The following is a 60,948-nucleotide window of genomic DNA, read 5'->3' as shown; positions in this document are numbered from 1 at the left end:
TGTAATTAAAAAAAAAAACTCAAAGTTGGTGAGTCCTTCACATTTTTGAACGAGATTAGTAAGATTGATGGATTATTTTGTTTCAATTAAGAAGTAATGAATGATTGGACATGCGAGGAGTGCAAGCTTCTTCTCTAGTCAGATTGCTAACTGGCAGCGTAAAGTAGCTTTTGTGATTATTGCAGTGGTTTGATAAATACGCATAACATACTCGATTAATTTCGAAATTTCCCATGATCATTTGCCTTGTTTTTCCCTAACTTTCCAATTATATACGCATTTCTCATAACATATTTGCTTTCCTTTCACAATTGACGCCCACTTTTTTTGTCTTTACCAAAAATTATGTAAATACCAAAATTTTCAATGTGTTGTGTATAATAAAGTATTTTGGGAGATTAAATTTTGTTTATATGAATAATCAATTATTTTGTAAAATAAGAGGATTTAGATCATGAAATATATACATAATTTCTAGCATATAAAGCGACATTAATATTCGCGCAGAAATGTTGTCCATTCTGTTATATTGGCGAATATATATCAACAACAGACAATAAAAATAAATGTCATTATTTGTTTCTAATCATCAAAAAACAGCCCTTCTCTGTGTGTGAATATGAATATGTATATCACACATTTTATGAACGGACAATGTAAGAACATATAATCCATGAACAATACTTCACAGCAATGACGATTCTGATCAACCATCATCGATAATAACCTAAAACCCAGCTTTCGGATTCTCCGAACCTGCTCCTACAATGCCACCCATGCCACTATCAATTTCCACTCTTTCATCTCTCGACTGCTCCACAAGTTCATCAATCTTTCGAAACTGATACGGCCATCTTGAATTGTACAGGAATTGGCGCAGATCAAATCTATTATCCTCAGGTGAATAACTCTGATGATAGCTCGAAATTATTATTAATTAAACAAGACAATTTAAGCATAAGGAGTACGGAATAAAAAACTTTAAACATTTGCTTCCGTATAATGAAGTACCTCAGCGTGATAGGAAGGCGTTAGTACAGTCATCTTATGCCTGTTGATGGAATAATACTTGAAGAAGTGCTTCACTTTGTCACCAATCTCTGCTGGAGTTAATTTTGGTCCCCATTTATAACAGAGATTCTGCCAAAATAAGGAAAAAAAACAAGATTTATAAATCATAAATAATAGGAAATTATCTTGAAACTGCCATTAAAATGAACCGCTATATTTTGTCAGCCATTAGATTAGGAATGGACCTGCGACCTGGTATATCGAAAAGATGTAAAATTTAAATTTAGAAAACTTACAAAAACTTTAATAATATTCATTCTTAGGGCAATAGCTTCTGTTTGTCCTGGCAAAGGCCACAACTATACTACAACAATATTCTGTTAAACTCTTAGCTGGGCCACAAAATAGCCATTATGAACCATCAGGCACAACCGAACAATGCATGATAAGATAAGCCAAAAGTTCACCATCAAAATATTACATTTAGTGTAATAGAATTTCAAACAAATTGAGGGCGCAAGTAATTACTTAATTCAAGCTTTCTTGAATGACCACCGTTTTGTTATCTAATCCCACCCCTCAACAGATGACCATGTCAAGGGATATGCAGCAGATTGGTATTACAAATGGTTATAACCTCGATCACTTTGTGGTCTATGATCCAACATACTTTTACTCAGCTGTAAATAACTGAACTTGGTCAAATTGGCATGTAAGTTTTTTGCATGCAAACCTTAAACATGGATACAGGCCCACAGCGGAAAATTTTTCGCAATCTGCCATATACAGAGAGCTCTTCGTATGTCATTCCCATGTCCACTTCATCCAGCTGTTCCCAAATTAAACATACTGTCACACTCAACATGCAAAGGTTACATAACTAAATGCTTGATGACAACATGGTAAGAAGAATATCAAAGAACAAATTTCAATGGTAAGGAGACCAAGAACAACGACCAGATGAGCCAGAAACAAATTTGCAAAGTGGGAAGGCGCTCAGAACCAGAATGTCAACCATAAGCATGATCAGGAGGAGAAGACAAGAAATAAAGAGAGGAACATAAAAATAAACTTCTTTCAAATGGAATCTTTTGTGAGCACATATAGATAGGAGCATACTAAATTAAAGATCAAGGCTTAAATCATGGTATCAGATGCATTTTCAAAGCATAATGTGGGGATGGTTGGTTTCGACATTCAACCCCTTGGTCGGGTGCAGTTTGAGAAAATACCTGGCTGTAATCGGATCGTATAGGCTCCAACTCAGCAGTTGGCGGAGCAGCCTCAATTTCTGCCAAAGAAGAGTAACCAAGATGGACAGCAGCCCATTTCAGAAATGTTCGGAGATCCTGCTTGCTAATACTTCCAATAGGGTTAATATCAGCGGAACTGCAATCGTACTGCACAGGACAGGTTCATCAATTTTAGGAGGAAAATAACCCTAGGAAAGTCAATAAAAAATATGAGATTGCAGTTCTTGTACTTTTAAACTAATGATGAATAACATGAATGCAAAACAAATGACCATGTCAATATACGTTCACATTTGTAATACTGAAGCACCTTTGTAAGGTAACCACGCAATCCTTCATCCACATTGGAGCTACCTAAGACTAGATAAAAGCCTGGTTTGTTCTGAACCCATGGCAATAGTGACGCTAACATGAAAGCCAGGACCATTCTAATTCGAGCTTGAATATTTTGAAGGCCCAAGTTTTCAGCATCTGATCCCCCATCCACCTAGAGAAAAATTATAAACAAAGAAAACTTCGTCATGGGAGGATTTCAAAACATCAACTGACTTCCTCTGAAATAGAATTTAAATAGACACAATTGCTTGTAACGACCTCACTCACAAAGTAATATAATTTAAATATCGATATTTATAATAAGTGGGATAAAGTTATATTTTGTCATAATAAATAAAATCCACCAACTCTAAATAAGTTGCACACTTTTTATGGAGTTAGACCAAACCTCGATAAAAAAATTATAATACTGGACTAATATGTCAATAGTACATTAATTCGAAAATGGAACCAGAAGGTGCAATTAAACAAGAAGAGATGCTTTCTCTCTACAGCTCAGAGGAAGAAAATAAGCATGCATGACTCATTTAAGCCCTCTCCTTCAGGAGAGAGAAGCTTATTCTGAAAGAGTTGATGCAAAATCAATGGATGAATTTGAAAGGATAAAAGTTTTCTAGGTTAAAATGAAAAATTCTCTCGATACCCTTTCTCCAATGAATTAATCGCAGATAGATTTTATGATTCAACATAAAATATTCGCAATTGCGTAAATTAAGAAAGTTTCTTGGCAATCTTGAAAATTAGCTTTCTGAGATTCATTTGATGAATTTCTGACAATGCACAAAAAAACCAGTGGCGAATTATTAACCGAACTTTAAACCGTCGGCTTTAAAGGAATAATTAATACAGAATCAGAAAGCCAAGGAATGCTACTTTCGTCCACACATTTGATGCTTGGGAATTCGATGAATCCTTCAAGTCAAATGATGGAGGCCATTCAATTGGCACAAACTTAATTTTAAAATCTTCATCCTCATACCTTGTACCTTGGCCTCTTTCCAGTAAGAGTTTGGAACAAAGAAAGCAAGGAAGAAACCACTCCATCAATTGAAACATCAAGATGCCACGACCCAATTTCTTCAGCAAGCACCTTTGCCCGAGTCCTTGTAGCATCAGAACTAAAAAGAGAAAAGGCTATCAATGGCCAATTGCACATGAGAGGTATTCAAAGTCATTAACATGTTTATTTCTTTTTTGTCAGAAGCTCCAAATAAGTAAAGTCGAACATTAAGGAATTCACAATAGAGCTTCCCAGGCTTGCACTGTGAGAAAAAGAAGAGAGAACAGCTGGCTCTTTCATTCATTTATACATACCAAGATTTCTTATTCCAAGCAATAGAGCATTTTGAGATTTCATCATGTAATGCCACGCATATATGCACGAGAAATATTTTTTACAAAACATAAAACAGTGAATGAAATATTCCAAGAGAAATAAGCAGTCAAAGTGCATCTGTGATCAGGGACTTGGATAAAATATTTTACATTTCCCTGAATCATATTTTCTGTGTGTACCTGTGTTACGTGAATTATCATTTTAACATCTGCCTGACTTAACTTCCATTGACGTGTTTTGCATAGTTTATAGACTCAAAAGTTCAAAAATTGTAGTGTCCAATTAGCACAGCCAAAGCACAAAAAATCCCAAGCAGGGGTAATAGTTTGTTGCTCAAAAAACTATAGGAAATTCACGTACAAAATATTGACAATTCTCATTGATTCCAAAATTTTAGTATGGGAGGCAGTTTATATAAATAGACGCAGGACTCCAATATGACTCAAACAATAACCACCACCAAAAGATTTTTATATTCTTCATCCTCATGACTAAATGTTTATTTCCCCGACAACCCTTCAAGTCTTTCTGTACTTTTACATTAAATTAACCAAGCAAGATTAATCGACTGTTACACTGTTAAGTCACAAACGAATTACAGGAAATTCACTCAAAATATGAACTATTTCTCACCAATTCCAAAACCGTTAGTGGAGGAGGCCAATGATGTAAATAGAGAAATAACTCTTATATCGCCCAATAACATTAACAGCCACCAACATATTTTAAAATTATCGTCCCTACCAAATCAAGTAACTACTTATTTAATGAATCCCTCGGGACCCACAAAGTCCGGTATTCTTACATTATATTAAACATGTAAGGTGCACAGAACCTCAAATTTGGTTGTCTGTTTATTAATTCTCACCTATTTTCAGATCCCATGAAAACTGTGTAGAATAGGCGTTTAGCAAATTCCTTGCTGTCAGTTGGAAACTGTCCACCGGTGTAATGACCGATTCGGATAGCATCAGCTTTGACTTGTTCATCCCCCTTTGAAATTTCTGAAGAAATCTTTGCACCATCAAGCAATTAACTATATGAAACATGAAGCAGGATAATATGAAAGCTATATGCCCGCCCCAACACAAATAGAAAGATTCATTTAACCAATGTAATTATGGTGATGCTCGTCAAACCATCAGCTAACTAATCTTTAGAAACAAGTCAAACTTTACGAAGGATAAGCCTCCAAAACATTTCAAAACAAGAGGATCAACCAAGAAAAATCCGTCCTCGATTTATCGAATATAACTAAAACAATGGACGAAATATGAACCCATAAACGCACCTAAAACAATATTCAGCTCCTTTATGCATGTTCGAAAAGGAAATAAGCACGGTAGTAAAATAATTAAAAAAAAAACCTTTAATAACCAGCTGGCACATGCAACCAACTATCGCAGCAACAGACGAGCTGTCAGCCCCACCTGAAAGTGGAAGCAAAAAACCAGATGCACCGCTTCTTCTCAAATAATCCCACAGCCAGCAACTTGGTCCAAAAGCTATTTCCTCTTCAGGAGAATGATATTGTATCTGAAGACAAGAACAATTAATTCTCCAAAAATGTGAAGCGGAAACAACAGATCTGCATAAAAGGAACCACTTGGATGATTCTGAGCAAGGGTTGTTTAGTAAACTTATTTCAAATCAGCGCTCATTCATGTTCATTGATATCCCTTAACCAATAGTCAATACTAATGAAACACAGTGCACCCAAATTGTAGTACGCACGGTGAACACCATTGTCCAGTGAGCATAAATTGATATTAATATTGATGGTTCATTAGCCAGACACAATTATAGAGACCATAGTCATTCATAATGTTCTTTAAGGTTATCCTTGTATGCACATCCACATTTTATGAGTTGCAGGGATCTCATGGACTCCTTCAATGCAAGCATGCATGGGTACACACATAAAGGTAAATTTGTATTTTAGGGTTAACTGGAATTAATCCCCTGAAACTACATAGGGTGCCCATTTGATCTTCCTAATTCTTATAATTACATTGTTTTGTCACTCTAACCATATCCAGTGTACACTTAATTCCCTTAAGGTTGCGTTTGGTTGGTTGGATAGGATTGTCAATCAAATGTTTAGTTGTATATTATTCAACATATTAAAATATTTTAATAATCATAATATTTATCATCTATACAACTCATGTTATTAATTTTATCTATTTTTCTTCTAAAAAACCAAGAAAAATAATAGTTGATCAAAATTTTTAAATATAATAAAATAATCAAGTTTTTAAGTCATACGATTAAAACATATAATTATACAACTAAACATAATGACACTATTAAAATTACGAGTAAAATATATAACTATACAACTAAACATAACGACACTATTATAATTACAAGTATGTAGATGATAAAAAATAATAATATTGAATTATTACGGGCAAATAGTGAAATTAATTATAAAAGGGGCTTAATTGTAGGCAAGATATAGTTGGAGGTACAAAAAAATTCAATTAAGAGTGATGATGGGATTAAATGTGAGCAAGGTGTAGTTGAGGAGGCCTATACTTTAGTTCTAACAAATGAAGTTCGTACGGGTATACAAAAACAGCAAACATTTATCATTGACGACGCCTATATTAACCATTAAAATCAACAATTCATGTGCCCTAAACCTAACTTCTCAAGATGTCAGCAGTGAAAAAGGCTTTGTTAATATTCAACTTTTTGGGTAACTCAAAAAAGGTCCCAAGGTTGCTATGGGACGATAAACTAAACTATGATCCTACAGTTCCATTACTTAAACGCGAGGAAAGTGGCAATATAATTTTAGTTCAAATGTGCAAGGTGACAAATCTTTTGTTGCACTACACAGCAACTCAACATCAAAACATTTTAGGTTCTCAACCTTGGAAGCTAAAGTATGCAAGTATGATAGCAGGCAGATATAATCTTTCTGAGAGAGAAGTGAAGGCCACAAGTCACTTATGGAAATCCATTATAGACCTAAGATATTTAACAAACTCATTTGAGACAGAGTCTTACAAAGAATATTTTGAATGCATTGCAACAAAGATTAAATAAATAAAAAGAGACGAGTGTTTGGATAGATGTTAATGAAATACTTTGATATCAATCATTCTAGAAAGTGCTAACCTTAAGTGGACTGGAAAGTGACATTTGAAGCTTGAAAGACTGGCAAAGCTTGAAAGGCACTGCTACTGAGGAAACTTTTGGTTTACAGCTTGCTTGTTCTTGAAAGCTACTTATAGATCCTCTAAGACTAGCAACCTGCAATTTAGAACATGATTGACAAATCAAAGTTATTCTGTGGTTTAAAAAAGAGAGACAGCAATAACAAGTACTCAGTTTCACGCAAAACCTTAAGCACAGGAAGGTGAATCTTGTCACGAATATTATCATGTGGAAAAGATTTTTTATATTTGGAAAAGCACAACCAGAAACGACTATATATCTCAAATAAATGGCTTTGTCAGCGTACCTGATTTATATCATAATAGCATAATCAGGAAGTTACACAGCATATTCATCTTGCACCAGTGTAAAGGGGTTATAATTTTGGTTGCATCATACAAACAATGAATGATTTATAGCACACAAGATTAGCAACATACACACTTAACTGGAAAACCGAAAACACTAAAAATGAGTAAGTAAATCTAATCATTTTTTAATCCCTTTACCAAAAAAGAAACACAAGCACTATTCTTTTTGTACCGCTTGATGAAATAATTAAGCAAAATTCGACAGATACCGCATCTAGATCGATTTGAGCAACCACCAACTCTACATCCTTCAAAGAGAATTGTGAACCTTGGGCAACCACATCTCCATTCACAACAACACAAGAACATCCATCTGCATACATAAATAGATAACAAATATGTCTTTGAAATTCAATTCATTTACACAGCAGAATAACTAATCAAGTAAATAATAAATTATTTCTATCATTTATAATAATTCATTTTTTAACACAATTCACAAACTGAGGCTGCAGGAATTAGAAGTGCAAGGCACACTGATGTAAAACGCTTTATTGAGGTGAAGCGCCCCCAAGACATGATATGATAGAATCTAATAATTTGAAGAGATTTTCATAACACATAATCCAATATGTACTTTACAGTCTATTAATATGGTAAGAAAACAAATAGCCACCGGTAGTATATAACTGAAGACTACTAACCATCGTCTCGCAGTTTATTATCTATTTGTTATCCCTGATTTAAAATGTGCCTACATGCTTCTTTCAGCCTTAAAAGCACAGCGCATCAAGCATGGGGTTTAACTGTTAAGACGCACTTTATTGAAGGATTGCGCCTCAGCTTGAGCCGAGGCTCAACAATTGAGACTTGCCAAGCTTTGAGCCTAAGTGGTGACCCTTGTTGTCTTTTAATAACTATGACTGTCTAGTACATTAGTAAAATGGTGGAGCAGTTGGTTTATTAGGATTTAGCTCTTGAGCACATGGGCACGCACATGAAGTTAAAGGCAGTTCCTAAGATTCTGATATAGCATAACACCAATCAATTTTTAAGTGCCTGCTCATTTCAAGCAGAATGCCCTGAAAATAATCAATCAGGCTCCATTTGGGATATAAGGCTTTCGAAACACTTCAACAGAACAAGCCATTCCAAATTTGTTCCTTCGTTGTTAAAAGGTAAACTGCTGGACATGCTGTATAACAACGAAAAAGATCCAGCACATACAGTATGATCTCATAGCATGTTACCCACCAAAATATAGTCGACCACCATCACATCCTTGGTGATTGCTGTACAGGTAAACTCCTCCACGAGTATGTGTTGCACCTATAAAAGCACGAAGGCGTATGTCAAGCTTTCGTAGTTGATGATGACTTCCACTAGCATTCATGAAAACTTCAACACCATTAAGCACAAGCTCCGCATGAGGGGGCATAGGACTAAAAAGTTCCTCACAAACTTCAGCTGCAACAGCGCTGAGGTGAAAATAAACTCCAAAGTATTAGATATCTGTAAAAAAATTTAATTAGAGTTAAGTATTCAGCTGCATAATTCCTTTCAAGGCATGTATTTAAAACTTATCACGGACTCATGTGCGAGCTTTGTCCCATAGGGGTCATGTATTAAGATCATGAATCTGAAGAATGATTTTCACTACATGACATGAAAGAACCAACTCTGTATGCTGACCAGATGACCCAATTCAACAAAAGTACCTTGTAATAGAACCAGGATACTTCCTTAAAAAACGAACTAGGATATCTGCCGCATGTATATGAATGCTCACAACTGATAGCATAAAAAAATCGAACTACCAAGATCAAACATCGTTCTAATTCAACATGAGATGTCATTGAAAAGGTGCATCAATGAAATCTCTTCAAGCCAGTGACCCATCGTAAATTAGCCACATATTAAATTTTTTTAAAATCGAAATTAAGATCTTCAATCTATGGCAAAAGGAAGCACGGCATTGTATGGCATGAAAGTACGAGGACCAATTTTAAAAATAATGCGACATAGTAACATACGTGTCTAGAAACTGAATATAGCCATAGCCAAAAGGTACCACAGTCTGCGAGAGAGCCTCAGATATGTCGTTTGGAAGTAAAAAATCCTCAAGTTGCTCTTTTTGCTTCCATGCTGTAAACCATCTCAGTTCTCTATAGTTCCCATCATTTGCAAGCCACATCTTTGGGCGTATCATCACTATTTTTCTATTAAGGCACAGTACTTGGCAATTGTACCTTTCGGAACCTTTGATAACTGGCATACCAAAACTACAAAATATGCCATCTGTCCAATCACCAAGCAGTAGTTCCTTCAAGCACTCCCACCTGCCAATCGATATTTCAAAATCTTGAAATATCCAAGCTGTAGCGATAATACATGTACTGTTTTGCCGACGAAAACTCAACAGGAAAAACAACTAAATCAAATGAATTCGTCGTTGCTTCTTTCAGCGATTTGGAAACATGCACCAACATTCATTCAAATTTACATGCATACATGTGGAGTTGGATACATACCCGTGGGTGACGGTATCGAGTTCCAAGAAATGGTCCTCGCAGCCATAACCAGTAATTTCAAGCTCGGGACCGAGCCGAATCACTGCTCCAGCTCGTTTAGCCCTAGAAATGGATTCCTTGATGTTTTTCATGTTGCAATCGAAATCCATTGCCCATTGATTCAAGTTACAGGTCGCCACTTTCAGAAGCCTCATCGTCAAATTAAGGAATTCCGACTCAATTTTCCTCTATCGCTCGCATAAAGGACTAAGAATTCATGTTCTAAATATGCCCATTTTATTCCAAAAATGTCATTCGCCCTATCCGAAAACTAAAAACAAGGTGGAATGAGATTATTCATTGTAATTTCGTAGGATATTCAAAGGATATAATTTAGGAATTATTACACAAATCATATCGAAATGATATTTTATCAATTTTTCATCACTAATTTAATAATAATCCAATAAGCTCGTCACTAGAACGAAGTGTTTCCTAAATTTGAAAGTTAAAATACCGAAGTATAGGATAGGTCTTTGTGAGACTAATTTGAGAAATCTTTATCTGTGAGACGGATCAAACCTATAGATATTCAAAATAAAAAGTAATATTCTTAACATAAAAATAATAGTTTTTCATGAATGACCCAAATAAGAGACTCTTCTAATAAAATATGACTCATAAGATACAAGTTTTTACCCAAGTTATTGATGTTATATCTCAAATAAAAATATACATTGTCATACAATACATTATATAAAATTATAATAGTAATTTATATAAGATTTTTTAAAATTTTATTAAATGTTTAATTTAATAATAATTTACAGAAATTAGTGAAGATTTATAGTGTAATTTGAATGGATAATATTAAAAATAATTTGCAATTGCAATAAAAGAGAATTTTGGAATAAAAGAGTGTTTCTAGGGGCCAATTTACTAGATTGGGCTGTCGAACTTATTAAATTGGGCTGTCAATTTCAGTTTAGGTAGTTTTTACATTGTTATTTTTTTGTCAAGCTCGTTACTCGTAAGAGCCCAGTGGGCCTATAGGCCCAAATATTTGTTGATTCATTATTTATGTTAAAAGGAATAAGTCAAATCCATCCAAGAATCGAAGTTGCAATATAGTTTGTTTATGATCGATATTTTTTATTTAATTCTCGATAATTTATTTTTGTTTGGTCGAGATTTATTTTATGCTTCGGTCATTTTAATTAAATTGAGAGTGCAATCTGATTTTTTTTAGCGGAGTATAATAAAATTAATAAATTATTTTGATTAATAATGAGTTAATTATATAAATTTAATTTATTATAGCTTAATTTAATTGGGTCTGATCAGGTCCTTTTGGTGACTTGAATTATATCAGTTGTATTTTGTTGAATATGTGGGAATAAAATAGTTAGATTATATTATCATTTTATGTAGAAAGTTCAAGATAAGATTTCTCTGATATGAGTTGATTCGTGAGACCGTTTCACATATAAAGATTCGTGAGACCGTTTAAAGCATGCTTCAAGGATATTTCATATTCTTTTGTGTGTTGTAATTAATTAGTTCGTGTTAAATACGTAAACGATAATGATCATGTTTTTTGAGATTATTAAAATCACGTAGAACTAATTTTTGTGTTTCGATTTTCTTGATCTTGGCTAACAATTTTTTCTCTCGACCCGAAACTTATTTGCGTTATTAACCCATTAATAATTCCTATCGCAACTCTCATAATACGTGCTATAAATTTCATTCACTCGACCAAAAATTTTGACGTATTCGATAATTTTTCAACAATATATTCGATCCGAAAGAATAAAAAAATTACATGTTAGATCTACACATGTTCCATCAACTTAACATAAAAAATTATAAGATGTATAATATATTTCATTCTACGCATATGTGTATTACTTTATATTATCACACACTCTTTCAAAATCAAACACGTTTCCCTATGCTACAGTTTAAAAATACACAAAAACTCCAGAAAAACGATTTTACGAATCTTTTTTGATACAGATATTCTATTTGTATTGCCAATAAAAAATTATTACATTTTTATATCAAAAAGTTTTATTTTTTATTATAAATATGAATATAATTAATATGTCTCATGAATAATCATCTAATATTTTTAAATAAACAGAAAGACCGATAAAGTGGTAGTGTGTATTTATGACTTTAAAAATAGAAAACTAAAAATAATAAAAACCACGTGGAATCCCACGAGAGTGGGCTGTTGGACTGAATAGTGGGGAAGGAATTCACGTGGCTTACCCTTTATCGAACAGTTCCAAGATTTTAATTAATGCTGATTAGGGCAGCGTAGCACGTCGAGGAATGGACGGTCCTAAGATTTTCAAATTGAATAAATTCAGTAAAATATTATTGGTACATACATATACGTATAGTTTATTTATGTATATATCTGTACATTCATAAATAAAATTTATTTTTAAAAAAAAAAATTATTGGTCTTTTGTAATAAAAAGAACATCGATTTTGAATTCTAATTTGGTCCCTTGCCAAAAGGTCTTGAAAAGTAGAAAGAAATGCTCCTTTTGAACTAAAAAATAAGTTCCTGGTATCTCTATAGCAAAAGACTAAAGAAAACATATAATTGAAGAAAAATAGAAAAAAAAATAAAGTTGTCACGAAAGAAAAGTCAACTTTCATATAAATAAATAAATATTAGATTCAGCGGCAACGATGCGTTCCCAACAAAATTTATAAATTATTTGTAAATGATGAATGCCATCACAGCCCTCGCTTTTTCTTATTTTATTTTAATTTATTAATTTGCATTGATTTCCATAATCGGCTTTAATTGCGTCCTAATCCACGTATTTAAACTATATTTACGTGTCCACGTTAGTCATTTCATTTCATTTAATTTCAGTTTATGACTTTGAGTTATGCTGTTATTTTTATATATATAGTTCTCATTGTTTTATCATATTAAATAAAATATAATTATTTATATAATATTATGTTTTTTTTTCAATTTTTCAAAAGAGTGCGTCGTGAATTTTTTTATATTGATTATCTGTATATTGTTATTGTTGTTGTTGTTGTTTGTATCTTAATTATAATATGAATATTTTTTGAAATGTTTTTAAAAATTATTAAAAAAATCAAATAGATTTTTTTATCTAATAAATGACAAAAAATTAAAATTTTTGAAAAATATTTATTCATTGTGCCTTCACGGAGTCGTAGACCTAACAGTCCGACTTAATAGCAGTCCAAGTAGGTGCAATCTGCACCTACTTGGATGCAATCTGCAATCTGCACTGCCATAAATATAAAGACATAAAGTTTCATTTTGGCTAACAGCTATAATTTTTGGTCTAGTGGTAAGTGTTTGATCCTAACAAATGGAGAGAATCCGTCAATATTTTATTGATCGAGTCTATATTATATTTCTATGTAATTTCACGTATTTTTATTTTGAATTCAAATATTTTATATTATTTCATATTAAAACATAAGTAGAATTTTACTTTTATAACCTTATTTTTTTGTTACTTGTACAGTGAGCTTTTTTTTAGTAGGTCAAATTCTCATGATTTATAATTAAATATATTATATTAAAACATAATAAAAGTTTTACTTTAGGTTAGCAACTTAGTATAGACAGACCTTATTTTACGTTACTTATACAATAACCTTGTGTTTTTAGTGACCTGAACGCCAAAATTTGCTATATCATTCGTAATTTTATTTTTATTTTTAAAAAATAAATTCCATACAATATAGAAATTATAGGATCTTCTAATTTCATTAGATTAAGTTTCATAATAATTTTTATTAAATGACATAAGGGATATTTTTATCAGATTTAATTAACAAGATTATTAAGAGAAGGCAAAAACTTGTGTGAGAAGATCTCACGGGTCGTATTTTGTGATACGGATATCTTATTTGGGTCATCCATAAAAATATAGTACTTTTTATGCTAAGAGTATTAGTTTTTATTGTAAATATCGATAGGGTTGACCCGTCTCACAGATAAATAATGCTTAATATATATAGTATAGAAATTGAGGAATAATAGAATTTCATTTCTACGTAAGATATATCATATACGTTTTAAAATTTATATATCTCGTTCGAATCTAATGTTATATGTTATATATCTCGTTCGAATCTAATGTTATATGTTAAGTTCAGTTAATGTAATAAACACTTTAGACCTAAAAAAATGTCTTATAATGTACAACTATTCAAATTAAACATACATTTATTATCATTATGTGTGAATTATCAAGATTTAATATAAATAAATATTATAAATTATGAATATAACAATTGATGCATTAGTAGTGTAACTAATCTTATATTAATGATGATGATGATGATAATTATTATCATTATATATAAAACAATTATTTTATTGTACGTGCATTAATTATGCTTGTGCTTTGTTGGCTGATAATAAATAATATATATAATATAACAAATTAGCTCAAGCTATAAATTTAAAGATCCAGTAAATCTTACTGATGTCTTCATTCAAGAGAAACGATCCTCAAATCTTTATCATTGAGAAACTAATTATTGCCACCAGCCTCCTGGCTCCTGCCATCCTCTCTTCAATGAAAGTGGTCTCCAACTTAATTGATTATTATTATTATTATATGCTAGTTCCTTGACACCACTCTTCAACGAAAGTGGTCTCCAATTTAATTGAAAATTATTATTATTATTGATATTCGTGGGAAATTTAGAGTCTGATTCCAGCAAGTGTCACTAGTCCAGACGCATGTTTCAAAATTGTCTGAACCTGAAATCATGAATAAGACCGTTAGAAGGGGGTCAGGAGAATCTCTTGGCGTAGCCCTTCCGACACTCAAGTCAGAGACTGAAGATATAAATGTAGAGCAGTTAAGAGTGCTATTGAAAAACAATATAGTGAATTAATCAACTAAACACTCAAACCTGATATTTATAGGAGAATACATGAGCCTTTGATGGTCCTGTCTTCCATTTGGGTTAGAGATGGACGAAAGACAGTGAACTCGTATCAATTATTATTATTATTGTTATAAACTAGTTCATTGACACCTCTCTTCAACGAAAGTGGTCTCCAATTTCATTAAGAATTATTATTATTATTATTCCTTGACAATTTGGATGTTACCCTCTTTCGCATGGCTCAAAACCTTTCTTGAGTTTTTTGAAACAAAAACTTTCTTAAGTTAGTTGCTTAAAACCTGAATTGCCTTTACCAATTTGTTAATGAGATTACCCTTATCTTTCCAATTATATAAGATCGACGAAAGGTTTGAAGCATCGATTTCGTATCATATATATAATTATTCATAAAAAATCATGTGAAAGGACTCACGGATTAATTTTATGAGACATATTTTATTTGAGTTATCAATAAAAAAATATTTTTTCTATACCAAAAGTAGTACTATGTATTATAAATATATTATGAGAATGATTAACCAATCTCAGTAATAAAGATCTGTAAGATCGTCTCATAAGATACATACTCTTAATTATTAGTGTGAGAACATGAGTCGGTATTAGGTGGATTCAGAATTTTTTTAGCTAGAATCTTACAAGGTAGCTAAATTAAATTTGAAAGGAATATAATTAATATTTTAATTATATTTTCTTTTTATATTTTTGCATATTAGATTATAGATTTTTGTCTTTTTAGACTATTGTTATCTTTGAAAAATACTAGGTATATTATATATATTTAAAAGAATTTAATACTTAATGAAGCTCTTGTATCTATAAATTTTATTCTGAAGCCGCTCTTCTGTGGTCCCTTTACATCAATATAGGATTGATTGATGAAAAATGTTGACGCTGATGCCTACAAAAGGTAAAATTTGGTTAGAGTTTTTCAAAACTCGGAGATTTCTGTCAATTGTGAGCGATGTGGCTCCTTGCTCACGAAGATCAATCATAGAATTCTACTCAAATCTCTCATCCAATGTGGGTGATGAGAGATCAACAAAGTACATACATGTGGTTGTCCGTGATCGGGTCTACAACTTCAATGATTCTATTATCAATACATTTTACAATACTCATATCGGTGATGAAGAGGCAATGTCTCCTTACATTAATGAATTTATGATGTTTTCACTAGAGGTTTGATTACAAAATTTTCGGACCATCCAAAGATACTATCTGATGCAAATCTGACTTCATTCTACTTCAGTCTATATAAAACTGCGATCCGAAACTAGATTACCTCCACAAATACTACGGTGGTTATCAGACAACGGGCCGTCGTACTTTTATCAATTGGAACTTGGAGTACCACATTTAATTTTGGTATATTAATGTTTAAGATTGTGTTTCAATTTGCTGACAGATGATTGAAATCAACAAAGTTGTCATTTCAATCTTAATCTATCGTATTCTGGAATCTCAAGGTTTTATAAGAGATATTGATGATGATCTCTCTGATGTTGGTGAAACGCTAAAGATTGTCTTAGTTTACTTCAAGGGGGATAGGAAGTTGGACTTTCCCTAGTCCGCCACTTGTGTTGCTCCCGATGTTGACAACACAGCCTCTTCATCTACCGTGAACCTTGCTAGTTTTATTATGATGTCTCCCTCTATTCTATTGGCTCAAATTGAGTTTGACTTGAAGCAAATATAAAATGCAAAGAGCTCGTAGCTCATTATGAAGCTCAAGTAGTCGAGTACCGCTTACTTTTAGAAATGGCGGTGCATTCTGGAAAAAAAAAAAGAGTAGGAAAAGCTGCTGCAGCAAGTGCAAGTTAAACAGGAACTCACCGATGGAGTTGGAGATGAAACTAGTTTTTAGTAATGATGTTTAGCTATTGTTAGTATTTTGATCTTATTGAATAAACTGCTAGGTGTTCTGGTTTCTCGTGTTAAAATACCTCTAACATGTGTATTTTGCTCCCTCACTTTGTTAATGGAGTTAGCTTTTGTTTATTTATTTGCATTGGTTTTGTAAACTGACAAATTTTTCTGGTGAATTTTTTGCCACGAGGCAACACACATTTAATTGTTTACACTTTTGCATGTTTAATTGTGTCTTATTTTATTTATCAAAATTTAATTGTGTGATAAATTATATTATTATGCTACATGTTGTGTTAAGGTGTTACTACACAACACGTACATCTAAATTACGCAATCTCTATTTATTTAATATTTTTATGTCAAACAACTCTTTCAAATTTGAACTTTATGATTTCAAACAATTACCCTTTCTAAATCTTTGTTTTCAATCAAAAATTGAAGGGAGCTTTCATAAAATAAATCTACTTTATTTTCTACTCACAACTTTTTTTTTTTTTGCGAATTTTATACCAAAATATAACATTATTAGAGTCGAACACAACTCATCTCTAATCCAATTACTTGGAACTTCAATCCAGAAAAAATATTTTCGCCACTGATTTGTTTGCAACAATTATTTCGTTCCATCAAATATCTCTATATAAATTCTATTGATATATTTAGATATTAAATTTATGTTTATTTAAAATAATCGATTCACCATGTGAGAGGCTCTAATAATAGACCACATCGAGTTGGGCCCATGTTAATAAAAGCAGGCTATCGCGAAGGCTTTCCATGAGCTGGTGTTCATCAGTTCCATTGTACATTAAGACGAAACAACATATACGAGGGGTAAAGATTACTACGTGGACGAGAGTGAAGGAGAACGGGTTTTTGTGAGATGATCTTTCAAATTTTTGTCTGTGAAACGAGTCGATATGTATTTATTTATAATAAAAATGATACTTTGGTATAAAAAACTAGATGTTTATATGGGTGATCCAAATAAAATATTTGTCTCACAAAATTGATCGGTAAGACAGTCTCAGAATAATTTTTGTATACGATGGATAGTCTTTTAAATTATTTAAATAATTGATTATTTATAATTTTTTAATTTCTTTATAATATATGTACTCTTGTAATAATAACTCGTCTCTATTTATTTTAGACTGCGAAAAAATAAAAAATATGAAATTAAAGAATGTGATTTATATTTTATCCATTATTTATCGTAAAAACATCGATTTCATTTGTTTCCTTCGGAAAGAGTCCCTTTATTTCCGTCTGATATGGTATATGGAATTGAAGAAAAAAGGTATTTGTTTGTTGCAATTTGGGTTAGTCTATGGTAAATCGCAAGTATTTCTCTCTCTATTCCATTAATATTAGATTATATGAGTCCCTCAATTTTTATAAAAAATTATTATATGTTGATGATCCAAAAACTAATATTTTACCATGTACTAGGAAGAGAAACGCTTCAAATATATCATATAATAATCCTTCAAGTTTCTTGGCATTTGATTGAAGGACGCAAATACTATCAAATTCGAATCACTTAGAAACCATTTGAAGCCACTATGATAAATAAATAAATAATAAAAAAAAGTTATTGGGAAAGTTTTTATAATACCTTTGAAATCTTGCGTCTTTAACTTATTTATTAAAAATAATGTTTTTTTATGATATGAGAACTCGTAACTGTTATCTTTTCGATGCACTGAGTGCATTGTGTAAGTTCTTGGACTAACACAATAGCATGTAAACCACATGAACCATGTAAACACATTGGATAAGATTTATGTGACAAATTAATCGAAAAAGATATTATTTTGAGAATTGAACTTTTGATAATTGACCGACTCATATACTCGACCAGTTCTAGAAGGCTTATTGTACAATGTAGTGATAGAGACGTATATAGAAGGGGTTGTTGGATTGGACGACAGAAATCGCTCCTTATTTCTAAATATTTTTATATTACACATATATTTAGTCAATTTTGGAAGTTTTTCTAAAAGTAGCGAATAATTCTCCTGTAAAAATATAAATGAAATTTATTATGACGACAGCATTGAAAAATACAAAATGGCCGCGTTAATTTTTGGATATCTAATCAGGAATATGACATCATCGTATTTACACGTGTTTTAAATTTTAAAATATTTATTTCAATATGATCAGAAAATAATCCCGACGTATTTCATTTTACATACGTAAAAAAATCTCACATCACCCCTTAAATTTATTACTAATTAAATTTTTAATAACTTGCATTAAAATTTGGTAGAAATTTTTAAATATAGACCAATATTTAAATATATCAGTAGGTCTTTTGTGAGACGGTCTCACAGATCTTTATTTATGAGACGGGTCGATACTCCACCCTACCAATATTCACAATAAAAATTAATACTCTTAGCATAAAAATTAATAATTTGTCATGGATGACCCAAATAAGAGATTCGTCTCACAAAATAGGACCCATAAGACCGTCTCACATAAGTTTTTGTCTATATTGAAAAAATTGTTTCTTACCAATATTGAATGTTCACATAACGTCACAGTTACACACGCCATATATAATTTTGACCTTCGTGTGAGAACACCAAGTATGGAAAAAAGGTCGCCTTCCTTAAACTATCAGTTATAATTTAATTATATGCTCGTGAATTACTTTTATATTTGTTACACAAATCGAACATATAGGAAATTATATGAGATATATATGTATAGCTAACTTTTAATCGAATTCTTCAATTTTAGTTATTTTCATCGGAGTGTTGATGTAACACTAGAATACGATAATATGTCACAAAAAATTGTTGACATGTTATTGGATATTGTTAACGTGTCTGATGCTAAATTCATATTATGCTGAAAAACAGATTAAAAATATAAAATAATACAAATTTGTGGAATAAAATAGTAAATTTACTAATAACATAACCAACAATGAAAAACCTACTAATTACATGACAAAGTAATGAAATTTCCCCTGGAAATTGCTAGACTTTAGACAATTTCCTAATTCCTACCGACGTAATAAAATAAAGCTAGATTTTCCATGGACTTAGACATATTCATTTGAATTTTCTTCAAATTTATTGTCGAAGAATCCATGCTTGTTCGCAAAACCAGCCAGGATACATAACTAAAAGTTCGACTATACACACATATATTTTATTTTAAATTTCTTATTTAAACCAGTAACATATCTATTGTGAGACGATATTATGAATTTATATATCTGATATGGGTCGACCTAGCCTATATCTACATTGAAAAATAATATTTTTAACGTAAAAAATAATATTTTTTCATGAGTTGGATCGAATTAGAGATTCATCACACAAAATTGAATAATGAAACGGTCTTATAGAATTTTTTGTGTTAAACTAGTCTTGATCAAAGTAAAATGATATAATAATTTGTTGCACCTTTAAAGCTTTTGACTAAATATGAACTGGATTAATTTTATTCTTCTCTCCACTGTTAGATATGTGAACGAGAGGCGGATGACAATGTAAAAGTTCATTTAAAAAAAATAAACAATATAATATAATATTGTGACGGGGGTTTTCTAACTTTACGTCCTTAGTAACTTTCAAAGCTAACATTAATATAGATATGTCAAAAATTATGGTTTGAATCAAGTTTTCATAACTTGTGATTAAAATAGTCTATTTTAAAATAATAGTTTAATTGGTCGGATTTGTTTAACTGAACGGTCAGATCAGAACAATACTATTATATCATATAATATAATAAACAATATATTTTAAATTCTAAATATCATAAATTTATATTAAATAAAGCGAAATATTTTTCATTATATAAAAAATCAGTTAACATCTAATACTGGTAAAATAATATTTTTAACAAAATTCAAAATCTATATAATCATATATATATATATATATTAAATTCAATTTTTTTAAAAAAAAAAATTGTTAACCGGTTCAACCAATTTTGGACCGGTCCAAAATAGTTTGGTCGATTTTGGCTGATTTGATCAGTAAAATAGTTTTTGAGCGATGTCCGGACCTGATCTGTGACGGGTTTTCGATCGAACCGATAGGTTCTTAAAACATTGTTTTGAAGTGAATTTTTTTTGTAATATTAGATAAATAAGAAAAATCATTTTAACTGTTGTATAAGTTTTTTTTGAATATTATTTGTATGTGTACCGGCACACGCGACTTTCTTGCATGTAGTAATTGCATCTTTTCTTTTCTTTGAAAATACCAAATTAGTAATTAAATGTTTTCCTATTTTATATACATGATCATCTTATTATATTATAAAGATTGATAAAAATGTTCTTTATTGATTATTTAAGTTACCAAAACAATCTCGCCGAAAAACTTATTCGTTCAAAATAAATTATTTTATACAATAAAATCTCTCAATATCCAATAAACTTATTTAAAAAAAAACCCCACAAAATGAAGAATTTTGCTCCTAAATAAATTAATATTTCACTAAACAGCGAGAATGTGTACATTCCAACGGTTCTTTCTAGTTTCTGAAAGATATTTTATTTTAAAACCCTAAGCACTATTTAAATATACACGATATATTTACATCAAATTACATCGCTCAACATTTTTCATTTCTTTCCCTAATATATTAGTATATTTGTGATTTTAATCTCTTACGTCATCGAATTGCAATCTTACTTCTACGGCTTTCGATTTTTGACGATTTTACTCATTAGAACGACCGATATGACACTACACACGTTGACGTTAAATCAGCTGTCATGTTGTTGTCACATGAACGTAATGTTAAAAAAATAACTAAAGTTCCAAAAAAAAAATAAAATAGATATCAAACTAAGACTGAAATTTGACAAAATATATAAATGACTAAAAGTACAAAAAAGATAAATATACATACATGATTAAAATCGCGAAAAAAATCGAAATCTCAATTTTTAAACTCTGATTTTATTGTCACGACCAACGATCTCATCCTGACTGACTGTCCAATAAAATTAATAAATCAATCAATCAATCGGCGAATTTATTAAAATAAAATATGAAGAGCACTCCTTAACTACATTCAGAGAAAACCGAAGGGTATGATATATAAAATTAATTCAGGCATGACAATGCCAACCCTACAAATCCCGTAATTTAATACCCTGCAGAATCACGAGACTATCAATTTCTTGAAAAAACAATTACTCGAAACCTTCCTTATAAACAATCACTGTTTGATTCGGACCTCAAGATTGCATATCCTATTTCATAATTACTTCTTGCATTTTATTTTATGGTTGGTGAAATTTATGCAATACTTGTCCGAAAATTTATTAAGTCGAGGGATTAATTATTAGTTTCAAAATTAAAAATGAGATTTGGAACTTACTGACACTTGACTTGACAATAAATAAGGACAGCTGGCACCATACCAACTTCAAAGCCAGCGTTATATGTATATATATAGATTTAGCCAGAACCACAATTAGTGGTGGAATTATTATTATTATTATTATTATATTATTATTATTATTATTATTATCACTGAAAATTTAAGGTTCAGTTTCAGCCGTTGATAGCAGTGTGAATGTAGACATCGAATTTACTCTAGGCCTGAAATCACGAAGGGGGCCGGAATGGTGTCTCGACGTATCCCCTCCGACGCTCAAGTCAGAGACTGAGAATATAATACAAGAGCAGCTAATGGTGTTGTTAAAAGTCAATATATTGAATGAATGAATTAGACACTCGAACATGACATTTATAATAGAATACATGGGTCTGTCATGAGCCAACTACTTTGGACATGAATGGGTTGGAGACCCAAAGTCCGGTTTGGACCTGATGTTGATGGGCCTATTCATAGAGTATCATCAGCATTGAAGAGGTCGACTGCACCCTCAAAACCCACATCCAAATAATGAAAAACTTTCGGACCACGAATCTCATTGAACTCTTCGGACTTGAGGAATTCTTCCTTGAATGAGGAGGCTTCTTTCACATGTTGGGCCTTGGCGTCTTTAAGGTTCCTGCGGACTTGTGCTGCTTCAGCTCGAGATGTCTTTCACTTTTCCTTCAACTTTTGGATCTCTTTTGTCTGGTCTTCTATCAGTCGCTGAAGCTCCTTCCCTTTCTCCTTCAGAAGCTCATCATATCGAGCTTGGGACTCCGAAACCTGCTTAGCATGTGTCGTTTTCGCCTCGTCAATACCCTCACGTAAATCGTAGCAGGCGCTAGACCTGATAACGTCGACGCGCTCAACCAACTCCCCTAGATACATGATGCTCTGAATAAAGAAGACGGAAATGAGAAGACGAGAAGAAAATCAATCGTATATTAAATATCAAGTTAAGTTTTAAAGGGAGAAATATACATCAGTGAAACTGTTGCATGTCATGCGGGAAAGATCATACTATCCCAGTGAACTCAAGAAAGCAGCATATGCGTGGGAATGAAGCTGATATAATAGCTTCTAAGCTATGTGAGTGGGACCTCGTCCAACAATAACCAATTTCGAGGTATACAAAGGACGTATCCCCGGCCTAGAAATGTGTTCATCATCTAATCCAGACACCTTTTGAGAAGAAGCCGATATGATGGAGATCTCAGAAATTTTTCGCTTACCCTTCTGTGGGGCTGATGGGCCGGGAGCAGTGGAAGTCTTCTTTTTGCCAGCCTGATGAGGAAACTCGGCCTGAGGAGTTGGGGAGGAAGCTCGCTTCTGGGTGGAGGAGGATGAGCCAGCCTTCTTTTTCGCATGTGGTGGGTGAGCCAGCAGGCTTCTTCGCAGCAGTAGAGCAATTTCCCTTCTTTCATGTCATGACTGTTGGGATAAATGGCTTCTTGGGTGCTGATGACGAACCCCCCCAGATTGCCGGAACCAAACTCTAAATTTTAAATGAGTATCAATATATATATTTGTTCATTCATATTTTGTCGGTCAGATAACAAGAAATAGATTCGATTTAATTTTTTGATTTTGTAATTTTCGTGTTTTTTAATTTGTTATAATGTTTACGTAATGATATTTAACTGCGATATTAAAAATAATTTAGGTAAAAAATACTGTTTATGAAATAAAATTAATTTTTATAATGTTTAAGGGATTAATATTTAGTTAAGTCACGGCACGAAGAAGTCAATGTAACTTTCTTCAGAAACTTCAAAGAAAGTTTAGACAGCAAGAGGATCAGAGAATAAGATAGAGTATGTATTTTGTGAGATGGTCTTGATAATTTTTATTTGTAAGACATGTCAATCTTACCGATATTCACAATAAAAAGTAATATTATTAGCAAAAAAATAATATTTTTTCACTAGATGACCCAAATAAAAGATATGTTTAGCAAATACGATATGTGAGACTGTCTCATACAAGTTTTTGCCAATAAACTAAGGGATCACTTGTATAATTATTGTATTTGAATGAATGAAACTTGTTTTGGAAAATCATTATTGTTTTCTCTTCTACAACTGTTCACATATTTACACATCACACGCATATTCCTCCAACTTTATTACATCATTCCCTTGACCATTTCCGTGGCAACACTCAACACTAATTATTGAATTTTCGACCATCAACTCAGTCACACAAAATTAAATTAGTTTAAATGTCAATAATATTTTTATCCGAGAGACAAGTTGACATTATCCATGATTATCATGAAAAATAAAATTTTTAACATAAAAATTATATTTTTTTAAACTCATCTTATAAATTTGATCATATTTGTTTTTTTAATGATTAATTAGAGCTCTTAAACGAGCATGGATTGAATCTTCCCGTTGACTTTAATTATGTACTTGACGACAAATGGTGTTGTAAACGTATTATTTAAATTACTACACGAATCATATTTGAATCCCCCACTTTTGGTTAATTGTTTCAATAATTCGATGTGGTTAACATTTAACATGTCAATACTATCAGTGTTCTAAAAAAACCCGCTTAAATTCCGTTTAAACACGTTTAAGCTTGAAGCTCGATAAAAACGCCCGACTTCGGAGAAAAACGAAAAAAAACAGTTAAATTTAGTTTGATCGAATTAAATATAATTAAAACGTTTAATTAAATATGCTTAAGCGAAGACATTCCTGCTTCGGGACCCTTCACAGCTTTTAGAACCTTGCATACTAGTCCTACTTATAAACTAATTATGTATTAAATTCAAGAACAATTCAATTATACTAATACACACTCTTAATTAATACATAACAAGATTATCAAATACACATGAAGCCACACGTTTAATTATTATTATTATATTATATATATAATAATATAATTATAATTATAATTATAATTATAATTGTAATTATTTATTTATTTTACAAACTAAAGAAGCTGCAAATAGTCCTCGTAGACTTGGTCCAACATGAACAGATCACTGGAACCATCCGATTGAGGTAGTGGAAGAACACAATAGCCACCCAGGAAGTCGTCGTCGCCGTCGCCGTCGCCGCCGCAAACTTCATAATCACCAACCTCTGGCCAAGCCATCGGCACGAAAGACGCCTCCGCCTTCCCGCCACCGCCCCCTGCTTCCGGATCGGCGCCATCGCTACTCGAAAACCCACTCAACATGCTGTCGAGGCTGTCGGTCCTCGAGAAAGCCGGAGAAATCCTAATGGGTTTCGGCAAGTATACTTTGATCTTCTGAATTTTATCAGTATCATCAACTTTGTTGTCAGCTTCGGCTTTCTCAACCCTCTTCAGCTTCTTCGATTTCTTAGCGACCGCGGCGGCGGCGGCGGCTTTCTTGACTTTGGGTGGTTTGGGTAGCTCCTTGTGAGGTTTAGGGTGGATGCCGGCATTGTTGAGTTTCTTGAGAAGATACGTATTCCAGTAGTTCTTGATCTCATTGTCCGTTCGACCTGGCAATCTGCCGGCGATTAGGGACCATCGGTTGCCCAAAAGTCCGTGCAGCCTCACGATCAAATCTTCCTCATCCTGGCTGATGTTGCCTCTCTTAATTCCTGGCCGCAGATAGTTCATCCACCTCAATCTGCAGCTCTTACCACATCTCAGCAACCCTACATAAGCCCAAGTACCTCGTGATCAATCAATATTTCCAAGTATATTATTATGCACACAACGTAAACTTCTTCTTGAAAAAAAAAACATACCAGCTTTCTTAGGAAGAGATCTCCATTGGCCTTCTCCATTTTCTTGAATGAAATTAGTGAGCAGAGTATCTTCCTTGGTAGACCAGGGTCCTCTCCTCAACCCCACTTTGGAACAACAAGGAGATCTTCCCATTTCGCCTGCGTTCAACTTCCCTGCTCGCAAATGTGTGTGTGTGTATATATATTAATTTCGCCAAAAGGAACACAAATAAGGCAGACCAACGAATGGCCTTCTCTCTCACACAGTAGCAGCCACAGAGAGAGATTAGGCAGAGGTCACAAAAAATTATGGTGGCTTTGTGATTCCTTTATAGGCCACCAATAATTGAATAAATAGAATGATGGTTAGTAGTAACAAAAATGTATTTCTTTATAATATTTTATCTGTATTATATTTATATTCACAATCTTATTTATCATTTACATATGATACGAATTTCAATTTAATTCGAATGATATAATTTTTTATATCAAAAATATTATTTTTTATTATGGATACAGAGTCTTCTTACATATTTTATTCATGTATATCAGCCAATAAAGCACGATGGGATCCATTGGTTTATTATTATTATTATTATTATTATAAATAAATACATATATTCACTTGCTCCAACAAACTTCCGAATACACGGCCGGCGGCTATCGTACCAACGCAGACAGGGATTAAATCGAATTAATTCAAGTAAAAAATAATGAAATAAAAACTTGTTACCATATTGATAATTATTTTTATTTGGGTTGTTTTTTGAATACCAAATTAGCCGAATTCCCTACGAAAATTTTAACTTTTGGTTTTTTTTTTAACAAAAACAATAGTCGATTAGAATTTAGTTTATTTTTGTTTAGGTAGACTACTATTCAATCTTTGACTAGGGGTGGGAAGAAATACCGAAATACCGAAAACCGTACCGAAAAAATACCGAACTTACCGAAAAAATCGGTATACCGAAAATTTCGGTATCGGTATCGGTAAAGAATATTTTTTTTTCGGTATTTCGATATATACCGAAATACCGAAAATAGTTTTTTATTATTATTTTTTTTAAAATTTAATTTCGATATACCGACAAAATTTTCGGTATCGGTATGGTACCGGTATGAACTTTTTTCATACCGAAAATTCGGTATACCGAATGTGCGGTATACCGAATTTCCGGTATCGGTATCGGTATGGAAAAATTCCACACCGATATTTTCGATACGGTACCGTAGTTCGGTACGATATACCGTACCGTACCCACCTCTAAACTAGATCTCTTGTGAGACGGTCTCACGAATTTTTAACTGTGAGACAGATCAACCATACCGATATTCACAATAAAAAATAATACTCTTAGCATAACCATTAGTATTTTTTCATGGATGATCCAAATAAGAGATCGTTTCACAAAATACGATCCGTGAGACCGTCTCACACAAGTTTTTGACTCAATCTATCATGTACTCGACGTTTTTTTTATCAAATGCAAAAATTATAACATGTCAATATTGGTAAGTTATATCAATTAATTCGTAATTCGATCTTGGGAATTTTATTTCAGTACTATTCAAAAAACTAAAAACGAACTTTCTCCCCTATTTTTGAATGATAAAATAGAAATTATATTCCTCAAAAAATATAAGTTACATTTTAAAAAATTATTTTAATCTATCTTTAATATACTCAACCACTTTGGTTGCATTTACTTGAAATGGGTAGAAAGAAATGACTCACGGGCAAACTCATCGTTTGATACAATAGCATTTTCTTTTTTTGAATTGCTGTACAATAAATATGTCATGCGTAGTTATTTACAAGAATTATATTTAGAGATTTTGCTATTATATTCTTACATTTTATATTGAATGTATCATGAGATTTTTGTAACTATAATTTTTACGTTGAATTTTTTGTGTGGTAAGAATTATTGTACAAATCTGACTGTACGTATAACATGACCGGTCTACAATACATAGAATGGGAAAGTATTTATTACAATGTTGGGTGTAAGAACACAACAAAGCCACATGTTAGTTTCCCAGATTGTTCAGGACCTTTAATTTTCCTATGATTTTATTTTATCGAATTGCAAAGTAATTTACAAAGCGGTTTCCCCTATCTGTAGTAACAATTTGAAATACAGAGCAAACAAGAATCAAAGTACAATCAGCACCTTTTGGGAAAAAAAGTTGCTCTGAAATAAACAACCGAGGATTTAAACTTTGTGTCCTTTTGTGGGGATAGATATGCCTCCTTTTTTCAGGATAAAAAACCCAATTTTTACGCTGTTGCACCGAAATATCCTTTGGGCCTTTTCAGTTCAAGTGAAATATTCGTATATTCGACCAGTCCACTATGTCCCTTCAATTATTGATTTATTTCTCCCACTCACTTAATCCCTTTTTTCATTATTGATATTGTTTGAATCACAATTCTCTTTGCCAATAATTACTCACTATAAACATTGCATGTGTATTAACTGCACAACTTCACTCTAGTGTATATTTTTAAATCAACTATTTCCAGTAACTAACTCATAGTACAGAATAAATATTTTTTTAATTGAGGGAGTATATTATTAAGATTTGAGTCTCAAAACCTTTACATTCTCTCGTGCTTGAGACATACATTGACGCCAGATGAATTATAAGTTAATGTTACATTATAGATTTTGGTTCAGTGGTAACAACTTAAAAGGTCAATGGTTTTATCTTTGATCATATATGGTATATGTATGAATAATGGTATGACGTCCGAGGCCGAAGAAGGCCGGTTGATCGCGGGTGTCAAGAGGTTGCACGGACAATGAGCAGTTTTGGAAGACTTATAGGTGAAAGGGAATATAAATGAACTGAGGAGAAATTCCAAAACTATCCATGTACGAGATTGTTTGGTTGAGGAGAGCTTAAAAGATTTGATAGTCGATACTCATATCAACAAAAAAAACATTTACATTTCGGAGCACATAATTTAAAACTCCAAAATTAAGTGTGTTTGACTTGAGCCAATTCTGGTATAGATACATGATAAGTTTCTCATAAGACAGTCCACGAATTGAAGCATTTGTAAGTTTGTAACGGAGTTATTGATTTTTGACAAAAACTTATGTGAAACGGTCTCACAGGTCGTATTTTGTGAGACGAATCTCTTATTTGGGTCATCCATGAAAAAATATTACTTTTTATGCTAAGAGTATTACTTTTTATTGTGAATATCGGTAGGGTTGACCCGTCTGATAAAGATTCGTGAAACCGTCTCACAAGAGACCTACTCTTGATTCTTTGAACAATAGACAAATAAATTTTAAACTTTTGAATAATGAGATATGAAAATAAAATTACCGTGATACTCTCTCATCTTCCGACAAAACTAATGATCCACAATCTCTTCTTCCTTTTTCAGCATTTGTGGAAAATAAAGAACAAGAATAATTTTTGTTACAAGGTCAAAATCAGTGCCCCTCCATGCCAAAGCTCTAAATTAATCTCATCTGCAATTATCAGAAAACAACATTGGACCCAAAACTTGGAGATTCGATTTCAAGAAGGCCCACTCAGATTATGATCAAGATTCAGTTGAAACCAATTATGAGAATATTCTAGCATTTATTGATCCAGGGAGATGTATCGTCGGCAAGTAAGAGACTCCATGTCTCGGTTTATAGTTTGACCGTGCGCAAGAACAGAAGCCGACGCCGGGAAGCTCGATTCGGGATTTGTTCAAGTTCTCCGCAAAAAATTATAGATCGTCCATCGTCTCAAGTATTTTTTTTTATTGCGTGGACAAATAAAATCATTACAACACAAAAGGAAAGAAATTGTTTTTTTCTCTGCGACCAATAATGCGATGTGGCATATGCAACGGTTGATATGGTAGTTTACGGTGAGAGACATAAATGTTAAAGATTGGAATTTGGACCTCACTCAATCCTAAAAGCTAGCTCGGAGGATTGTCAAAGAGAGAGCACGTTTAGCAGACCCCTCGTGTACCTGCCCGACTTCAAGGAACACTAATATTTCACATCATTTGGTGTTACATTACACATTCACACCACCATCCATCAAGATGCTTGATGTGATCTGAGTGAAATGTAACATTAACTTTCGAAATAAACAGAATTTTAACCCAACAAGAATGATCTGCCCGATAATTTATACATTTGACTTGGGTCATCAAAAGCCAGAAAATAATAGAAAGTAAAAACCAAGCCACTTAGTCGACTTGATACAAACTCAATTTCCATCGCCTCTCGGCGTCATCTAAATAAAGTTACTATACTTTTTACCTATAAAGAATATACTTTTTACATAAACACCGATTCCTCGATTCTCAATCTACACTGTGTCGCAAATTTCATGGTCTTTGAGCTTTTATCACCGTGTATAACAATGAATCAAAATCGAATAGGTAACCCATAGTTGAGAAATGTTCGAATGCATCCGTCCCAGCCAGCAGTTACTATCACATTACCCCACAAGTGAGGAGTGTTCAATGCGCTGAGCCAAGCGTTTTTTAGAAACTTGAATTCTGATTTACGTAAAAATGGTTTGTCAGTCTCAGGTCTTGATTCGGGCAGCCTCTCCTCTGGCCATGTGGCAGATCCTCTGTATATAGAGTCTAAGAAAAACCCGAGGCTCATGGTAAGACAATCAGGGAAATATGCGGGTAACTTTTGGAGAAATTTCTCATCACAAGGTCCGTTTCTCAAGATACTTTCTGGTAGTGATCCCAACTTATTCTTTAATCCACACCAAGGGACGGCAATGGAAGAATTGCGTGAGAAGAAACTCTCGAGCGATCCTAAGTTCTTTGGCCTAGATGATTTCTGGTCCTGTGCATTATAACTCCAGACATGGACATTTGAGTCCTCTGTGGCCGAAACAAAGTGCTCTCCATCTGAAGTGAATGCGGCAGAAACTCGACTTCCTGAACTATTATTGCCTGAAGGAGTCCAAAAAGAAGTTGAGAAAAAAGGTCATTTTGGTGACTCAAAATAATATCATTGAACCATTTGATTTAACAATCTATGAGAATGGTTTTTCCTATTCTACAGCTGTAAATCAATTATTAGTGAATAGTTTGCATTTGCGGGAAATCACTATAGTGTTGCATAGAAATGGCTGAAAGAAGTTTACAGAAAAGTTAAACAAGGAAAGAAGGAACTCGTCACCTTTAAACTTGCCCACAATATTGGCCCCACAAAGAATTCGAACTTGTGAATCAGCAGAAGTAACCATTACTTTGCTCGCATCACTTGGGCAAAACTGAAAATTAACAATCAGATACAAGATTAAAAAAATACTTCAATGCAACAAATTGTCATAGGAAATAGAAAACAACAATTAAATATGATAATAGTTTCTCATATGACAACCTGAAATCCAGTTATCCTCTTCCCAGATTGCTTTTTCTTCCCTTTCGTGCATATTTGGTCACCCAATTCCATACGATTATCTACACAAAAAAAGGACAAGACAGGTAAACTTTAATTCTTCCGCACATAAGAGTCAACAGAATGGAAACACATAAAAAATGAAATCGTACAGCATTCTGCTCTATATCATTCTGAATGTGACAGCATGCACGACTCGTACAACATAGTTACGTAATTAGAATGTTTCACACATTAGACCATAATATAACATCACATTTTTCAAGTTAATATTGTCGTCTAGTTTCATTGCCAGCAATTCTTTTTCTCCCGAGTACATCTTGTTTTAGCATTACATATTTATTTAGGTTTGTTGTCCAGTTGTAGTCAGGTAGTTGTAGTCAGGTATTGCCATTCTGTTCCTTCACTAATATCATTTTAGAATTTAAAATGAATAAATAAAATGACACTCGGTAGGAAATCGAAGTGTTTAAGGTCAAAGGCCATATGCCAATGGAAATGAAAATTGGGTGTGGATATTCAGTAGCAAACCAACTATCACATAAAGCAAACATATACAAATGAGTGATTTTGTTGTGCTCTAATACAAAAGTTGGCCAACATACAATTGTCAAATATTCGTTTAGAAGATACCATATTTAAAAGAAATACAAAGTACAGGTATCAAGACTTTGAGAACATAAATGAATGGATAATGAAATAATACATTAACCATTATGGACAAAGTAACAAGTATTGCATTGAGAAATATGTCTATTTAAGCTATTGTCTTAGTACTTCTAGGCGTACTCACAAAAATCTGCATGCACTTTGCAACCAAAGGTAAAATCTTGACAAATTATTGCCACGTACTGCAGAAAGACCAGTGCAAACGCGACCGCACAATGAGTCCCTTATAACAACTAATTCATATTTGTCCTCGTTTTATGAAAATGATTAACTCAAATTTATAAGAGTTCATTGTGATCAATTATAAACCATTTCAAACATTTTTTAACCCATGTGGGACGAGAGATACTACACAATTATTGTTTTTAAATAGTTGAAAATTTGCTTGACCGTTTAAATTTAAGCTCACTTCATTGATGTAAATAAAGTTATCATCATAAATAGAAACAAATAAACACAGTCTCGGACTGTCAGTATTGTTCAAGTTCTCAATTATTCTTTAATTGTTTTAGTTAAACTGGTCAAATGAATGTGGACGAATGACAGTTATTAGAGTGTAAAAAACAAATAAATTAATCTAACTTGAAAGTTTTTTGATGCATTTTCTTTTATGTTTGCATCTGTACCCAAATTTCAAACATTCATTGGATACATATCTTCAAACATCAAGAATCTCATCAAATACAATAAAAAAATCGTTTCTCTAGAAATACTGAAAATTAATTAAGACACGTACGATGAAGAAGCAGCCAAATATTTATTTTTAAAAATAAAAAATAGGAAAACGAATTTAGGCTTTTGTCCTATGATTACATAGACCCAAATAAGGATAAAATGACAAGATTTGTCTAGAAGTGAGCATGTTATACATGCAGAATCAGATTAATTGTCTGTAGGATAAAGGAGCATTCATGTAACGTGCAGCTCCTTAAAAAGCAATGGAATTCCATCAACGCTAACCGATGATATTTCACATTATCAAGTGTATAAAAAAAGGATGACACTGCATTCAAGATCTATGACCACATAAACTTCAAAATAATACCACATAAACTTCAAAATAACAAGGACCGATCAAAATCACTAGTTATTCAACAGCTTCTGATTATCAGAAGACTCTTTGTTTAGCCAGTGGCTTGGTTCTAAAAACATAAAAAGCAGTTTGGTAATATCTTAAGTAGAAGGGCATACCTATGACATCATAAAAACGGCAATTGCCATCTATAGAGCCAACGACTCCTCTCTGAACCAAGTATAAACAATGATTTTAAGTTTCAACAGAGATTCCAAAAAAATTTAACAGTGAAATAGCTCGCAGATATGTTCATCAACCTTGCCATCAGGACTATAACACACCGCAGTAATGATTTCTCGAATATCAGTCCAATCAACAACTCGACGGCCTTGAACCTCCCAAATGCGCATTTTTCCATCTATTGAGCCACTAACAAAATAATTATCATCCACAGGATTGAAGTCAATGCAAGTCACTGCATCACAGATAAATTATAATTAAATACCTGTAAAATGTTACATTAAGTAGTGTATTTGCTATGGTGGTGTGAAATATTCCTATTTCCAGATCCTTACCATAGTTATTATGAGAGAAAACTCCTAGACAATGATCATAATCCAACCTCCACAAGCGAGCAGTTTTATCAACTGAAGATGACAGTAAATGCTGCAGTCCAAATAGAAGCATTATTAAATTTGAAGAACATCACTTCTTTTGTGAAAAAACAAGAACTCAAAAGTAATTGTAAAAAGTTTAGCAAAAACACAACCACGAACCCCATTCTTAGACCATGAGAGAGCCAAAATCTCCCCTTTATGTCCATGAAACTCGTGAAGAGGCTTCTCCAACAACTGAAAGACCTTTTGAGGAAGAATGACACAAGCTGAATCAGTTGATTTCCTCGATCTTTTTGTCTGAGTAGCATACTTTTTCGTGCCATCCAGAGGAGCTAACTTAGAAAAATTATTCAGTGAAAAGTACAAATGGGAAGGGTCAGCATCTTGAAAATCAATTCGTTTTACAATGTCATCTTCAAGGACTTTCCAAACACGGATAATGCCATCTTCCCCAGCACTAGCCAAAAACTGACCATCCGGGCTGAACTTCATTGTCGATATTGAGCCATTGTGGGCAAGAAATTCTTGCCCAGCATAAAGACAAGATAACTCTTTCAAGTGCTTTCGACATACATTTACATCAACTCTTCGAGAAGCAGACTCTGTCTCAGAATGACTTTCAATACTTTTACCAATGAACCGCCTTGCCTTATCGGTAATATGAGTCAAAGCATTGAATTTCTTGAGCCAACTGCTTTTAACTTTCTTCTCTGCGTCAACCATGTTACACCCTTTTGAGTCTTTTCTAAACCATCGCAACATCGGAGATCCAATTGTTTTCAGATATTCATCAATCGATAATGTTCTATCTGAACTCGTTCTACAAAATGTAGAACTCGTACCAGTGTCAACAAGTTCATCGACAACAAATTCAGCTTCATTGCACAAATTCTCGATTTTCCAAGCAAAATTCTCCTCTATTGTACCGTCTTCTAATAAATCTATGTTGTTATATGACCGAAAGGAATGCAATGAATGGCTTGAGAAAAACTGTGGGTCCGAATCCAAATCTGCCAGCACGGTCTCACCGGTATCCCCCAATCTGTCAACATCTCTTTTCATTTCTCCCTGCCACAGATCTCCCACTTCATCTCCAAAAGTTCTGTGCCAATTTGGACTAAAACCCATCAGTTTCAAAAACTTACCACGCCTCTCTTCAATACTATCAGGTTTCTTGCTCCAAAACTCATACCCTAGAGCACAATCTCCAAATCCAGAACTCAAGATCTCTTCTGAGCAATCAGAAACCAAATCTGATACAGAAGAGACTTCATCACGGCTGTCAAAGAACCTATTCTCTTCCGTATCACTGTAACTACCCATGATATTTGAAAGTCTTTGAGTCAAACCTACATCTCAAAATAAAACTGGAATAAAAAACAGCGCATCATAATCAAATTGCATTTACTTATCCAGAATCACTTCTACCCGGACAAATTATTGTGAACCTCAACCAATATTACAGTCTCAAATAACAAGAATAAAAGTCTTAATTATTATTTATCAGCACATAAACCCCTCGTAAATTAATCTAACAAAAACGCCAAGTCCATAAAAAATGGGGAAAAAACTGATAACAGATCGATCAAAGCGCGTATTCATTCCCCGACCCACCGAAATAATCTTGCAAATCAACATGTAAAGTACGCCAACGACTATAGCTGATCAAGGATTGATACCACATAAACAAAACCAAATCTAGGAAATCAAAATAACTGTCACTTTCCGGCAGACAAAAATTGAAAACTTTCTCACCTGGGGCAGTAAAAAATGCTCATTCAAACCCCAGAAAACCCACCCCCTCTCAGTCACTTTGTAGCATCAACAGCCGAATTTCAGCAACCATAACAGAACCCAAGACAGAACATCGAGACTACACTAAGTCCATAAATAAGTAATCACAAACAAACAATAAAAAATGCAAAATCGTCCAAAGAATAAATATACCGATGGGATTTACAAGAATTTATACAAGATTTCTTGTATAAATCTTGTACGAGATTTCAAAAACGGGGAAAAGGGAACAAGGCTGGAAACTCTGGTGTATGGAATTGTCCTGCCTTTTTCCCATTCCTTTCTTATTTTTGTTTATTAATTTAAATTTCAATTTCCATTCCTCACTTTTTCATTTATTTGTTAGATCAACCACTTAGTGAGAAATTACTTTCATACCCTTGCCGCCTGATACACCCATTCAACCAACTGTTATAGCGACGACTTTCAATTTTGTGTAGAAATGGTGAAGTGTGAACATAAGGAAATCAATTTATAAATATACTAACAATAATTATATAATTTAGTATATTATTTATCTTTAAAGTGCCATTGTCTAGAAATATAGATATTTATATACCTAAAGTTATTATGATCTGCGTCTGTTTTTTTTTTAAGTAATGAATCAAATTATTTTTTGATTTGTCAACATCGTGCAACAACAATTTTACGGTTTACGTCACACGCATCAAATGATATTCGGAAATCGCAATAAACTTTATGAATCTTAGATATTTAGAGAGTAGATGAAATTTTAAATTTTTGAGGGGATGATTTCTTGGTTGTAGGTTCAGTGGTCTAGTCCCGGTACATGTTCCTTGACCTTTGAATTTTAGTAGTCGTCGTTCAAACGTGTATAGTGGTTAGACTTCTGCAGTCCACCAAATTAAACAATACAATTTGTATTGTAATTTCATTTATTGGTAAAATAATGTTGTGCTGGAATGTGGTATTTGGCAGATAGACGGCTGAGACGTACCAACAGCAGAAGGGTTATTTTATTATATTACACTACTTTTTAAATATTTTTATCCAAATATTGTGTTTTTCACGTTTTTTTCAATTATTATGAAAATAAAATGAATTTTTTTTTTTGGTTAAAAAAAAAACTTTACGTCACGTTTGCCCTGCACCTGCTGTAAAAGGTGCGGCATCAAAAAAATATTTTCAAAATAATTTCCCCATCCATACAAGAGGCCGGGTGTGGACAAGAAGGGATAATTATGAAATTAAATATTTTGGTGTCCTTTAAGGTAGTTACTAAATTTGATGTCATTGTCTGTTTTAATAATTATATATATTAGTAAAATGTTCAAAATTTTATGCAAGTTATATGTAGTTCAGTAGATAGAGTCGTTGTTTCTTTGGGTTTAGGTTCTAGGTTCAATTAATTTTTTTATTTTTCAATTTATTTTTAAATTTATATATCAAAATTACAGTATAGTCCTCGCTATTTCTTATAATTATATTTTGATCATCATTTAAATATAAATCAAATGAATTATAAAAAATATTATACAAATACGCAACTCGTGCGTCGGTGAACTAGTATATATAATTTTGCGAATCCCTCGCTTGAAGGGAGTTAAAATTCTTAATTACCACCCCCGCCTACTGTTTAGGCGGGAAAGGGGAAAATTATTTAAAAAATATTATTACCTCTTGCAGGTACGGGACAACATGACGCAAAGTTCTTTTTAAAATTTTTATTTTAATTTCGTAATAATTTGATAAATGATGAAAAACGCAATATTTTCATAAAAGTATTTAAAAAATATTATAATCTACTATAAACCCAACAACTGAAAAGTGCTTTAATAATAAATTCTTTTGCATTGCACTTTCTCCTCTTATTAAAAAAAAAATGGCAGGAAATATTGTACCTTAGCATAAATAAAATTTATGAAATCATTCATTACAATCATTAATTTTCTAAATCTCCAACAAATTTAACAAGAAACCGTGTTGAATAGGATGTGATAATTATTTTTAACCTAGATCATTGAAAAATCTGACCAAACATTGGATAGAATAAAGACTTATAATTTTATCATTCACATTAGAAAATTGTAATTTTAATATTTTAAGTTGATTTATTTTGGGTTTTAGTCATATAACTTGTCAAAGTTTGATTTTTATTGAATAACTTGATTTTTTTTGGGCTCAAAACGACTAAATCCATCGGATATTACTTATTTGACATCGATAATCTCATATGTAACTCATGTAACAAGAATAAAACTTATATTACACACATTAGAATATACATAAACAAAAATAAAGGGAAACGATAACTTTTTTTATCATATTTTCAATTATTGGGGTCTTTTTGCTTTATTTTTTTCTTTTTTTATCATATATATTTTAATATGATTAATATAGTCTTTATTCTCAACACATGTGTCATATTGAAGAGAATCAATGTCAAATAAATCATATTCGATGAATTTAGTTGTTTAATGAAAAAAAAAAGAAAAGAAAAAACCAAAAATAAATTCAATTTACTTTATGAAAACCAAATTTCGACAAATTATATGACTAAAACCCAAAACATGTCGATTTACGAAACTAAAATCTCAATTTTCCCTCATTCTCGTCAAATGACAAATTAAAACAATATGTATTTATTAATAATATATTATTAAGTATAAGATCCTTAGAGTAACTATCTTAAAAGACGTCAAAATATTTAATTCCATAATTACCCTTCTTACCCTACTAAAAACCTTTTCAAGATACTTCATATTTTACATATAAAAAATATAAACAAAACTTATCTTTTATATCAAACAACTTTTCTAAATTGAAAATAATTTTGTGTTAATTGTTTTGTATTATTTGATCAAATTAAAAATAATAACAACACATGCAACGCGTGTGCATCTTTTACTATTATATTAATAAACGAAGAAACCCAATAGTAACTACCTTTTTGTGAATTTTTTTCCTAATTCCAAAATTGTCATTTTATTCATTTATTTAGTATAATAGAATGTGCTTGAATTTTCATATTTTATAAATAGAAAAATAATCGTATTAAATCTCATGTTATATTAAATTTAATTTGTAGAATATTATAATTAAATCAATAAAATCGAAAACAAATTATATACAATACATAATTGTAGGACCGAGTGTTTACCGCTTTACCTAAAGTTATAGCTGGTGGTAATGGTGCAACTCAAATCTTTTAAACCGCACAACAACTCAAGCACCACGGTTCGATCGATCTACCAAGCAGAGACAATTATTGCACCCAGTAATAATATTCATATATTATATACACACGTATATGTGTGCCATTTGCATATCGACGAAATAAAGAATGTGTGGGTTGATCAACTCAGTAGCCAACGTGTATTCCAATATCCTGAAGAATCACTATAAATCTCACCCACAATCTACGCTACATTAGAGATTGCTATCTACAGTGAGCGGATTCGAAAGTTGAAATATCTAAAAACAAATTGTACTTTATCATAAAAATAAACCAAGATTAAGAATATTAAATCAATTTCGATAATACACCCAAATTACAACTCATGTATCTTAGCTAGATGATACGTCATAAATACTTGTCGACATAGCTCATTGCACACATTAATGACGTGTGTGCTATCATAATTAACTGTATGTCTTTTGTGAGACGTTCTTTCGAATATTTATTCGTGCTGCATGTCAACAATGCTCATACTCACAATAAAAAGTAATATTTTTTAATGTGTGGCCCGATTAAAATATACGTTTCAAAAAATTGACTTGTGAAAGATGTAACGCTTTCTAAAAGACAGCTATACATAATTTTATTATTACAAGAAGTTATTATCAATTTTTAATAGATTGCCGGTTAATAGTTGTACAATATAACATCCATTTTCTTACAATTGACCAATCAATCGGCACTAAAAAATATATCAGAAAATTAATTTATTTTGATAACAGATGTAACAAATCTTGTATGCATTAAAATACTATATAACACACACACACACACACACATATATATAATACACTCGTTACTAAACATAATTTGTTTCTCGACGTGTTGGATTCCACGTACAAGCTTACGGCGTTATCACGCAATAGATTGTTCACATTAATTGTTAATCAATAATTAATTCATAATTTTAATTTTAATCATGTAACTTGACATGTTTTTTTTATTTTAGATCATGTAACTTGTCGATATTCAGTTTTCATTCACTAATTTTGATTTTTTGATCATTTTTCACATGAAACCATTAGATCTATCAAATATTGCATATTTGGAATCGATACTCTCATACATGACTTATATAACAAGAATAAAATATATATTAAATACAGTAAAATCTATTTAACGAAAATTAAAGAGTAACAACAAAAAAATTTCTCTCATTTTGAAATATTGAATGTCGTTTTACTTTATTTTTCCTTTTATTTTTGTTTAGATCTATTTTGATATGTGTAATATAAGTTTATTATCATTACATGAGCTACGTAGAATGATATCGATGTCATATAAATAATATTCGAAGGAGTTGCCAGCTTTTGGCCAAAAAACAACCAAAATAAAAAAAATTCAAGTTAGTTGTTGAAAACCAAACATTAAAAATCTACATGACTAAAAACTAAAACACAGCAAGTTACATGACTAAAATCACTATTTCCCCGAGAAAAACAAAGAGATCTAATTGATTATGGTCCTTTCGAGTTTTGAAAATTCAAACAGCATACTGATAATTTAATTTTGAGCTGTATGTATTCTTTCTTCCATTTTATAAATTTAGATTTGAGATGAATTCAAGTATTCTTTTAAGCTTCTGATATTGCAAACACATAATCTTGTTTTTATCGAAAAACTGTAAGTAAAAAATTCTAATTTAATTATAATTTCAACTCGGATTGTATTATTTTTTGTCGGAAGATAATTAAGACTCCATTTTTTTTTTATTAAAACTATGATTAATTTCAAAATTTTCAAATATTGCGTTTCTAAAATTATGATATATATTTAATCTATTTGGCAAAATGGGTCGGCAGCATACATGCCTTCCTTTTAATTTCATTTCCATTTATTTTTCTTTCTTGGCATTTTCTATATAATTTTCCTCTAAATTTGTAAACTAGCTACTAAAATCAAATCATTCATTTTATTTGATAAATCAACACAAATAAAAATATAAAAATTATAAAAATTTCAAATAATTTTATATTTAATTTGAAGAGAATATATTAGATTTTATGCAGAATTTAATTAAAACCGGTAGGTTCATTGAATCATTTAATATATATAGTTTAAATTCAAATACTATTCCATCTATATATACCAAAAACCAAATAAAAATTCCATCTAAAACAAAATATTTGGAATGCTTGTGTGCATGCTTTCGGATTAAAAAGGAAAAAAGGGAAATTTGCACTCGTTGAGTTTGAATCTTTAGGTATCGATCGAGCTGGGGAAATGCAAAATATTTAAAACCTGTATTTTTCTTTTTTAATGATATCATATGAGTCAATCAGATTCTTGTTTAAAGTGAAAAATAATATTTTTAATATAAAAAATAATATTTTTTCATGAATTTGATCGGGTCAGGGACTTATTTTACAAAATGAACTCGCGAGACATTCCCACATTAATTTTTATGCGAAAAAGAAATATATGTGTGATCAGAAGTTTTTTATTTTTATTTTTAAATAATTTGTTAACTAAAAAATTGTAATAGAAGTTCACAATTGATGATATTTGTTTTATTTTATAAGTGTTTTTTTAATGTATTTGCGTGAACTTATATTGAAATTGGAGTACTAAACTCGAAAGTAATTTTTTAAATAAAGGTCATAGAAAATTATATATTTTCCTCCCCTTGAATTCCGTAAAATCTTCTTGTTAAGATTGGAACTTGAACCAACTCAACTCCAAAAGCTAGGTCAAGTGAGAAGGATTGTCCAAGACCATATATACAGCTTCCAAGTATTTTATTCAACCGATGTGGAACAACTAACATCCCTTCACGCCCAGGAATGAATATATGGAGCGTGAAGTTTACAAATGACTCAATTATGGGCAGAACGGATGAACCAACTATGAGCAGTCCAACACATAACGGTGGAACATAAGCTCTGATATCATGTTAAGATTGGAACTTGGACTTAACTTAATCCCAAAAGCTAGCTCAAGGGGGTAGGATTGTCCAAGACCATATATACAACTTCAATGTATTTTATCCAACAAATATGAAACAACTGACACTTCTCTCGAAAAAAAAATACTCGAAATATGTGTTTTCAGAACTATGTCAGATCGATCATTTTCGACTGAAATATATCACGAATCTGATTCAAACATGGTCCAAAAACCATTTTATTTGTAAAAAATGGTCGGATTTGTTCACAAATTCTTTTTAATTTTTTTGAATTTAATTATTTGCTATATATATGATTATTTTAATTTTGCATTATGTCAAAAATTTAGAATTCAAAGTATATTATTTACTACATTATATTACTATATTGTATGATATAGTAATGTTCTGGTCTGACGGTTCAGTTGAACTGATCCGATCGATTGAACCGTTATTTTAAAGTAGATCGGTTTCATCACCGATTAAAATATTAGGGTTTATCAAACTTAAAATATCACCGATTAAAATATCAGGGTTGATCGAACTTAAAATAACAATTTCACCTAAAGTGTCATTCTTCATCCTTTTTACTTTGTGTGTGGAGTTGGAAATGAATATCAAACTTTTGCAGCTTTGTGGAAAAGTGGAATTATTAATGCCGCCTCTTCTTTCCAATTATTTTGGGATTTTTCATTGCCGTGAATGTAATAACTATTTTAAAATTTTATTTTATGAATTATTATAAAAATAATTTTCTCCTACTCTCTTTCAATTTTCAAAATTTTGATTTTTCTCATATATTGTTTTATTTATTGCTATTTAAGTCGTCTCTCATTCATACCCCAAAATTAATTGGTAAAATATGAAAAATAAAACAGAATCCGCATTCTTGAACCATTTTTTCCATCTGGGCTTAAAGTCCAAACAGTAATAATTCTCTGACCCTCACCATTGGGCTTCCTATTTTTAATGAAACAATGAATAATAGAATATTACAAAAATAATTATTATATCTTCACTCATGATCTTTTTCACATTATTATAAAACACAAGAGATTTGTGTAATAAGGTTAGCTGAGTTGGTAGAACATGTGTAACTTACCGAGAGGTCTAGAATTCGAATTCTCTTGCCCCTACCTTCTCAGTTGAGCTACTGTATAGGGTTTGCTCAGTGCAATTTACTTGTTGCAAACTACTGCATTGACCCGTGAATTTACCAAGATCTCACAGAAAGTAGCGGCTGTGTGTTCCTCTGGTTAAAAAATAAATAAATACAAGAGATTTGTGATTATTATAAGGTTGGATTCATCTCATATTTCTAGTCGGGACGATGTCGTGACTGAGCTCTGCATCTTTGTATCCAATGTTTAAATCTGTTTAGACATCGTTTGATTCATTAGATGAGATGCAAAATGATTTATAATATGATGACGATAAATTGAAAGAACCTTTATATTTCGATAAAAGAAGTGGGATAAGTGGTTAACGATGGGATTACACTCGCGATCCGTCGTCTAGGCCACAATACTATATCGTTTTTAATCCAATTTTATTTTGAGTTTGAAGAAAAATTTAAGAAACTAGTGCTTGTGTAATCGTAGTTTTGTTTCTTGTTTCATCAATTTTTTTACTTAGATTGTAGAATGAAGATAATTTTATGGTTTAAATTTAAATAAAAAATAGAGGTAATATGACAATTATAAAAATTGACATGGTTAATATGAAAAAGCCACACCATGGACCAATAAACATCTCATCTTTAATATAGTAATGGATAATAATCATATTAAATTCCAACTTAAAAATAAATCATCTGTAAAAAAAAAAAAAATAATGCAAGAATTTTATATTGTTCAATTAGTGAAATAAATGCTGCAGTTTATATGCTTGAAAAATTATTTAATTTCAAGCAATTTCCTTAACAAAATTTACCCCATATTTGGGTAAGTAGAAATTCATCAGTACATTATTTCAAAAAAAAAAAAAAAGAAATTAATTAGTATAAGCACTATGTTTACAATCACTAAAAAAAAGTGACTTTTGAATAATCACTTAGAAAAATCTGTTTTTGTTTTTTTTTAACCCCAGATTTTGCATTAAGTTCTACTTAATTTAATCACAATCTCATGATGTCTTATGTTGATTCAATTATTCAAAAGTGATTATGGTACTTTGGTAAATAAATGAAACAATTTTAACCCACAATAATTTAGAAGAGAGAGAAGGTTTGTGTTATCCAATTAACTTAAACATTATTAATTTTCTATTATTTTCACTATCTATAAATTTAATCACTTTCTAAACATATATTTTTTTGTCAAAAACTCATGTGAGACGGTCTCACAGGTCGTTTTTTGTAAAACACCTCTCTTATTTGGGTTATCAATGAAAAAATATTACTTTTTATTTTGAATATCGGTAGGGCTGACCCGTATCACAAATAAACATTTGTGATACCGTATCACAAGAGATCTACTCATATTCTTTTATAACACTATTTTTTTAAGGAGAGTTTGCAACAGCTGAAAACAAAAGTGAAAAGTTGAAAATCAGAAGTCAGTAATCTTTGATAAAGAATTGATTTTAATACTTACTTATTACTAGAATAGCATTTATAAAAACAAAATCGAGATCTCATCGATCTTTAAATTTCAATTAAATTAAGTATAAACTAATTCAGAATTTGAATTTAAGAAGCACATAAAACTGATTTTTTAAAGTCAAAAATAAAAAAAAAAAAACTATTATTTTTCGGTGATAGAAACACTCCCTATGAGTCATTAATTGTAGACTCTATATAGTGTCAAAATACATGCATCACAGCTCTATATATAGTAATATATGTACGTACACGTAGTTCGCTTAATAGAATAGTGTAACCGAAAGGATGAACATGACTCTAAATGAACGTGCTAAGAGCACATGTAGTCCACTTAATAATACTAATAAGCTATCATTCAATTCAGGGCTCCAAACAATACATAAGATACATCAATAGAATGTTTATCTATCATAATTAATTACCAAGTCCTCAAGCAACTATTTATCATACATATAAAATATTGAACCTCAAAATTTAATTCATTTAACAATTTAAAATTTTAAAGTACTTTCCTTACATGATGTAATAAGACCAAATATTATGAATTATGATGTGTTACATATTGAAGTAATACGATAAGATGACAAATATGGTAATTAATTAACAATATCACGTCCGATGAAGGTTATTTCATTTCGGACAATCGGTAAATTTTTAAATATAAATTAAATTACCATCGTACCGTCTAGCCATATTGTGGAATTGTATTTACCTTTCCTAATTCTTTTTTTTTTTTTAATTCGGATGTTAAAGGAATATTATTTATTTTTAATTATTTTTTTAATAATATTATGTTTATTAAATCTTCGAGTTTTTATTTATAGATCATATATATTTATGGTAAGAACTCTATATATGATATTATTGTTTAAAAGACTTTATTTTAAAATAAAACTCTTGTTTCTTTATCTTGTAGGATTCTTTTTATGGAATAAACTCTAAGGTAAATGAAACATATAAATTGATGCGATCCGGGTGAATCGGGTGAGTAGAGTCGGGGCAATCCACCGGATCTGATTTGTGTTTTGTTTAAGGAAATGAGCGAGGAGATTAATCTGTGAGCTATAGCTTCCACTGTGACCTGCAGACAAGGAGATGACTCGTGAATGAGCGTCGGAGGGATGTCCGACGTGGCCACTCTGATGCTTAAGTCAGCATGTTGAAGAGTGAAGAACACAAGCACTATGTGTGAGAATATACGTGTCTGTTTGAGAGTTCAAAGATTTCAGAATCATTAAATGAGAAAAATATATGCTATTTATAGGAGAAAATGTGTTAGGTACCTTGTTTTCAGTGACTACCTGCTAAATATGTCAAGTCGGCTGCCCATACCTCCTGATGACTTATTTGACACGCCAAAGACATGTTGTTCTGAAAGTTCTCGGGCACTTACATGAGATCTCTTCCCTGGTTGCCCGGGGAGTAGAGCCCAGGCATCTCTCTGCCCGGCTGCTGAAGAAAGCACTCTGCATATTAACCATGTTTTGGGAATCCATTTAATATCCCGGGTCATCCATGACCCGGGCTCTTATGGGGGTTGTTGCGAATTTTCACTACCGCAAGTGTACGGTGTCAAGTTTTAGTACTGATTAGAGTACATATATCGATCCCACGAGGAGTGTGTATAAAAAATATATATCAGTGCTCGTAATTAAAATAGTCTCAACTTTATTTAGAAGAATCAAATAAAAAGTTGGGTTGTTCGAACGAATTAATTGAAAACAATGAATTAATTAAATCACCGAATTGAGAAATAATAATGAGAGAAAATATCTAGAGAAATGATTTCACAAAGTTTCCACGATAAATATTCACAGTTAAATTTATATTCCTGAATTCCAATTATTTAATGGCCAAGAACACTTAGGTTATGTTATTCCCCCTTTCCCAAGTGACGAATAACTGTATCTATCAACTTCGATTCAATTATTCCTAATTAGAATCTAAGTTTCATAGATAAATGCAAACAATGTTCTTACTAAGCCTCGCTAAAGTTATACGCCTTCCGAACGCTATAAACATTTAACGATGTGTTCTAATGATCTATAATCCTAGACCCTCTCCCGAGTTGTAGAATTAATCAAACAACAAACAATTTATGGCCAGTAAATTACAGTGCAATAAACACAGAGAAACACAAGTAAACATGAAATGGAATTCAATCTTATAAAATAACCACGTCAAGTCATCGTGTCCACTAAGCTACATCATTCTCTAGAATGGAAAATTAGTTCATCACGAAATCGAAATAAAAACGACGCATATTCAAAGTTTTAGACATTGACATATGAGAAAATAGAAATGCAAAAGACATATAACAAATCCGAAGTGTCGTCTCTGTCCCCAGATTCGTCGCTCTTCGTCTTTGTAATCGATCTTCGCGTGTCTTGCCTTCGCTCCGAGTCTTCCCTCTGTATTTTCGTCCAAAACGGCGTGTAACCCCGAGTATGACCTAATTCGTGCAGTTTATAATATTCTGGACGCATGGCGCGCGCGGTGGCGCGAGAAATGGCGCTATGGTGCGCGAGTTGCTGTGTCTGGCCGTGCATGTGTTCGCGCTGTAGCGCGAGAAGTGGCGCTGCAGCGTGCTAGCTTCTGTCGATCCTCTTGCTTTCATGTGCGCGCGGTAGCGCGAGATGCTGCGTGGTGGCGCGCGCCTCTCTGGTCATGGTAATGGCTGAACTCGCAGCTCGGTTCTGTTTTCTCGGTTCACTAGGTTGCGCATCCACTATTTTCTCCATTCCTGAAATGACAACAAAAACAACCAAAAACAACCAAAAACGCATAATTCTGTTTGAAACCAGCATAATTCAAAATGGATTCTAATATAAATTAAGTGCAAATCTTACACTTATCAAACCCCCCAAACTTGAACTTTTGCTAGTCCCGAGCAAAATAGAATAAAAACAGGAAGTCAGTTAACAAGTAATGAAACTCTTAACAGTCATGGATTCGCAAAAAGTGATATTGGCATCAGACTTATCTATTTTAATGTAATTCATGATTTCCCAAGAGTCACGTGTGTGTGTGATATGTCAATGTTCGTTTACCCCATCGAGTGCTCAAATAGAGTCATAATGCCCATTCGCCTTACAGAATCAAGAAATCCTCAGTTTAGTTCAACTCACACTTAATCAAAATACAAATTCACATTCATAGATCACATATGACTTTATTGGTGATTAATTGGCTCGATGAATATTCAACGGAATTATACCAAAGATGAAATCACACAACGAGATGCTTGCAAGCAAGTGATTAAAGTTTATACTTGATGATTATGTTTTTCAGGTATCCATAGGCTTGACTTGAACAACTTTTCTCCACTAGTATATTGGTTAAATGTGACACGGTTAATAGGGCTTGTAGGTTTGTAACGTTAGGCCACGGCTCAAGGCTACAATAAATGTATGGAAATCAAAATTTAAGAGAAATATTTGAACTTCATCAACTTCACTCATTTTCATTTTCTTTTCAACCACCACCCACTTTATTGTTTTCTTTTCATTCATATATTTCATTTCCCAAATACTTTCTTTCTCACCACTTTTGATTCATTTTTTTCATTGTTTTTCTTCTTTTTGAACTCCTTTTTGCACACTTTAACTATTTTTTTTTCTTTTTTTTTCAAGGAGCATTTGAATCACTACAACACCAATGAATTTATTTCTCTCAAAAATCAGGTAGGAAAATAAGTGTATAAGCTTCATTTGGTAGTTGCTGTGGGATATAGAATAGATACAAGTGGGGGCTAATTGTATGTCATTGACACACATCACTTGATTTTTCAGTAGGCTCAAAATAGGACACTATGGATATTTCATGTTCATTTGGTAGGCTCGAAGGCTCAACGGTTTCAAAGATCGCCTAAATCATTCCTATGTCATATATTATCCGTATTTCGACTCGAAAAGTGCTCAAACAAGTTCTAGATTACCGTCAATCCATTAATCATCTCATACCAACTAATCATATTCATTTGTTCAACAAAAATTGATATACAAGGCATGCACAAAAGAACTCTTAAGCATCTCAAAAACTTCGAGGCTCAAAGGGCTACAATTGACAGTAAACAAAGAACAAAGTCCCAAAGATATTGTGAAAATCTGCCTAGATCATTTCTATGTTTGTGAAAGTGTCAATCAATGTCATGCAAGAATTACCAAGAATCAGATATCCGTCGTCTATTTAGCATCATAGGCATACAACTTGTCTCTGAGCAACAATAATATCAATAAACACGATAGTGCAAAATATTTGTGACTCCTAAGTTATCATGAACACATATAAACTTCAGGACCACAATTCACTTTTCATCATCGGCCACACATTTTTCTTATCCATGACTCTACCTAACAAATCTAGCATGCAATAAATAAAAAAAATCAAACTAACTACTGAGCGATAAAACAAAAAATTTGCAGAAAAATTCTAAAAATTCTAACAAGCAACGCAATTTTACCCTCCCCCAAACTTAAAGTATGCATTGTCATCAATGTATAGAAATAAAGAACACGACAACACATACCTCGCGCACGAGTGTCAAAACTCGGGCGCTCGAGTTGTTGTCCGCAGCATCTGTGTCATCCATGTCCATGGGCTGCGGCGGTGATAGATCTGGTGGTGGGTAAAATTAACAACTAAGGACGTAAAATAAAATAAAATAAAATAATAAAAACAAAATGAATGCTAAAGAAAATAAATTGTGGGTTGCCTCCCACACAGCGTTTGGTTTAACGTCATCAGCCCGACTATACCAATCTTGTTCATGGTGGATCGTATGATATCTTGGAAGCCTTGAGTTCTATGTTTTGACCATCAACCGCCATGGTCAGTTTTCCTTGTCTCAAATCAATGATGGCTCCAGCAGTAGCCAAAAATGGTCGTCCTAAAATAGCACAAACATTCTGACTGTTCCCCATGTCAAGCACCACAAAATCTGCTAGAAGCCTTATTTTATCAATCTTAAGTTCAACATCTTCCACAATACCCAGCGATGTCCTAACCGATTTATCCGCCATCTGCAAGCTTAGTCCTGTGGGCTTTATCCTACTCAATCCAAGTTTCTCGTAAAGGAAACTTGGCATTATGTTCACACTCGCTCCTGAATCACAGATAGCTTTTTTCACTGATTGACTTCCAATTTCACATGGTACAACAAATTCCCCAGGGTCTTGTAGCTTCTGAGGAAGATTTCCTTTCCTGCCCTTATCATCTCCTTCAGTAAATGCCACCTCTTACTGCTCTGCAGACTTAATGTTAGAGTGTAGGTTCTTGAGATCTTCAAGACTTTTTTTTCTTTTGAAACTCAGCCTTCAATTGTAAAAATCTTTGGGGGTATGGAAGTAAAGAAATATCAATGCGTTGATCAAAATCATAACTCTTACCTTTCTTACCTCGGTTCCTTTTGCTTGGAGTCGGCTGATCAACTTTCTCTTCTTTGCTTACCACTCCAATCTCCTCATGCTGCATAAAAATAGCATTCACCTCTCTCAGATTTGGGTCTGCATTCTTTTGTACAGCGCCTGACTGTTGAGACGTGAGTTGCTTCGTTATCTGCCCCACTTGCGATTCAAGGATTTTCAAGGTAGCGCCAATACTTGCCATATGGGTTTCTAGGTTGTCAAGTCTAGACTCAGTCCTAGCCATTCTCTTGCCAGATTCAGCAACAAAAGTCCCAACTAAATCCTCAAACGATGGCTTCCCTTCCCCATTTGATGTATTGAACCCCGGTGGAGGATTCAATACATTCTTGTTATTTGCGTAAGAAAAATTTTCATGATTTCTCAAACCAGGATGATAAGTATTAGGGGGAGGGTTACCTCGATATCCTCCGAATCCTCCAAAATTTTTGTTGTTGACGTACTGCGCTTCTTCAGGGAAATGTGATTCTTCAACAACAACCGGTTGTCCCTCTGTGTTTGAGTTACCCGCTTTATTCTGTGTAGTCAATGCTGATACTTGCGCAGTGAGTGATGTGATATGATCCACAGCATAAACTCCAGCAGTCCTTTGTATTCCTGACCTCTCAGATGACCATTGGTAGCTGTTAATAGTCATCTGCTCAAGCAAGTCGTAGGCTTGAGCAGGAGATTTGGCAAAGATCGTGCCACCTGCCGCTGCATCCACAGTTGTACGCGTTTGACCATTCAATCCATTATAGAAAAGTTCGATTTGTACCCAGTCTTCAAAACCATGATTTGGGCACCTCCTCAACAACTCCTATACCTTTCCCAAGCTTCATACAATTGCTCGAAGTCAGTCTGTCTAAAAGTGCTGATCTCAATCTTTAATTGTGCAGACTTCGCAGGGGGAAAATATTTAGAAAGGAACTTCGTCGCCAGCTCCTGCCATGTCATGATGCTCCCCACTGGCAATGTTTGGAGCCATCCTCTAGCTTGGTCCCTAAGAGAAAAAGGAAACAAGCGCAGTCGAATAATATCATCAGAAACACCATTTATTTTTACCGTGTCCGTAATCTCCAAGAATGTTCTGAGATGTAGATGAGGATCTGCAGTAGTGGCTCCCCCAAACTGGTTCTGTTGAACCATGTTTATCAATGCGGGCTTAAGCTCGAAATTGTTGGCATTGATGGTTCCTCGAGCAATGCCAGAATAGTGCGTGTTGATCACTGGTCGAAAGTGATCTCTGATTGGTATAGCCTCATGCGGCATCTGTCTGTCGTTTTCTCTGTTATCAGCCATCGCTTTGATTTCTTCCCTTCTCGCTTTTCTTAATTTTCATGCAGTTCGTTCGATCTCCGGATAAAAAATAAGCGAGTCCGGGTTTTGCAATCTTAGCATGCACTGTCAAGCAGAAAAAATGAAAAACTCAATCAATTTAAAATAAAATAAAAATAAAAAATCTAAATTAAAATCTAGACTAATTGGTAACGATACTGATATAAATTCAAATTTGACACTCCCCGACAACGGCGCCAAAAACTTGTTGCGAATTTTCACTACCGCAAGTGTACGGTGTCAAGTTTTAGTACTGGTTAGAGTACAGATATCGATCCCACGAGGAGTGTGTATAAAAAATGTATATCAGTGCTCGTAATTAAAATAGTCTCAACTTTATTTAGAAGAATCAAATAAAAGGTTGGGTTGTTCGAACGAATTAATTGAAAACAATGAATTAATTAAATCACCGAATTGAGAAATAATAATGAGAGAAAATATCTAGAGAAATGATTTCACAAAGTTTCCACGATAAATATTCACAGTTGAATTTATATTCCTGAATTCCAATTATTTAATGGCCAAGAACACTTAGGTTATGTTATTCCCCCTTTCCCAAGTGACGAATAACTGTATCTATCAACTTCGATTCAATTATTCCTAATTAGAATCTAAGTTTCATAGATAAATGCAAACAATGTTCTTACTAAGCCTCGCTAAAGTTATACGCCTTCCGAACGCTATAAACATTTAACGATGTGTTCTAATGATCTATAATCCTAGACCCTCTCCCGAGTTGTAGAATTAATCAAACAACAAACAATTTATGGCCAGTAAATTGCAGTGCAATAAACACAGAGAAACACAAGTAAACATGAAATGGAATTCAATCTTATAAAATAACCACGTCAAGTCATCGTGTCCACTAAGCTACATCATTCTCTAGAATGGAAAATTAGTTCATCACGAAATCGAAATAAAAACGACGCATATTCAAAGTTTTAGACATTGACATATGAGAAAATAGAAATGCAAAAGACAGATAACAAATCCGAAGTATCGTCTCTGTCCCCAGATTCGTCGCTCTTCGTCTTTGTAATCGATCTTCGCGTGTCTTGCCTTCGTCTCGCCTTCGCTCCGAGTCTTCCCTCTGTATTTTCGTCCAAAACGGCGTGTAACCCCGAGTATGACCTAATTCGCGCAATTTATAATATTCTGGACGCATGGCGCGCGCGGTGGCGCGAGAACTGGCGCGCGCGGTGGCGCGAGAACTGGCGCTATGGCGCGCGAGTTGCTGTGTCTGGCCGTGCATGTGTTCGCGATGTAGCGCGAGAAGTGGCGCTGCAGCGCGCTAGATTATGTCGATCCTCTTGCTTTCATGTGTGCGCGGTAGCGCGAGATGCTGCGCGGTGGCGCGCGCCTCTCTGGTCATGGTAATGGCTGAACTCGCGGCTCGGTTATGTTTTCTCGGTTCACTAGATTGCGTATCCACTATTTTCTCCATTCCTGAAATGACAACAAAAACAACCAAAAACGCATAATTCTGTTCGAAACCAGCATAATTCAAAATGGATTCTAATATAAATTAAGTGCAAATTACACTTATCAGGGGTATCATCATAAATAATAAAAAAGAGCTCTTGTGGTGCTATATAGAGAGAGAGGAGAGAAAACACATGAGCAAGCAAATGAATTGAAGAGTTACATCGAAATGATCAAGTGCTCAAACTAAGACGTATTGATTTGTTGTCGTGAGGTGTTGAAAACACGTAGATACAACACCTAATCACAGTGTTGATAAGTATTTTGAATGTACTTTGTTCCATCAATTTGTTGAGGGAGTTAGTTTTTCTTTATTTGCTAGTATTTGTTTTTTAAACCGATAAGTTTCTCCCGTGAATCTTTTGACTCGAGGTGTTGAAATATTTTGCAACATAACATCCAACACAACATTTAACTTGGAAACACACAATCACTTTATCACACGGTACTTTTAATTAGGTCACACAACCACCTTTCAGGTTGCGTTGTTAATACCATGAAAGGAAATAGATAAAATATCATGAAGTTAATAGGGAATCATGGTGTATCAAAGAGCTTGAATGAACCAATTCATTAATGAGTATTGTTTATTAATTCATGAGGTTCATTTAGTGAGCAAACACAAGAATAATGATAATAAGAATACCGTAATTAAGTTTGAACTTATTCAGGGTAGTGGAAGATTGAATCACATCGAATCAATGGCATTGTGGCGCACTCGGTGTGAACCGAACGAAATTTTCTATTTTTAATTTGACAAAAATTTGTGTGAGACGGTCTCAAATATTATCGAACAAAATACAATTTAAAGTTAAATATCTCAAATATTCTTCTCAAAGTTTAATTTTGTAGTCGTCTGGTGTATGTTCCTATATATGTATGTATGTGTGTGTGTGTGTATATATATGTGTGTGTGTGTGTGTGTGTCTATATATATATATATATATATATATTACACGTATTAATCGAGTATAAGTACCAGAACTTCATAAGAATCCAATGACCCATAATATGATTATGTTTAGAGTGTCCACGCATTTATGAGAGGCCGAACATACATACATGCATACATAAAGCACATACAGCTGATAATTTCAATCCATTTCCAAACATTCCCTTCACTACTTTTTACACCATTCTCAACGCTGCAACTGTGTTTATTCTTCTCTCTTAATTTCTTCTTCTTCTGCCTCCTCTTCCATGGATACTGCTCAATGGCCACAGGTGAATTGATTTTTATTTTTTCAGATAAATCTATTCATGTTGGCTGTTTAAGCTCTCTTTTTACCAGTATGCATACTTCACTTCACAACACGTTTCAAAGCAAAGCCTTCACCTTTTCTTTTCCCTTTTTCTTTTTTTACTATATGCTTGTTGTCTTCTCATAATATGTAGATCATGTCTCCTTTTTAACTTTTATGTTTAGTTGCTGGTAGGAGAGCACTGATAAAAAGATTAAATTTGTTGTTATTCTTATCACACCTTAGTTTGTTCCTTTTCTTTTATGTTTTACAATTCTTTGATATGTAATATGTATCTGATCACCTCACTTTTCTTGATCTGAAACTTTGTGGGCTTTGATTAATTTTGTTGATCTTGTCCTTATGTAAAATCCCATTAAAACTAATTTCATATGCTAGTCATACCTTTTACTTTCTTTCCTCTTTTTCTTAGGATATAGTGGTAAAACCAATGGAAGAAATAGCCACAAATACATGCCTAAATGAAAGGAAAGTGAGACCTCACAAAGCACAAGCCTTGAATTGTCCGAGATGCAATTCTACCAACACAAAGTTTTGTTATTACAATAACTACAGTCTCTCGCAGCCAAGATATTTCTGCAAGACATGTAGGAGATTTTGGACTGAAGGTGGATCTTTAAGAAATATTCCAGTCGGAGGAGGTTCAAGAAAGAACAAAAGATCTTCGTCTAATTCGATTTCGTCGAAGAATCTAGTAGCTGTGCCAACTCCTGATCAAATCCCAGAAAACCCTAACAAAATCCAAGACCAAGCTCAAGATCTCAACTTGGAATTTTCCACAATAATTACTCCTCATGATTTCAAGACCATAACTGAGCTCATCCAAGTCCCAAGATTCAAACATCAAGTTAAAGAATTGCAGAACAACCCTTCTTCTAGCACCAACTCATCAGCTCTGGAACTGTTGAATGGGATCACAAGCACTTCAAAGGTTCTGATGAATCCAAGCTTCATGAGTATGCCTATAATTGATCCAAACACAGTTTACTCATCAGGATTTTCCTTGCCTGAATTCAAACCTTCTCTCAGTTTCTCCTTGGATGGACTTGGAGGTAATTATGGAGGCTTTCAAGGGGTACAAGAGACAAATGGCAAACTTCTTTTCCCATATCAAGATCTGAATAAGAAGGTATCAGCAAACACGGAAGATGCTGATGAGCATAATACATCAGGTCAAATTGGAGATTCTACTGGATATTGGAATGGAATGATAGGTAGTGGTACTGATGGAACATGGTAAAGATCAACTTATATATCGTATATTTAAATACATTACTGCAAAATAATGAGGGAATTATATTTAAAAGTACGTTTTTTCCTCATCTTTTCCTCTTTTTTAGTGAGTTAAGGTGGGTTGATTATAACATGCGTGACTTTCTCGGGGGGAAAAAGGCCTAACATATCGGGAACCGCGGTTTATTTCCACTTTCCTCTCTTTTCTTTATAACCTTCATGATTAACATGTCATTTCGAACATGATGGAGTCTGAAGCTTGTCCTACAAATGGCTTCAGTACATATAAATGTTACGGGATATATACATACCGCGTAGTGATCATTGAAGAAATGAAGGATCCAAACCCAGATTTTTGAAGGGTGACAGGAAATTTATTGCCGTTGGAGATCATCATTACAAAATTCTTGTATCAAGAAAAGAGAGGGAAGAAGAGGGAAATTAGCTACGGTTAAGTGCTGTCATTTTATTTGTTTGCATGGTTAATTAATTAATTATGAGAGTTTGTATTGATTTTTGTGATGACAATAAACACTGTAGTCTCATGCATTTTACCTTTTTCTTCACTGCCTACGATTTTTAGAAAAATTACACATTAAATTGTGAGATGATTCCCTATAATGAACAAACTTCTGGCAAATAACCATAATTTCATTTAGTATTTTTGAAGAGGAAATTCTAAAATTCGTCTGCTTAGTCCTCTATTTGGGAAAATTTGATTTTATGCATTGTATATATGATTTTTTCACTAGATATTTATTTATTTATCACTTAAAAAGACCAAATTATAGCCATGCCAACCTACACGATGATTTTGAGGATTTTCCCATATTTAATTTGATTTATTGTAAGATTTTTCAAACTTTATAATCCACATCATCGAAAACCTATTTAATTAGACATACATAAGCATAAGATTCTCCATGTCACATTGGGTTTCACATCACATTTCAAAATTTGCAAATTTCATATTATTAATTCAACGCAAATTAACCGTCTACAAAATATAGATCTCACGTGTATTGAGACGATCATTTAATTAGGATAGCATCTCAATTTTCAAACATTATATTAATTTTATATGTGTTTGATATATAAAAGTTAGGTCTTTAGACAAGATTTAACGAACCAATCGAGATAATATATATAACAAAAAATTTTGTGAGACGGTCATATTAATCAATTTTGTGAGATAAATATCGTAACTGAAATATTTTAACCTAGCTGGCTAGCTACCAACTTTGAAACTAACACCTTAGCAAGAAAGACTGATTCAAAATTTGCCGTAGTGTGATGATTACCACCGCATGCCAATGAATCGAATTCTTTTTTTCAAAATTGAAAGGTTGAGAAAGAGCTGAAAAACCCTACTTTCTTTGGTCTTTGAATGGGTCCTACACAAACATTCTCCTTGGCAACTGTGCTAAGGGAATAATCTGCACGGCACTTAATTGCTCCATTTAAAAATATATATTCAATCTTAGATCTGCCACACAACAGACTCTTAATTTTACATCTCAAGATTTTGTTTTAATTTATGGAAAAATTATGGCTATGTTTTGATTCATTTTCCGACCACTTTCTCTTCTCAATTTTCAAAAAAATAAACTATTACACATATCAATACATTTATATGTTGATTTTTTGAAATATACGATAAAGTTTTTTTTTTTGTAAAAATGATTGTTGTTGGCTTTTTTCCTTTAAAAAAGGAATTTTTTTTTAGGTTTTTTCATTATGACTTTAAAGTGATCGATGGGGGGAAGGATATTTTAAAAATGTGTTTGAAAGACCAAAATTAGTTAATATCTCACTTAGTAATAATAATGTTACCATATCTCTATCCGGCGGAGCTACATACTCTTGTACCCGGACGGCCCAATTTTTTTAAAAAAAATTATGTGTAAATTTTGTATAATTTTGAAATAATATGATATTAGCCCGAGTATATAAATTTAAAATATTAAAAGATTATAGGGTTTAAAATTCTAGCACGAGCAGAGCCATATTTCTGGCTCCGCCACTGCCTATATTAATATATTAAAGTTGAGCATATGATACCGATGTTTGGAATTATTCTTACAAGAATATATAAGAATTTACTTACTTTGAAAATATTATACAGAAAAAAATTAGTGCAATAAAAAAGGACAGATAGTATATATAAATTTATAATATGGTATTATTACCAACTTAATATATGGGATATTGTAATGAAAAATATTTTCGCTAACCGAATTAAATTAAAAACCACTGCCAAACATTTCTTGTATAAGGCTGTAAGGCACTTTTGTCAAATGCGGGGAAAATTAATCCTTCTATACCCCACTGCGGTCCCATTGAATATCATGTCTTACGCAACGGGTTCGATTAAATCCTTGGAAATTATATATGTAGACTTGAACAATCTTCTTCCTTGAACTAATTTTTAGGGTTGAGTTATGTTCAAGTCACAATTTTTAACATGTATTAGAGACATGTTTTGATCATGATTCAGACCCACTATTATGTGTTGGACTGTCCTATGGTCTACCAATATGTTGAATTACGTTCTTGAGAGTTGTATATATGAACTTGAACAATAATATCTTAAGCTAACTTTTGTGGTTGAATTAAGTTCAAATTTCAATCTTTACAGTGTGTATATCTTCGGTATATCTTGGTTAGCTTAATATTTTTGTCATATCGTAATGGACCACTTGCGATTGTTATGAGATAATCATATCGTTTTATTAGTAATTACTCTAAATTCGAATTTGATCTGGAATATGATTAAGTAAGTGGACGAGTGTTAGAATTTTCTTGTAAATCATTCACGTATCTCCGATTATACAATATGAGAAAGAGTGTTACGACAGAATGTAGAATTTTCAAAATTTATGGATAGTTTAGTTCATATATATATATACAACGAAGCACATCAAGTGGAAATTGAATTTACACAAATCAAGGGGTCAAATCATATAGTTAATTAAGTCAAAAACTTGTATGAGACGTTCTCACGAGTTGTATTTTGTGAGACAGATCTCTTATTTGGGTCATCCATAAAAAAATATTATTTTTTATGCTAAGAGTATTACTTTTTATTGTGAATATCGGTAGGGTTGAATCGTCTCACAGATAAAGATTCGTGAGACCGTCTCATAAGAGACCTACTCGTTAATTAATTGTCCAACAATTAATCATTATATATTTTTTGACCCTTTGATTTTTATACAGAAATCGTCCAACATTTTTCACTAAAGTCCACATTAATCCTCAATTATTTCCATAATTTGTCTATTTCACGTGAGTTTTAATTTCTTATTAGAAGACATTAATGACTGTAAATTGAAACCATGTTCTATGTACCAACTGTCAATATGTTCTATACTATATTATTAACTTTGAGCATATTATACCAACTAATTTTGATATATCAGTATGACACCAAAGTTTTTTTTACAGTTTTATCTTTCATAATATTTGTTAGTTAACTATTCTGTGATGAGTTAATTAGTAATTTTTGTACATCTCTCTGTCTTTTTCCGATTTTTTTCTCTAATTTATCTAAAAGTTCAAACTATCTTTATAAATCCTATTTAATCACTAATCTATAAGTATCATATCCTAAAAAAATAATATATATTTTTTACATAAAAATTATCGAACACAAAAAATTTTAATATAATACACACCGCGTGCTAAGAAACACTATTTTTTTTATAATGAATATAATTATGACAGGAAGGATCAATTCGGATTTTGTTGCAAAATCTTTTACTATGCCCAATCAATCAAGGCGTAACCATCGCTAGTGTTTGGCATAGCATTTCCTGGTGGTGTGATGGTTGGGAGATGGGAATATTATGAGGTGTTCATATATATGCAGTGGAATTTCCTCATTTAGCATTCAATAATGGTCATTGGCTGAATCAGAAACTTGAAAGCAGATACACACACATATTCACGATGAATAGGTCTCTTGTGAGACGGTCTCACGAATATTTATCTGTGAGATGGGTCAACCCTAACGATATTCACAATAAAAAGTAATATTCTAGGATAAAAAGTAATATTTTTTCATGGATGACTCAAATAAAAGATCCGTCTCACAAAATACGACCCGTGAGACCGTCTCACACAAATTTTGTAAGGTCGAGTCTAATAAAAACAAATCAACGTCTTGATATGATTTTTAGAACAACCCCTTTTTTAGCGAAAAAAATAAAACGAAGGTAAAAACTTGTGTGAGATCTCACGAGTAATATTTTGTGAGATGAATATCTTATTTGGGTCATCCATGAAAAATATTACTTTTATGCTAAGGATATTACATTTTATTGTGAATATCGGTAGAATTGACCCGTTTCATATATAAAGATTCGTGATACCGTCTCAGACATACTCTTAAATTAATTTAAAAAATGGGAAAATTTTAAAATTTATTTTTAGTTTTTAATTTCTAAACAAAAATACTTATACTAAAAAAAAATCGACTGTACAAACACAAAAACTAGCAAATGAACTATTTATTTATCAAAAGCAATCAACCTGAATGACCCATGGGTCCATTCGAAGTTGTGCTTCCGTGCAATATTTTATCGTTTTGCCAAATTTCTTGAGAAAGAGTATAGTTGGTGCTTGTTAACCAAGTACAACTTTTAAATGAAAACATAAGACGACAATGCAACTGCAGAGCATGTGGTTGCACTTTTTCCTAAATAACTAATATTTACCAGTTTTGTGAAAAATATGTTATGCTCTCTCTCACATCTCAAAGCAACCGCCATTCCACTCTTGCTTTTCCAGAGCTTCTATTTCTTTACAAAAACAAACACATGGTATACTGCAATCCCCTCAAATCACCTAACTGTGCAACCACTAACAACCACACATTTATTCCAAGAATAACCAAAAGAAAATGTATTTTGCCGAGAAATGAAATCTGATGGTATCCATTGGGGTGAAGCTTGGATTTTAAAATTATTGGTGATGAAACTTTAATTTTGTCGGTCGAGAGGGCGATTTCACGTCCTCGGGTCCACCTAAGCATTGTGTTTTAAGTTGTGTGCTCGATCAACTTTTTTCACCATCTCACAAATGATCACACCAACCCACATGACATGATATGAATTAGGACATGTATGTTAGAAGAATACCACATGTTCTTTAAACAAACACCACGGTCCTGTGTTTGCCCAATTTTCAGCATGGATTTTCTTGTTCATAGCTGATTAACATGATGATGGTAGCAGCGGGAAAAGGAAACCTCCAATTATAACATGGTTGATTTATTCAAAGAAAAAACACGTCTTTATGTTTAAGCGCGATTATCAACTCCCATACTTGTGAAACTTCCTTACTAATGGTAGTAGTTTAGACAAATAAATGTGAGACGTTCAACTCACATTACAAGCTGGATGTGTTTTTTAAGGCTCGTAAGGCCTTTGAGAATAAGGAATGCAAACGCGCAATGATTGGAATTCAAAGTCTATGGAACTTGAATCGATATATGTAGAAGATCGTCCTCTAATTAAAATTACTCACCAAGCATGATGTGAAGAAACAGTTTTGTGTGGAGAAAATGGATGCTTTAGTTCTGCATATATCAAGTGGAAAAATATGGGAGGGAGTGAGGGACATATATATCGGATTATAGAAAATTCAGAAACCGACTTACGAATATACTTCTTACAGAGAAGGTGGCCTCTTTACATGTTATGAAGTGATATGTTCCTTGCAATTCACACTGTAGTATTCCAGTACGCTGCAATTGTCTGGGAATGGATCTAAACCAGGTTATTTAGTGGAGATCTTGGTTTATTGATCAGCATTGATACCAAAGATACGAACTTTGTGCATATGTGGGAACTTGGCAACCACGAGAATAAAAACTGCCAGTGTATCGAAGAAGATCACAGGGTATTGATAGTTGGTTGTATGCAAGGCTATCAAGTACCTGTCGCAGAAAAACGAGGATGGGCGTGAATAGATATGAGTAGAGAGAAATTTCTCTGATTATATTAGTCAAGCCATGGAGCGCAAAGAAAATAGAAATAGAAGTACACTCTATAATTAGTCAACAGCATGGATTAATTTGCAGCGAGGAGATTCATCATCAGTATTACATGGTGATTTGCAAAAAGGTTGCAAAACTCAAAAATAGCAATATCAACGAATCTCAATATTTTAAAGTTAATGATCTCATTTTTCGTTCTCTGAATGAATCCACACGTCAAATGTTATCCTTCTGGTTCAAGA

The 60,948-nt window shown here is 32.7% G+C and overlaps 5 protein-coding genes across 7 annotated transcripts in view; 1 reads left to right on the top strand and 4 right to left on the bottom strand.

The window, feature by feature from the left end:
* Positions 1–498: 498 nt before the first annotated feature.
* LOC142524437 (glutamine-dependent NAD(+) synthetase) lies at positions 499–10,280 on the bottom strand. Its single transcript, XM_075628443.1, has 13 exons — positions 9,947–10,280; positions 9,449–9,754; positions 8,670–8,893; positions 7,685–7,788; positions 7,066–7,200; positions 5,304–5,472; positions 4,805–4,940; positions 3,580–3,718; positions 2,575–2,751; positions 2,244–2,411; positions 1,745–1,840; positions 1,012–1,140; positions 499–910 (listed from the first exon to the last, which is right to left on the bottom strand). The coding sequence occupies exons 1-13, from the start codon at positions 10,138–10,140 to the stop codon at positions 728–730; spliced, it is 2,160 nt and encodes a 719-aa protein (XP_075484558.1). The 5' UTR covers positions 10,141–10,280; the 3' UTR covers positions 499–727.
* A 14,609-nt stretch (positions 10,281–24,889) lies between these two features.
* On the bottom strand, positions 24,890–26,123 carry LOC142524954 (uncharacterized). The gene is made up of 2 exons (XM_075629115.1): positions 25,834–26,123; positions 24,890–25,740 (listed from the first exon to the last, which is right to left on the bottom strand). The coding sequence occupies exons 1-2, from the start codon at positions 25,964–25,966 to the stop codon at positions 25,043–25,045; spliced, it is 831 nt and encodes a 276-aa protein (XP_075485230.1). The 5' UTR covers positions 25,967–26,123; the 3' UTR covers positions 24,890–25,042.
* A 3,802-nt stretch (positions 26,124–29,925) lies between these two features.
* LOC142524214 (uncharacterized) lies at positions 29,926–35,607 on the bottom strand. 3 transcript variants are annotated; one of them, XM_075628089.1, is made up of 8 exons: positions 35,265–35,607; positions 33,669–34,876; positions 33,468–33,558; positions 33,210–33,367; positions 33,069–33,120; positions 31,191–31,270; positions 30,987–31,080; positions 29,926–30,757 (listed from the first exon to the last, which is right to left on the bottom strand). In XM_075628089.1, the coding sequence occupies exons 2-8, from the start codon at positions 34,830–34,832 to the stop codon at positions 30,210–30,212; spliced, it is 2,187 nt and encodes a 728-aa protein (XP_075484204.1). In that variant the 5' UTR covers positions 34,833–34,876; positions 35,265–35,607; the 3' UTR covers positions 29,926–30,209. The 3 variants fall into 3 exon arrangements, with proteins under 3 accessions (XP_075484204.1, XP_075484203.1, XP_075484205.1); XM_075628088.1 differs by having other exon boundaries at positions 33,669–34,858; positions 35,265–35,606; XM_075628090.1 differs by having other exon boundaries at positions 33,669–34,858; positions 35,457–35,604.
* A 17,646-nt stretch (positions 35,608–53,253) lies between these two features.
* On the top strand, positions 53,254–55,276 carry LOC142525394 (dof zinc finger protein DOF4.6-like). The gene is made up of 2 exons (XM_075629681.1): positions 53,254–53,434; positions 53,885–55,276. Exons 1-2 carry the CDS (start codon positions 53,411–53,413, stop codon positions 54,710–54,712), a joined length of 852 nt encoding a protein of 283 aa, XP_075485796.1. The 5' UTR covers positions 53,254–53,410; the 3' UTR covers positions 54,713–55,276.
* A 5,044-nt stretch (positions 55,277–60,320) lies between these two features.
* LOC142525168 (uncharacterized) overlaps positions 60,321–60,948 on the bottom strand; it is a 6,419-nt gene continuing 5,791 nt past the window's right edge. Inside the window, exon 3 of the mRNA XM_075629348.1 lies at positions 60,321–60,646. Within this exon, the coding sequence (XP_075485463.1) occupies positions 60,508–60,646 (139 nt within the window). The 3' untranslated portion in view covers positions 60,321–60,507. The remainder of the gene's footprint in view (positions 60,647–60,948) is intronic.

Source organism: Primulina tabacum, chromosome 14 (genome assembly GCF_025594145.1).
Source record: "Primulina tabacum isolate GXHZ01 chromosome 14, ASM2559414v2, whole genome shotgun sequence".
NCBI classification, from domain to species: domain Eukaryota; kingdom Viridiplantae; phylum Streptophyta; class Magnoliopsida; order Lamiales; family Gesneriaceae; genus Primulina; species Primulina tabacum.
This window is presented reverse-complemented; position numbering and strand designations above follow the sequence as displayed.

Coding starts and splice junctions, on each gene's coding strand:
- LOC142524214 (XM_075628089.1), bottom strand. CDS start 34,832: ATGGGTAGTTACAGTGATACGGAAGAGAATAGGTTCTTTGACAGCCGT. Junction 33,559..33,668: donor TCTCATGGTCTAAGAATGGG/GTTCGTGGTTGT, acceptor TTTGGACTGCAG/CATTTACTGTCATCTTCAGT. Junction 33,368..33,467: donor TTTCTCTCATAATAACTATG/GTAAGGATCTGG, acceptor TCTGTGATGCAG/TGACTTGCATTGACTTCAAT.
- LOC142525394 (XM_075629681.1), top strand. CDS start 53,411: ATGGATACTGCTCAATGGCCACAG. Junction 53,435..53,884: donor ATACTGCTCAATGGCCACAG/GTGAATTGATTT, acceptor TCTTTTTCTTAG/GATATAGTGGTAAAACCAAT.
- LOC142524437 (XM_075628443.1), bottom strand. CDS start 10,140: ATGAGGCTTCTGAAAGTGGCGACCTGTAACTTGAATCAATGGGCAATG. Junction 5,473..7,065: donor CACTTTCCAGTCCACTTAAG/GTTAGCACTTTC, acceptor TCTTGTCTTCAG/ATACAATATCATTCTCCTGA. Junction 2,752..3,579: donor GAAAGAGGCCAAGGTACAAG/GTATGAGGATGA, acceptor ATTTTTCTCTAG/GTGGATGGGGGATCAGATGC.
- LOC142524954 (XM_075629115.1), bottom strand. CDS start 25,966: ATGGGAAGATCTCCTTGTTGTTCCAAAGTGGGGTTGAGGAGAGGACCC. Junction 25,741..25,833: donor ATCTCTTCCTAAGAAAGCTG/GTATGTTTTTTT, acceptor GGGCTTATGTAG/GGTTGCTGAGATGTGGTAAG.